The sequence below is a fragment of the Pimephales promelas genome, chromosome 2 (genome assembly GCF_988280905.1).
Source record: "Pimephales promelas chromosome 2, fPimPro1.hap1.1, whole genome shotgun sequence".
NCBI classification, from domain to species: Eukaryota; Metazoa; Chordata; class Actinopteri; order Cypriniformes; family Leuciscidae; genus Pimephales; species Pimephales promelas.
Genome location: NC_142770.1, coordinates 36,963,983 through 37,036,071, shown reverse-complemented (window position 1 = coordinate 37,036,071; position 72,089 = coordinate 36,963,983). Strand labels below are relative to the sequence as shown.

General features: G+C 42.4%; 2 protein-coding genes across 2 annotated transcripts; both read left to right on the top strand.

The window, feature by feature from the left end:
• The first annotated feature begins 27,995 nt into the window (after positions 1 to 27,995).
• On the top strand, positions 27,996 to 33,972 carry LOC120476339 (uncharacterized). The gene is made up of 2 exons (XM_039667333.2): positions 27,996 to 33,869; positions 33,925 to 33,972. The coding sequence occupies exons 1-2, from the start codon at positions 27,996 to 27,998 to the stop codon at positions 33,970 to 33,972; spliced, it is 5,922 nt and encodes a 1,973-aa protein (XP_039523267.2).
• On the top strand, positions 33,954 to 58,185 carry LOC148997305 (uncharacterized). Its single transcript, XM_089118967.1, has 2 exons — positions 33,954 to 35,908; positions 56,368 to 58,185. The coding sequence occupies exon 1, from the start codon at positions 34,038 to 34,040 to the stop codon at positions 35,904 to 35,906; it is 1,869 nt and encodes a 622-aa protein (XP_088975093.1). The 5' UTR covers positions 33,954 to 34,037; the 3' UTR covers positions 35,907 to 35,908; positions 56,368 to 58,185.
• Positions 58,186 to 72,089: the final 13,904 nt, after the last annotated feature.

Sequence of the window (72,089 nt, the reverse complement as noted above, 5' to 3'; positions counted from 1 at the left end):
CACGGTTCTCCCTTTCGGGTTAGCTCTGTCACCTCGCGTCTTCACAAAGATCGCCGAGGCAGCCCTTGTTCCCCTTCGTGAACACGGGGTTTGCATCCTGTACTATCTCGACGATTGGCTGATACTGTCACACTCTCGAGAACAGGTTTGCGAACACAGAGACCTGGTGCTCCGGCACCTAGCCCGTCTGGGCCTTCGGGTCAACCGGGAGAAGAGCAGACTTTGCTTCGTGCAGAGGATCTCTTTTCTCGCCATGGAGATAGACTCGGTCGCCATGTCCGCGCAGCTCACGAACGAGCACGCGCACTCACTGCTGACTTGTCTTCGACAGTTCGAGGGCAAGAGTGCGGTTCCACTGAAACTTACAGAGGCTCTGAAACGCCGCTCGGATTGCTCCATATGAGACCGCTTCAGCTGTGGCTTCGCGATCGAGTCCCGAGGTGGACATGTGAAACTCCAGCGTGCCGCCAAACCTTCTCCGTGGTCGAACCTCAGCTTTTACGGGCCGGTGTCCCTCTCCAGCGAGTGTCCAGGCATCTCGTTGTCTCCATGGATGCATCTACCACGGGTTGGGGTGCCATGTGCATTGGGCATGCAGCCGCGGGTTCCTGGACAGGAACCCAGCGCCTCATGCACATCAATTGCCTCGAACTGCTGGCAGTACGCCTGGCCCTGTACCGCTTTCGAGCACTGCTCAGGGGTCAACACGTACTTGTCCGTTCAGACAATACCGCTGCAGTAGCATACTTCAACCACCAGGGTGGTCTACGCTCACGCCGGTTGTCGCAGCTCGCCCGCCACCTCTTGTTATGGAGTCAGAAGCACCTGAGGTCCCTTCATGCAGTGTACATTCCAGGAGACCGGAACCTGGCAGCCGACGAGCTGTCACGGGTCCGCCCTATCTCCTGTGCATGGCGACTCCATCCCCAGACGGTCCAGCTGATCTGGGACTAGTTCGGGGAGGCACAGATAGACCTGTTCGCCTCCCGGGACTTATCCCACTGCGCCAAGTTTTATTCCCTGTCCGAGGGCACGCTCGGCACAGATGCACTGGCGCACAGCTGGCTGCGGGGCCCACGCAAGTATGTGTTTCCCCAGTGAGCCTTCTTGCACGGGTGTTGTGCAAGTTTAAGGAGGACGAGGAGCAGCTCTTGTTGGTAGCCCCCTATTGGCCCACCAAGACATGGTTCTCCGAACTCATGCTCCTCGCGACAGCACCTCCTTGGCCTATTCCTCTGAGACAAGATCTTCTGACTCAGAGACGGGGCACTCTGTGGCACCCTCGTGCCAATCTCTGGAGACTACACGTGTGGCTCCTGGACGGGACGAGGCAGGTTTGAGTTCGCTGCCACCTGTGGTGGCGGCAACCATCACTTCCGCTAGAGCGTCGTCCACGAGACACCTTTACGCGTTGAAGTGGAACCTCTTCATCAGCTGGTGCTCTTCTCGCGGAGAAGACCCCCGGAGATGTTCAATCGGTGTCGTGCTTTCCTTCCTGCAAGAGGGGTTGGAGCGTAGGCTGTCGCCCTCCACCCTTAAGGTTTACGTCGTGGCCATTGCCGCGTCTCATGAAGCAGTGGAAGGTAAGTCCATCAGGAAGCACGACCTGGTCATCAGGTTCCTGAGGGGAGCGAGGAGGCTACATCCGCCTCGTCCTCCCCTCGTACCCTCTTGGGACCTCTCAGTAGTTCTAAGTGCTCTGCAGAGGCATCCCTTTGAGCCTTTGCAATCAGTAGAGTTAAAGTTTCTGTCCATGAAGACAGCACTCCTGGTTGCATTGGCCTCAATCAAGAAGGTAGGGGACCTGCACGCATTCTCCGTTGACGAAGCGTGCCTGGAGTTCGGGCCGGCTTACTCTCACGTGTTCTTGAGACCCCGGCCTGGATACGTGCCCAAGGTTCCCACCACTCCCTTCCGGGACCAGGTGGTAAACCTGCAAGCGCTGCCCCTGGAGGAGGCAGACCCAGCCTTGGCACTGCTCTGTCCGGTACGTGCTCTCCGCACCTACGTTGACAGAACGCGGTGTTTCAGGACCTCAGACCAGCTCTTTGTCTGTCATGGGGGGAGCCAGAAGGGAAGAGCTCTCTCAAAGCAGCGGCTGTCTCACTGGACAGTGGACACCATTGCTTTGTCTTACCAGCAGCAAGGCCGTTCGTGCCCCCTTGGTGTGACGGCCCATTCCACTCGGTGTGTGGCCTTCTCTTGGGCTCTAGCGCATGGCGCCTCGCTAACAGACATTTGCAGAGCTGCAGGCTGGGCGACACCAAACACCTTCGCGAGATTCTATAATCTGCGAATTGAGCTGGTGTCCTCTCACGTACTCGCTTCCGCCAGTACTGGACCCGCTTAGGTGTCTTCGCTTGCTCTCCATTCCACTCCTCGGACTGGATAAGTGCGATATTCCTCAATGTCTTCCGTTGAAGCCTTGAGTCCTCCAGCACCGACGATGCGGGCACCACTGCTGTTGCTCTGGATGCCGGCTAGGTGCCTCCATGTGCACGGTTCCCGATGGTAACTGTCTCATGTGTATTATCCACTGTAAGCCTCTCTGAGCATGTGTCTTCCCTGGGCAAGCCATCTGCCACCCCTGGAGTCAAATTTTCTTAGCCACCTGCGGTTGGTGCTCCAGTGATCTCCATATGTAGTCCCTAGGCAGCCATATGTGTATTTGTAAGTCCTCCTTCGGTAGGCATCTGGTAGCATGTCCCTCCCGGGATATGTTTCCCAGTGTACCTTGGTATTCCTGTGTTAAAGTAGGATCCCTGGTTATGCTATTCAGTAGGCATGGGCGGTATTCAAATTTTCATACCGTCAAACCTCCTCCCTATTTTACCGCGGTATACGGTATTACCGCGTGACTAATTAAAAATTACGAGATAAGGCTCAGACGGCATCACACATGATGGCACGTTCAACCAGAGAGTGTCGGTTCCAATAATGCATCTAAGCTGTCAATCAACTATTAGAAAACAGGAGATGCACATTGTCTCACACCAGAGAATGTGAGCAGAGTGGTGATATTTCCTCTAGAGAGGGGAGCGCATTTCTGAAGATCACGCGCCACGAGCTCTGTCCACTCAGCGCCGCGAGCCGAGTGGAGCCGAGATAAAATTATTTATTAATAAACTAGTGTTTTCTATGTCAGTTGCTGCAAAGATAAAGATTGCATTGACTATGCAAACTGGCATCTTCACGGTAGTGAACACGAATAAAGAGTAGCCTAATACACACTTCATATGAATAAGCCTATAGCAGAGAGCAGCCCATTTCTTTTAGCTTGTAATTGTTTTGTTTAAAAGTATAGACATTTCAAGCTTACTATATATATACACTTCTCAGATCATTAAGACATGTATCTCATATGCCGAGTTTCAGTCCATGTATGAATCGTGCTCCAGTCACGCGTCGGCGCGTGTCCTGATTACTATCTTTGCTTTTTATTTATTAATCCAGGCAATTCGTTGATGAAAAAATAAATAAATGAAGATGCAATTTATTCAAAACGAAATTCGTTTTAAAGAAAGGCTTTGTACAAAACAAAACGCAATAAGTGGTCATAATCATGTCTGACTGACCCAACGTGTTTTCTATGTCAGTTGCTGCAAAGATAAAGATTGCATTGACGATGCAAACTAGCATCTTCGCGGTAGTAAACGCGAATAAAGAGTAATGCACACTTCATATGAATTAGCCTAAACATAAGCAGAGAGCAGCCAATTTCTTTTAGATTGTTTGTTTTGTTTAAACGTAGACATTTCAAGCTTACTATATATATACACTTCTCAGATCTTGTTTCTTATATGCGAGGTTCAGTTCATGTATGAGTCGCGCTCCAGTCACGCGCCGGCGCGTGTCCTGATCACTATATTTGCTTTTTATTAATTAATCCAGGCAATTCGTTGATGAAAAAAAAAAAAATGAAGATGCAATTTATTCAAAACGAAATTCATTTTAAAGAAAGGATTTCTACAAAACAAAACGTAATAAGTGGTCATAATCATGTCTGACCCATTCCAAATGTTTTCCGATATTGCGCATTTTATGATCTTATCTTATTCATCTCATGAAGTTCCCTTTTCATAAAATCAACATACATAGAAAAACATCATATTATTAAAAAAATATGTTTGTTTTTTTTCAAACCTAGCTTATATTTAAGCGTTACACGGTCCGGCCCGCTGTAGACTACATGCATGTGTGCGTGCATGTGGTGGTGGGGCACAATTTTCAAATAATAATCGAATAATACCAGGCAATCTTTAAATATTATTTTTGCTTGAAATGCCCATCCCTGCCAAACTGCAGAAGTCGTGTTCTTCTTCGAGACCAAGTCACTCGGTGCGCAACTTGCAATCTTTGCCCTCTCTCCCCCACTCTCTCCTCACCACACTGTCACGTCATGAGAACCAGATATAAGCATTTTAGCCCTTAAATAAATTGTATTTAAAACATTGATTGCACTTATATAGGAGACAAGGATTCCTTGTCTACTATTTAAGTGCATTGTTTTTTTTCTGACGTTATGACGATATTGAAACTTATACCGTTGCTATTTTTAGATCCCGCGGTATACGATATTACCGTAATACCCCCCAAGTCTACTATTCAGGGGTCCAGACTTTCGCAGGGCACTGGAAGACAGCTTGAAGTTGGCGTGATGGCACAGACCCCCAATCTCCGTCACTTCTGACGTAACTCGAAGTGACTACGAAAGGGAATGTCTCGGTTATGGATGTAACCCTCGTTCCCTGAGTAGGGAACGGAGACGTTACGTCTTCCTGCCACTTCGGCTGTACCGCTGGGTAGACGCCTGAGTTCAGTCTTGGCTCCTCAGCGAAGACATACTGCGGTTGCGTTCACTTCCTCCTTTTATACCCACGGGGTGGGGCGGAGTGACGCTATGCAAATTCCGCAGCCCCAAGGCATTTTCATGCCATTGGCTCGTTATTAAATACTCGAAGAGGATTGGCTTTCTATGCGAAACCCCCAATCTCCGTCACTTCTGACGTAACGTCTCCGTTCCCTACTCAGGGAACGAGGGTTACATCCGTAACCGAGACGTTTTTAGGAAGTCTGCTTACAGCTCTGGTAATCGAAAGTAAAAAAAACTTTAATATACAATGTAAAATTAACAAAATACAAAAATTATAAAAGGCCTAAAAAAATGAATAAAACAAAAATTATAATCAGTTTTAGTGTACAACTATGCAAATAAGACATAATATCACTACAAGTACTAATGGAGTGGGATGAAGTGTGCAAAGTAATAGTGCTAATGTAGTGTGCAAGATGCATATTGGAATGATAAAGTATATAATGTGTGGGTGAATGGTCAAAGTGTCAAAAAAACAATTGCAAAATTAAAGCTGCAAGCAGCGATGGGCTGGCCCTCACACCTGTAGCGCGTCGGGGTGTGAGGCGGCCGCGTTGCATTTTCTGCAGCTCGGCCAGTGCGGCTGTGCATTTGCTACGGTGCTTCGTTAAAGGTCACTTCCTGTTGCCAGCGGGTGGCGCTATGACTGTGGGTGAATGTAGGCATGTACAGTTGTTCAGGGCTGGACTCTTGTCAAATGTGTAAAATTTCGTGCAGATCTGGGCATTTACAGCCAAGTTACTACAACTTCCTGTTTCATGGCGAATCATCGACGCCACGGACACGCCCATCGACGAAAACGCGCAGATAGCACAACTTTACATCGTCAATGCCTTTAGAAGGCACAGCAGAAATGTGAAGTTGATCCGACTAAATCCCTAGGAGGAGTTCGTTAAAGTACGTAATGAGTAAATCATCCAAAAATGGCGGTAAAATTAGAAATGGCTGACTTCCTGTTAAGGCATCGCTCCAAGAGACTTTTCTGTGTGTCTGGACATGGTAGATGTACCACAGAACATGCCGGTCAAACATGCGGCGGGGGCTGCTTCGTTAAAGGTCACTTCCTGCTGTCACTAGGTGGCGCTATGACTGTGGGTGAATCTCGGCATGTAGATTTGTTCAGGGCGGGACTCTTGTCAAATGTGTAAAATTTGGTGAAGATCTGGGCATTTACAGCCAAGTTACTACAACTTCCTGTTTCAAGTCAAGTCACATTTATTTATATAGCGCTTTTCACAATACAGATTGTATCAAAGCAGCTTCACAGTGGTAACATGAAAGTAGTACAACACAGATCAATACTATTGCTAAACACTAAATAACCCCAACTGAGCAAGCCAAAAGCAAGGTGACAGTGGCAAGGAACCAAAACTCCATCAGATTGGATGGAGAAAAAACCTTGGGAGAACCCAGGCTCAGTCGGGGGCCAGTTCTCCTCTGGCTTACATTTATATTGTTTATATATAAATAATAAATATAAATATTGTTTATGCATAAAACGGCGCCATAACATATCGCAGGCGTTGAGCTGTTTGCTCACAGGCGTTGGTCCTCTCATCGCAGGCGTTGGGGCATCCGAATCCCCGTGAGAGGCTGGAGACAAAACTGGACCTGACGAACGCCATTTTTCTCGGGACAAGCGTCCCGAGATAACAGCAGAAAGGCAGATGGGAAATAATTAGCATAGCTGATGTTCATAATGATTTCCATTATACGTGAGTCGGTGTTAGAAAACCACTATCTCACAAACTCTCCGTAACCTGAACTCTCCGCAACCCAACCATACGCGCCGACCCGTTTGTCTAAGGCTGTCGAGCCCCACTGGTGCGTTAAGCAGTTTCAGTGGCAAACGGTTCCGTATGGTATAACAGAGGACTAAAAAGTAAGCATTATGTGAATGCTTGACTAAAGAGAAGCGTCTTTAATCTAGTTTTAAACTGTGTCAGCGAGTCAGAGCCTCGGACCGTATCGGGAAGGCTATTCCAGAGTTTTGGAGCTAAATGCGAGAACGCCCTCCCTCCTTTACTGGACTTCGATATCCTAGGAATGGCCAGAAGCCTTGAATTTAGTGATCTTAAGGAACGCGGTGGATTGTAGGGCGAAAGAAGGTCCGTTAAGTACATAGGAGCTAAACCATTTAGGGCTTTATAGGTTAGTGGCAGTATTTTGTAATTGATACGGAAATTAATAGGTAACCAGTGTAGAGATTTTAAAATCGGTGTTATATGATCATATTTTCTTGACCTAGTAAGAACTCTAGCAGCTGCATTTTGTACTAACTGTAGCTTGTTTATTGAGGATGCAGGACAACCGGCTAATAAAGCATTACAGTAATCTAGTCTCGAGGTCATGAATGCGTGAACTAATTTTTCAGCATCAGAGATAGATAGCATGTTACGTAGCTTAGCAATGTTTCTGAGGTGGAAAAAGGCTGTTATTGTAACATGAAATATGATTTTCGAAAGACAAGTTGCGGTCTAGTATAACACCCAGGTCTTTTACTGTAGTGGATAAAGTAACAGGACATCCGTCTATATTAAAGTTGTATTGTAAGAGGTTTTGAGAGTAGTTTTTTGGACCAATAAGTAATACCTCCGTTTTATCTGAATTTAATAGCAGGAAATTACGCGTCATCCAGCATTTTATATCTTTGAGACACTCTGTCATTTTAGATGAGTTAGTGTTTTCATCTGGTCGTGATGAAATATATAATTGAGTGTCGTCAGCGTAACAGTGGAAATTAATTCCATGTTTTCTTATAATATTACCAAGTGGCAGCATATATAGTGAGAATAGCAGAGGGCCTAAAACCGATCCTTGCGGTACTCCATAGTCTACTGACGTTATCTTTGATTTTTTCCCATTTAAACAGACAAAATGATAACGGTCCGATAAGTACGATCTAAACCAGCTTAATGCCTGTCCCTGGACACCAGTGTAGTTTATATAACAGTGTAGTAATGTAAAATTATCTAATAGATAGATAACTGTTTAATACACTATGCATCGATATGTATTTCCTTTGTGCTTTGAACTTTTCAATGCGTAACTTAAGTCTAAACAGAGCTGCGTGCTGTGACTCATGTTGCCTCAAGCGCATCATTCAGCGTTCGGGATGCGCATAAGCGCTGTGTGCATATATTTTGTTAATTTTATAGTAGACTATAAAATAATTGATCTTTTTGATTTTTATCTTGTTTTTCATGAATGTATTTTACAACAATACAAAGAGCAATGTGTAACGTTTTACCAGATTTATTGCTACACTTATTGTCTCTTATTTGTTCCCCACTAATTTTTTTCCACTAAATGTTCTGATTTTATAAAATTATGAAATGTAAAATTAGTTACCCACTAATCTAGTTTATAATCTAATTTTTATTATAGGTTATGATCATTTTTTTTCTTTATAAGGAAGTTGTCTGTATTAGTAGATTGTGTTTAACACACAAAAGAGTGATTATCAGTTCAACAAACAGTTATAGAAATTCTACTTGAACTGCGTTGGTAACGGATAGGTATCAGTCTTTTTAATTTTTATTATTCGGCCTATTATTATTAGCTAACGCTACGGAGGCAATAATATTTTTGACTCATGGCTGAAGTTAAAGGGTTAGTTCACCCAAAAATGAAAATTAAGTCATTAATTACTCACCCCCATGCTGTACCAACCCTGTAAGACCTTCGTTCATCTTCGGGACACAAATAAAGATATTTTTGATTGAATCTGAGAGCTGGATCAGTCCTAGATAGGCTGCCTAAGGGACTGGCTCTTGACGACCCATAAAGTCATTAAAAGAAAAGGTTTAAATATTCCATGTGCCTACAGCGGCTCAATTATAAGTTTATCAAGCGATGAGACTACTTTTTGTGCGAAAAAAACATAAATAACGACTTAATTCGACTATTCTATTACTTCCTTATGGGCGCATGCGCGAGAACTGAGATGAGGACGTTTTCCTTCGACTACTTCTTGTTACCGGCTGCTCACCGCTTAGGAGTATTACCGCCCCCTACCGTATAAGATGATGTGCTGATATAGCTGGAAGCGTAAAACTTTCTGTTTACAAGCAGAGGAAGATGCGCGCTGTACATACGCTTTTCAATTACCGTATTTTATGCACTACAAGGTGCACTTAAAAGCCTTTAATCTTCTCAAAAAACGACAGTGTTCCTTATAATCCGGAGCGCCTTATATATGGATCATCATTTTATACGGTAGGTGGCGGTAATACTCCTAAGCGGAGCAGCCGGTAACAAAAAGTAGTCGAAGGAGAAGAACGTCCTCGTCTCAGTTCTCACGCATGCGCCCATAAGGAAGTAATAGAATAGTCGAATTAAGTCGTTATTTATGTTTTTTCGCACAAAAAGTAGTCTCGTCGCTTGATAAACTTATAATTGAGCCGCTGTAGGCACATGGAATATTTAAACCTTTTCTTCAATGACTTTATGGGCCGTCAAGAGCCAGTCCCTTAGGCAGTCTATGTAGGACTGATCCAGCTCTCAGATTCAATCAAAAATATCTTTATTTGTGTTCCGAAGATGAACGAAGGTCTTACGGGGTTGGTACAGCATGGGGGTGAGTAATTAATGACTTAATTTTCATTTTTGGGTGAACTAACCCTTTAAGTTTCTCCAGCTCTCCCCAGGTTGGCAAAAAATGCATCTCAAAATGCATGATTGATGCTTTAAAATATGGAATATTTAAAATTTTCTTACAGGGAGCATGCCCCCGGACCCCACTAGAGGGGTAATATCCTTCTCACCTTTTTCACCCCTGACCGGTTTTCATGCCTGACTTTTATGATTTACAGATGCACTTTTATGATGGACAGATGCACTTTTATGATGGACAGATGCACTTTTATGATGGATAGATGCACTTTTATGATGGACAGATTTATTTTATTTATTTTTATTTCAGGTTTATTTAACAGGGACAATGCACACTAATGATACATGATTAAATGTACAGTGTGCCAGAATTAGCCAGTAGGCTATTTTACATCTGCTGTCCCTGGACAGATCTTGATGTCACACCTAAAAAAAAAAAAAAAACAAAAAAAAACATAAAACAATATATCTAGGACAATAACTAATGTCAAAGGTTTCCCCTATCTAAACACAAGAGAAAACGCAAGAGATGCACATTCATGATGGACAGATGCACTTTTATGATGGATAGATGCATTTTTATGATGGACAGATGCACTTTAATGATGGATAGATAGTTATTTCAGGTGGGGATCATCAACATTTGCTTCTTAGACATAAAGACTGTAAAAGTACAAAAGTTAGAAAACATATATCAATAGGGTCCTAAGGACAGGAGTTCCAGTGATCCAATGTCACAATTTATTTTTACATTTTTTGGTGTTCATTTGAGTGTTTATGCACTATACATCATCTAATCATGACTTGATGATGAATTTAGGGTCTCAGGTATATCTACCATAAGGGAGCGTGTCTTGTTCCACTCGTAGAGTGGGAGCATTCGTGGAATTTCCAGAGAGTTGGGGGCATCAAATCCAGGTTTCACCTCCTGTATCATGATCCCACCGGTCCAGTTCACCACACTTGAGCCATGAATGTTTGTTGTTATTTTGTTCAGATTGTCCCACTCGAGGTGAAACACATTCCCTCACCAGTAGTAATAATAATAATAATAATGAAAGTATAATTAATTAATTATTAAGCATAACATTTTTTTTCAACTTAACAGAAACCTGGAGAGACCAATATCTGCCAGTTAATGTGGGCTTCCATAACGCTAAATGCTCTTCACCAAGAAAGACCTTTCTAATTGTGTGTTGGTGCATGATGTAGGCTATGTATTTGTGTAGTTAGTTTAAAAATGTATGTTAAATAAACCTCACATTACCAGTGAATCCTAATTACATGATGTGATTTTTAATTAATGCATATTTTTGAACACGTTGTATCTTAAAATGTATTATTTAATTAAAATATCTATGTTATATTTTTAATAGGGATGCACCGATCCACATTTTTTCACTTCCGATCCGATCCCGATACCTGACTTTGGATATCGGCCGATACCGATACTTTTCCGATACCAGACCTGTGTTTGCTTTAACATTATTTATCATTGTTGATTTTATATGATGCTGAAATAAACACCTCTCTACAAGCAAGGATGATACGTACGTATGTAGCCTATGTCAATATATATATATATATATATATATAATAGATATATTAAACAATAGATAGACAATTAAACAAAGATATACACAAATTATACAGGCCTACACAGTGCTTTAATTTCAGGAAGGTCTACTAACATTATTCAGGTATATCGTCTAAAAAGAATTATAATAAAGTAATCAAAAGTAAAATAGCACTGCAAAGTTTATCATAGATAGATTTATGCTTATTAAAGCTGAAGTTATTCATTCAAGAGCTGTGAGTGATTTTCTCTTTGCCTTTGGTTGTTTTATTCTCAGTAATGTCGCAATCGTCACATTTATACTGCTGCCCCTTTAAGAACTAGTGCGGATTTCATAGTCTACTGATGCGCCATATTTTCTCCCAACTATTTCCATAAACCGTTTATGTCTAAAATGAACGTAGTTAAGTGATAATCTCCAAGCCGGTCGTTTTGACATTTTTGTGCAGGCTACATTTGATCGTTTAGACGCGCATATGAAGCCCAAAGTATAATTTGCTTGTCTGTTTCGGAGCGCGCGCCGCCCTCTTGCGCAAATTTTGTGCTTTTAATAGCTCTTTTTATTATTAAAAGCGTCCCGCAATTTAGCAACAGCAGAGACGGCATTTTACAACAATTACCGATCGTGCTGATTCTGTCTTAAAGTTTGAGTTTTACGGAGAAATGACAGTGCACCGCCGCGATGGGAAGGAAGTTGGCTACACAGAATGCGGCTATTGTTTAATGTTTTTTTTTTTTTTTTTTTACCTCAATATATTCTTTAATCTTTGGAAATCAGACTAATATCACAGATCTAAAGTGTAACCAGGCTATGTTTCCTCTGTCGTCACTCATTAAGCAGGGCTGTCGTGTTGTGCGTGCTGTGGCACCGCGTGAGAGATCTCTCTCTCTTTCTCTTCTGGACTGCGAATTGCAAACATGCATCACAGACAAATAGTTTAATTTATACGGCTTTGCAAACATTGCATTTTGCTATCTTGCTCTGCTGCGGTGTTTCCAGTGTGAAGTATTTCCACCATAGGATTTCCACACAGCGAACATATTGGTAGCTCAATGCTATCCTGCTAGCTGGCTGCAAACTGCGGAATGGATTTCTTGAGCGGGCGTCTGTGTGTCTCATTGAGCCCTATTTTTTACAGTCTATGATTGAGCTGCACCTCCGTTCAGGATATCCATTCCACAGTTTGCAGCCAGCTAGCAGACTAGCAGCCCCGGGGAATCCCTTTTGGAGTCATTTCAGCAGCCAACGTTAAAGCGCAGACATGGATCATAAATATCGGATTTCTCCGCAGGTTGGATCGGAAAAATCCGATACGTGAATTACGCTGGTATCGGTCCCGATACCGATACTGGATCGGATCGGCCCCATCCCTAATTTTTAATGTGCAACAACTGACGTTGGGAACAAGCTCAACATCTGCTCAACAATAATTTAAATAGCCAGTTATGAAAAATGGAGGAGATCTATCAAATTGAAAACTAAAGGAGAAAAACAGACTGCCTATAAATGTGCTTTTTTGCTTTTTTGGATATCCAGGGTGGCAACCAATATAGCCAGAAAATACAAACATGTGACAATATTTCAGGTGGGGATCATCAACATTTGCTTCTTAGACATCCTAAAGACTGTAAAAATACAAAAGTTAGAAAACATATATCAGAAGGGTCCATAGGGGAGGAGTTCCAGTGATCCAATGTCACAATTTTTTAAAATTTTTTGGTGTTTATTTGAGTTTTTATACACTATACATCATCTAATCAAGACAATCTTTATATCTATCAATTCCTCATGCAAAGACGAAGAGAAAATGGGGTAGATTGTGTCTGTAGGATGTATTGTTCAGATTCTATGTAGATTTAAAGTTTTCATTTTCCGCAGCCAAAAATCAAGCACAGACACAAAAGATGATACAAAAAATCACATATGGGACAAAAATTTGCGCGGGGAATATCAAAATTCCTTTTCTAGACACCTTAAGGATTACAAAAAACTAGGTTAAAAAAAATATATCTTTCTACCCTAATATTGTGCATGGATTATGCGTAAAATTCATCCAGCCAGAGGGTCCAATCATGGCGGTGGTAGGCCTACTACACAACCCATTGTAGGTTCTGGAGAGGGAGTGGGTCACTGGGGCGTACAGGGACAGAAGATCGCGGAGCGGTTGGGCGTGCTTCATACGGTCGGTGATTGTTCCTTTTTGGCGGAGGAAGCCAGACACTCCAGTCTAATTGAGATTAAAATTTAATTAATCACACAGCGCTATGTTGATGCGCTACGCTGTTGTTTATATCATAATTTAGGCTTTATTTGGGCATGGGGAGTGTCAAGTCTGCTCGAGTCAAAAGGCTCAAGTCCAAGTGAAGTCACAAGCCATTGGTGTTAAAGTCAAAGTCGAGTCACAAGTCTTCTTTGATTTTGTCAAGTGGAGTCTAAAGTCATCATTTTTGTGATGTCATGTGACTCGAGTCCACACCTCTGGTTGTTAGTGAGTCGTCTGGACACTTAGCTTTTTGGCTCTGATGTCTCCCATGGTCAGAGCTCTCTTCCGTTGGGAGCTGTGGTGGCTCTCCTTCAAGGTTTCTGGCGTGCTGTGTTATGTCTTCTTCTTGTTTTGATTCCTCTTGTCTCTTGTCCTTGGCAGAGGGAACAGATGAGTGACGCAGAAAATAAAACAGGTTGGAACTGAACAATTTTACTCCTGACTTGTTAAGGCAAAGTCCATCTGCCTTAAAAAGAAGAAGAAGTTAAAGTTTTCAATGAAATGCACAGCACATGCCATTGAGAGCCACATGTTCAATGCCATCAATCTGCTGAATCTCTCAGCTCCTCTTCGGGTTGGTGGTATAGGGCCACTGATAAACACCCTTAGCATTCAAAGAGCTGACTGTGTTCAATAGATTATTAAAGTCCTCTTTTAACACTTCAGACTGTTGCTTCACAACATTGGTCCCTATGTGCAGTATGATGTTTTTCACAGTAGGATGTTCAGCCACGATATGCAGGATTCTTTCTACCAAGTCAGAGACCGTATCCTTCAAAAAGGAGAGTATTTTGGTGTTCTTACTGCACATGCTTCTTACATCGTTTACAGCAAAGTCACCCACAATTAGAGTTTGAGGCCCAGTCGTTAGCTTTCCCTGCAACCTTTTACTCTCAGGTCTTACCCTTCTGTGTGAGGATTATCCTCCTATAAAATCTGTTCTGCTGTCGAACACTCGGTTGAACACTCGGAGGACACTAGAAATGATGACTTCCGGTTGAAGGGCACGCTGGCGCGTTTGGCTGCCGCTCCTCTCTCCCATTTTTATTAGGGCCCGAGCACTAACAGTGCGAGGACCCTATTGAAACTGTTAGGATTATTTTTTTTTTCTTTTTAGGGCCCGAGCACTAACAGTGCGAGGACCCTATTGAAACTGTTAGGGTTATTTTTAGGGCCCGAGCACTAACAGTGCGAGGACCCTATTGAAACTGTTAGGGTTATTTTTTATTAGGGCCCGAGCACTAACAGTGCGAGGACCCTATTGAATCTGTTAGGATTATTTTTAGGGCCCGAGCACTAACAGTGCGAGGACCCTATTGAAACTGTTAGGATTATTTTTAGGGCCCGAGCACTAACAGTGCGAGGACCCTATTAAAACTGTTAGGATTATTTTTAGGGCCCGAGCACTAACAGTGCGAGGACCCTCTTGAAACTGTTAGGGTTATTTTTTTAGGGCCCGAGCACTAACAGTGCGAGGACCCTATTGAAACTGTTAGGATTATTTTTATTTTCTTTTTTCTGCAAAGTAAGCGCCATTTTCGGGGCCGCAACATGCTCAAAAACTCACCAAATTTGGCACGCATGTCAGGACTGGTGAAAAATTTCGTATTTTGTGGGATTCGCGGATGGGCGTGGCAAAATGGCACGCTAGCGCCACCTAGAAAATTGGAAAAAATTAGCCCCTCGTCCACGTTCAACGTACATGCACGAAATTTGGTGGGGACGTGTATCATATCAAGATGCACAAAAAAGCCTCAAGAACCCATACCCTAAACTCGACAGGAAGTCCGCCATTTTGAATTTGGCGGCCATTTTTGGACGATTTACACACTCCGTACTTTAACGAACTCCTCCTAGGGATTTAGTAGGATCAACTTCAAATTTCTGCTGTACCTTCTAAAGGCATTGACGATGTAAAGTTGTGCTATCTGCGTGTTTTTGTCGATGGGCGTGTCCGTGGCGTCGATGATTCGCCATGAAACAGGAAGTTGTAGTAACTTGGCTGTAAATGCCCAGATCTGCACGAAATTTGACACATTTGACAAGAGTCCTGCCCTGAACAAATCTACATGCCGACATTCACCCACAGTCATAGCGCCACCTGCTGGCAACAGGAAGTGACCTTTAACGAAGCAGCCCCCGCCGCTTGTTTGACCGACATGTACGAGATTTCTGTGGTACATCTACCATGACCAGACGTACAAAAAAGCCTCAAGAACCCATACCCTAAACTCGACAGGAAGTCCGCCATTTTGAATTTTGGCGACCGATTAGGGACGAATTATACACTCCGTACTTTAACGAACTCCTCCTAGGGATTTAGTAGGATCAACTTCAAATTTCTGCTGTACCTTCTAAAGGCATTGATGATGTAAAGTTGTGCTATCTGCGTGTTTTTGTCAATGGGCGTGTCCGTGGCGTCGATGATTCGCCATGAAACAGGAAGTTGTAGTAACTTGGCTGTAAATGCCCAGATCTTCACTAAATTTTACACATTTGACAAGAGTCCTGCCCTGAACAAATCTACATGCCGACATTCAACCACAGTCATAGCGCCACCTAGTGGCAACAGGAAGTGACCTTTAACGAAGCAGCGAAAAATTTCAGAGCTGCACCGGCTGAGCCGCAGAATATGCAACGCGGCCGCCTCACACCCCAACGCGCTACAGGTGCGAGGGCCCGCCCATCGCTGCTTGCAGCTTTAATTTTTTCTTTTTTCTTTTTTCTGCAAAGTAAGCGCCATTTTCGGGGCCTCAACATGCTCAAAAACTCACTAAATTTGGCATGCATGTCAGGACTGGTGAAAAATTTTGTATTTTGTGGGTTTCACGGATGGGCGTGGCAAAATGGCTCGCTAGCGCCACCTAGAAAATTGGAAAAAAATAGCCCCTCGTCCACGTTCAACCTACATGCACGAAATTTGGTGGGGACGTGTATCATATCAAGACGCACAAAAAAGCCTGAAGAACCCATACCCTAAACTCGACAGGAAGTCCGCCATTTTGAATTTGGCAGCCATTTTGGGACGATTAACACACTCCGTACTTTAACGAACTCCTCCTAGGGATTTAGTCGGATCGACTTCAAATTTCTGCTGTGCCTTCTACAGGCATTGATTATGTAAAGTTGTGCTATCTGCGCGTTTTCGTCGATGGGCGTGTCCGTGGCGTCGAAGATTCGCCATGAAACAGGAAGTTGTAGTAACTTGGCTGTAAATGTCCAGATCTGCACAAAATTTTACACATTTGACAAGAGTCCCGCCCTGAACAAATCTACATGCCAATATTCACCCACAGTCATAGCGCCACCTGCTGGCAACAGGAAGTGACCTTTAACGAAGCAGCCCCCGCCGCTTGTTTGACCGACATGTACGAAATTTCTGTGGTACATCTACCATGACCAGACGCACAAAAAAGCCTCAAGAACCCATACCCTAAACTCGACAGGAAGTCCGCCATTTTGAATTCGGCGACCGATTTGGGACGATTTACACACTCCGTACTTTAACGAACTCCTCCTAGGGATTTAGTCCGATCAACTTCAAATTTCTGCTGTACCTTCTAAAGGCATTGACGATGTAAAGTTGTGCTATCTGCGCGTTTTCGTCGATGGGCGTGTCCGTGGCGTCGATGATTCGCCATGAAACAGGAAGTTGTAGTAACTTGGCTGTAAATGCCCAGATCTACACGAAATTTTACACATTTGACAAGAGTCCTGCCCTGAACAAATCTACATGCCGACATTCACGCACATTCATAGCGCCACCTAGTGGAAACAGGAAGTGACTTTTAACGAAGCAGCCCCCGTCGCATTTTGACCGACATGTACGAAATTTCTGTGGTACATCTACCATGTCCAGACGCACAGAAAAGTCTCTTGGAGCGATGCCCTAAACTCAACAGGAAGTCGGCCATTTCTAATTTTACCGCCATTTTTGGATGATTTACTCATTACGTACTTTAACGAACTCCTCCTAGGGATTTAGTCAGATCGACTTCAAATTTCTGCTGTGCCTTCTAAAGGCATTGATGATGTAAATTTGTGCTATCTGCGCGTTTTCGTCGATGGGCGTGTCCGTGGCGTCGATGTTTCGCCATGAAACAGGAAGTTGTAGTAACTTGGCTATAAATGCCCAGATCTGCAGGAAATTTTACACATTTGACAAGAGTCCCGCCCTGAACAAATCTAAATGCCGACATTCACCCACAGTCATAGCGCCACCTGCTGGCAACAGGAAGTGACATTTAACAAAGCAGCCCCCGCCGCTTGTTTGACCGACATATACGAAATTTCTGTGGTACATCTACCATGACCAGACGTACAAAAAAGCCTCAAGAACCCATACCCTTAACTCGACAGGAAGTCCGCCATTTTGAATTTGGCGCCCATTTTGGGACGATTTACACACTCCGTACTTTAACGAACTCCTCCTAGGTATTTAGTCGGATCGACTTCAAATTTCTGCTGTGCCTTCTAAAGGCATTGAAGATGTAAAGTTGTGCTCTCTGCACGTTTTCATCGATGGGCATGTCCGTGGCGTCGATGATTCGCCATGAAACAGGAAGTTGTAGTAACTTGGCTGTAAATGCCCAGATCTACACAAAATTTTACACATTTGACAAGAGTCCTGCCCTGAACAAATCTACATGCCGACATTCACCCACAGTCATAGCGCCACCTGCTGGCAACAGGAAGTGACCTTTAACGAAGCAGCGAACCAAATTCACAGCCGCACCGGCTGAGCCGCAGAATATGCAACGCGGCCGCCTCACACCCCGACGCGCTACAGGTGCGAGGGCCCGCCCATCGCTGCTTGCAGCTTTAATTTTTTTTTTCTTTTTTTTTCTGCAAAGTAAGTGCCATTTTCGGGGCCGCAACATGCTCAAAAACTCACCAAATTTGGCACGCATGTCAGGACTGGTGAAAAATTTAGTATTTTGTGGGTTTCGCGGATGGGCGGGGCAAAATGGCTCGCTAGCGCCACCTAGAAAATTGGAAAAAATTAGCCCCTCGTCCACGTTCAACCTACATGCACGAAATGTGGTGGGGACGTGTATCATATCAAGACGCACAAAAAAGCCTCAAGAACCCATACCCTAAACTCGACAGGAGGTCCGCCATTTTGAATTTGGCGGCCATTTTTGGACGATTTACAGACTCCGTACTTTAACTAACTCCTCCTAGGGATTTAGTCGGATCGACTTCAAATTTCTGCTGTGCCTTCTAAAGGCATTGACGATGTAAAGTTGTGCTATCTGCGCGTTTTCGTCGATGGGCGTGTCCGTGGCGTCGAAGATTCGCCATGAAACAGGAAAATGTAGTAACTTGGCTGTAAATGCCCAGATCTGCACGAAATTTTACACATTTGACAAGAGTCCCGCCCTGAACAAATCTACATGCCGACATTCACCCACAGTCATAGCGCCACCTGCTGGTAACAGGAATTGTCCTTTAACGAAGCAGCCCCCGCCGCTTGTTTGACCGACATGTACGAAATTTCTGTGGTACTTCTACCATGACCAGACGCACAAAAAAGCCTCAAGAACCCATACCCTAAACTCGACAGGAAGTCCGCCATTTTGAATTTGGCGACCGATTTGGGACGATTTACACACTCCGTACTTTAACGAACTCCTCCTAGGGATTTAGTGGGATCAACTTCAAATTTCTGCTGTACTTTCTAAAGGCATTGACGATGTAAAGTTGTGCTATCTGCGCGTTTTCGTCGATGGGCGTGTCCGTGGCGTCGATGATTCGCCATGAAACAGGAAGTTGTAGTAACTTGGCTGTAAATGCTCAGATCTGCACGAAATTGTACACGTTTGACAAGAGTCCCGCCCTGAACAAATCTACATGCCGACATTCACCCACAGTCATAGCACCACCTCCTGGCAACAGGAAGTGACCTTTAACGAAGCAGCGTAGCAAATGCACATCCGCACTGGCTGAGCTGCAGAAAATGCAACACGGCCGCCTCAGACCCCGACGTGCTACAGGTGCGAGGGCCCGCCCATCGCTGCTTGCAGCTTTAATTTTTTTATTTTTTTTATTTTTTCTGCAAAGTAAGTGCCATTTTCGGGGCCGCAACATGCTCAAAAACTCACCAAATTTGGCACGCATGTCAGGACTGGTGAAAAATTTCGTATTTTGTGGGTTTCGCGGATGGGCGGGGCAAAATGGCACGCTAGCGCCACCTAGAAAATTGGAAAAAATTAGCCCCTCGTCCACGTTCAACCTACATGCACGAAATTTGGTGGGGACGTGTATCATATCAAGACGCACAAAAAAGCCTCAAGAACCCATACCCTAAACTCGACAGGAGGTCCGCCATTTTGAATTTGGCCGCCATTTTTGGACGATTTACAGACTCCGTACTTTAACGAACTCCTCCTAGGGATTTAGTCGGATCGACTTAAAATTTCTGCTGTACTTTCTAAAGGCATTGACGATGTAAAGTTGTGCTATCTGCGCGTTTTCGTCGATGGGCGTGTCCGTGGCGTCGATGATTCGCCATGAAACAGGAAGTTGTAGTAACTTGGCTGTAAATGCTCAGATCTGCACGAAATTTTACACGTTTGACAAGAGTCCCGCCCTGAACAAATCTACATGCCGACATTCACCCTAAGTCATAGCGCCACCTGCTGGCAACAGGAAGTGACCTTTAACGAAGCAGCGTAGCAAATGCACATCCGCACTGGCTGAGCTGCAGAAAATGCAACACGGCTGCCTCAGACCCCGACGTGCTACAGGTGCGAGGGCCCGCCCATCGCTGCTTGCAGCTTTAATTTTTTTATTTTTTTTATTTTTTCTGCAAAGTAAGTGCCATTTTCGGGGCCGCAACATGCTCAAAAACTCACCAAATTTGGCACGCATGTCAGGACTGGTGAAAAATTTCGTATTTTGTGGGTTTCGCGGATGGGCGGGGCAAAATGGCACGCTAGCGCCACCTAGAAAATTGGAAAAAATTAGCCCCTCGTCCACGTTCAACCTACATGCACGAAATTTGGTGGGGACGTGTATCATATCAAGACGCACAAAAAAGCCTCAAGAACCCATACCCTAAACTCGACAGGAGGTCCGCCATTTTGAATTTGGCCGCCATTTTTGGACGATTTACAGACTCCGTACTTTAACGAACTCCTCCTAGGGATTTAGTCGGATCGACTGAAAATTTCTGCTGTGCCTTCTAAAGGCATTGACGATGTAAAGTTGTGCTATCTGCGCGTTTTCGTCGATGGGCGTGTCCGTGGCGTCGATGATTCGCCATGAAACAGGAAGTTGTAGTAACTTGGCTGTAAATGCCCAGATCTGCACGAAATTTAACACATTTGACAAGAGTCCCGCCCTGAACAAATCTACATGCCGACTTTCACCCACAGTCATAGCGCCACCTGCTGGCAACAGGAAGTGACCTTTAATGAAGCAGCCCCCGCCGCATGTTTGACCGACATGAACAAAATTTCTGTGGTACATCTAACATGTCCAGACGCACAGAAAAGTCTCTTGGAGCGATGCCATAAATTTGACAGGAAGTCAGCCATTTCTAATTTTACCGCCATTTTTGGATGATTTACACACTCTGTACTTTAACGAACTCCTCCTAGGGACTTAGTCAGATCGACTTCAAATTTCTGCTGTGCCTTCTTAAGGCATTGATGATGTAAAGTTGTGCTATCTGCGCATTTTCGTCGATGGGCGTGTCCGTGGCGTCTATGATTCGCCATGAAACAGGAAGTTGTATTAACTTGGCTGTAAATGCCCAGATCTGCAAGAAATTTTACACATGTGACAAGAGTCCCGTCCTAAACAAATCTACATGCCGACATTCACCAACAGTCATAGCGCCACCTGCTGGCAACAGGAAGTGGCCTTTAATGAAGCGTAGTAAATTCACAGCTGCACCGGCTGAGCTCCAGAATATGCAACGCGGCCGCCTCACAACCCGACGCGCTACAGGTGCGAGGGCCCGCCCATCGCTGCTTGCAGCTTTAATTTTTAATTGTTTTTATTTTGGCTATGAGCCAGTGAAGTCTATCTGTGTTTTGTATTTTTTCTCATTTTCTACCGTGATGTGGAATTATGCTTGCACGCTGGACTACTGCTTCTATCTCTGAGTGCTGTTTACTGGAATTTACTCTTCTGTTGCTTGGCCCAGGACGTTCTCTGCTTACACCGCTGTGAGGCTGCTGTTGGTGTGGACCTTCCCCAAATGGCTATCAGGTACACTGCTCGCCAGTTGTTGAACCTGAACAGACGTTTTGATACAGCGAATGATATACGAGCTCTCTGCAGTCATGTTGGAATACTGCGACCTAAGCGTTACATACATCGCTCTTCAAGGCGTAGTTTTTTAAGCTCAACATCTAAATCTGTCGTTTATCCGAGATTTCTGCGTGACTGCCGTTTAGACCTACAGGGGTTAATTTCAATAACTTATCAGCATTCAGGCGTGATGAGGTTGCATCGGATACATCGGCTCCCCCGCGTCTGCTGAAATCAGCACTGTTTAACGCGCGCTCGGTCAACAACAAAGCTGTTCTTTTATCTGACATTATTTTAGAAACTTGGCACAAAGAATCTGACGGTCTTCTTTTTAATGAACTGACTCCTGCTGGCTATGGATTATTTGATCTCCCGTGTTCTTCTGGTAGAGGTGGGGGTATCATCGTGCTGCACAGTCTAAAGTTCAACTTGTGTCCCGTGGCTGCTCCCAAATTTGACTCATTTGAATGTCTTGTTCTGAGTGTCTCTACGCCCCTTCCGACTGCAGTGGCTACAGTCTACAGGCCTCCTAAGACTAATAAAGACTTTCTATCTGAATTATCAGATATGTTGTCTTTTCTCTTCCTCAGATTTGAAAGAATTCTTTTACTGGGGGATTTCAACATTCATATGGATATAAAAGACTCCGCAATAACAAAAGACTTTCTGTCCATATTGGAGTGCTTTGAATTAGACCTACTAGTGGACTGTCCTACGCATGACAAAGGCCACACCTTAGACCTTGTGATTTCCAGTGGTTCATTTGTGACTCAGTTAACTACCACTGATTTAGGTCTGTCTGATCACCGGGCTGTCATTTTTAATTTGGAAATACCTGTCATGTATACAAACACTTCACGCATCATAAATTATAGGAATTGGAGATCTATTGAGCCCTCTGATTTTTCTGATTTTATTGACTCTCTTTTAAACTGTGACTCTCTATCTGATGATCTGGATGACAATGTTTCAATGCTGAATTCTGTATTGTTGTCTGGCCTGGATATGCTGGCTCCCTGGAAATCACGATCTGTTTCTTTTGCACGCTCCGCTCCTTGGTACAATGATGATCTGCGTGCCATGAAGACTTTGTGTCGCAAAATGGAGCGTAGATGGCGCACATCAGGTTTAACTGTTCATCACCAGGCCTGGAAAGACAGCTTACTCAAATATAAGGCTGAAATTGTGTCAGCAAGATCTGTTTATCTTTCTCATATAATTGTCAGCAATCAGAGAAACCCTAAAAAACTGTTTCACTCAATCAACAAGCTGCTTAAAAATCACAGCGTCTAATGTTCCTGCTTCAACTCACCTTTGTAATATGTTTTTGGAGTTTTTTAGCACCAAAATTGACAATATACGAAACCACATTGTTGCCACTCATACCGTTGCTGCCTCCTCTTCAGATACATTTGCATTTTTTGGTGTCTCGCTCTCTAATTTTGCAATTCATGATTCCCAGTCTCTGTGTAATACGGTTTCAAAACTGAAAGCCTCAACTTCTAGAGTTGATCCTATACCATCCTGCCTTTTTAAATCATGTTTTGATTCCCTCTCTCCCTTTGTTTTGAGAATTATCAATAACTCCCTGTGCACTGGTGTTGTGCCAGCTGCACTTAAAACTGCTGCTGTCACCCCTGTACCAAAAACTAACAACATGGACTTTGATAATCTGAATAATTTTCGACCCATCTCTAATCTTCCATTCCTCGCCAAAATTTTAGAACAAACAGTGGCTTCTCAACTATTGTCTCATCTTTCTGCTAATGATCTTTTTGAGCCACTTCAGTCTGGATTTCGGAAACTGCACAGCACTGGTCAAAGTGACTAATGATTTTTTTAATGGCTTCTGATTCTGGCCGTCTATCTATACTGATTCTTCTTGATCTTAGTGCCGCTTTTGACACTATAGATCAATCGATTTTAATCAATCGCTTAGAGACCATCTTTGGAGTTTCTGATTCTGCATTAAATTGGTTTAAGTCCTATCTCTCTGATCGCAAGCAGTTTGTTGTGATGGGTGATTGCAAGTCTGAGGTCGGTGTGGTGCGCTCTGGTGTTCCTCAGGGATCAGTTTTGGGCCCGTTACTTTTTAGTATTTACATTTTTCCATTTGGGCAACTTTTAAGAACACTTGGTCTTAATTTTCACTTTTATGCCGATGACACTCAGATCTATTTACGTTCAAAACCTGATGTCAATATGCCTGTGTCTTATATTTCTCAGTGTTTTACTGAGATTAGGAAATGGATGTCTGAAAACTTTCTCTGTCTGAACAGTGATAAGACTGAACTGATGCTTATTGGTTCACCTCATCAGTTGCGTAAAGCAGAGTCCATAACTTTAAGTGTGGATGGCTCAGCTTTGAAATTGCAAACTAAACTAAAAAATCTGGGGGTGATATTTGACGCCAATTTAACATTTGACCATCATGTTTGTAACACAGTCAAAACATCATTTTTTTCATCTCAGAAACATTGCCAAATTACGTTCTTTGTTGACATTCTCTGTGGCTGAAAAGTTAATCAATACTTTTGTTTTTTCAAGAATTGATTATTGTAACGCTTTGCTGGCTGGGGTTTCTAAAGCTACCCTAAGTAAGTTACAGTTGGTTCAAAATTCGGCTGCTAGAATTCTGACTAGGACCAGTGCAAGGGAACACATTACATCAATCCTGGAAAAATTGCACTGGCTTCCAGTCAGTTTTCGTATTGATTTTAAAATTCTCATGCTCACTTATAAGGCCCTGAAAAACTTGGCCCCTCAATATTTGCGTGAGCTCTTAACCCCCCACACTCCTACACGTGCTTTGCGATCTTCTGAAGCTGGTCTTTTAACCGTCCAAACAACACGGCTAAAAACTATGGGTGATCGGGCTTTTTCTTCTTTAGCTCCAAAATTGTGGAATTCCCTGCCCTCTGAGATTAGGAATGCAGAATCCCTTAGAGTTTTTAAATCCTCCCTTAAAACGTACTTTTTTAGGGTGGCTTTTATGTGATTGTGTGATCACTGTTATTGTTATTATATTTGCCTTTTATTTTATTGCTTGTTTAGTTTTTATTGCCTAGACTGTTGTGTATCTTTCTAATTCCATTATTTTTTATGTAAAGTGCTTTGAGATACTACTTTTAAAGGCACTATATAAAATAAAGTTTATTATTATTATTATTGTTAGGGAGATTTGATGCTAACTCTCCCTTTAGCAGCTGTCCACGGCTACCGCTTTTATATTTATTACCCCGGCTCCTGCTTCTTGGTGGGCTTGTTGGTGCTAATTAGCTGTGTGTTAGCATGCTCTCGTCCACTGTTTTGGGTCCATGGTAAAGTAGTGTCATTCCCACATAGGCCATCCCCCTCCACATTTACTTCTAACCTGTGGATCTTGGTTTCCAGCACTGCAATTTTCTGTAGAAGTTTGTGGAAGTCGTCCATGGAGTAGGGAGGTATCTTGTTGCTAATTAGTGCTACAACTCCAGTCACTGCAGTATAGGCTAGCACTACTGATAGGCCGCACTCGCATAGCACTTAGATCATAAAAGTGTTTAAAGTATGGCAATAGCCTGATATCTGATCTGATGTCCATCAGTGAATAATCAGCATTTTAAAAAATTGCTAAAATTGCAGTGCCTGATAAAGTGGCCCCATGGTTTCTGTCGTGGAAATTGTATATTTCCCAGTGGAAGATTGAACAAATAAATGAATTATAACAAACCGTTGTCTTTTGATTTTAATTAAAGGAGAATAAAAAACAGGAATTACACAAACCAAAATAAGCTGGGTCAGACGTCTAGGTCCACCTAAGGCATTTTCTGGGCCAGAACAAAGGAGTGCATAAACATTTTAAGCAAAGTACAGCAACATTCGTTTTGTCTACAATAAGTACACAAAAGGATATACTATATATATTAGGGATGTCCCGATACCACTTTTTCACTTCCGATACCGATACCGATGCCGCACCTTTGGCTTTTGCCGATACCGATATTAGTCCGATATTTTTTTTTCGTGGTCCGACGTGCCGTATACGGCCCACAGGGTGGTTCATAGGTTTAACTTTGTGAAAGACAAAACAAAACAAACACAAAAGTAAACATAATACATATCTTTGGAAAGCTGAGAAACTCGTGATTCGAACGACGTAAACCATTTTAAGATACAATCAACACAGCGGGCACAATCTGTCTCTTTGTCAGACCACCAACAGCCAAAACAAACCAACACAAACTGGAAGAAACTCACCAATTAGCCATCTGTTAGTCCACATTCCAACAAAAATGGTTTGGTTTCACTGTAAAGCGTCCATACAATCCAATTTGAAGAAGTTTTTAGTCCAAAACAATTGTATGAATAAACATCCATGGAATGTAAATAGTAGCATTTCGCGTTAGCCGACAGCGCTATCACAACTTCGACGCACCAATGCTACGTTCACACCGGACGCGAATAGGGCGTCAGGCGCGAATGATTTCAATGTTAAGTCAATGCAAGAAAAATTCCTGCGGCGCGAATGAGGCGCGGAGCGCGGCGCGGAAGACGCGAATACGCCTCATTCGCGCGTCAAGTTGGCGCGAATGGCGCGAATTGAGCATTGTGCATTCACGCGTTTGACGCGAATTCGCGTCTGCCGCCCGAGTTGAAAAATCTGAACTTTGGCGTGAATTCGCGCCGCGTTAACCAATCAGGAGCCTAGCTGCTTGCTCACGTGGTGAAGTGTCTGGATGCTTCAATAAATTATTTTGTTAATATGACTAAATGCATGGTGGGATTATGCACAACAAAGCAAATGTTTCATCACTTAAAACATTATTTCTATATGGAGACATGTTCATTTTGTATTGAATGTTATTCATTCCATATCTAGAAATAGTATTATGTTGTAAAGACAATCAACATATGTGCATAAATTCGTGTCTGGACGTGAGAGAGAGAAAAAAATCACAGGACAGGTTAATAACTTTTGAAGGCTGGCTCTATTTATTATCAAAACAAAAATAAATGACAGCTAGATTAGATGGATGAGGGGCCGGGCGAGGGTGATCCTCGCTCAGATGCGGGACAACAGGTCATCAAACTGGGCGCGTGACAGGCGAAAGTACCGCTGACAGCGGCCGTCATCCAGCGCAGCTCCTGGAGCGAGCAAATGGTGAAACTCGCCAAACGGTTCGGCTCCGAAGGGTCCGGTGGACACAAATATACGGCGACGATGATCCCCACGCCGCTGTTCTGCTATCCAGAGTAGAGCGGTAACTCTCTTGATGAATGCTCGGTCGACATAAAAACAATGACCGCCAACGGATTTTGATTCTGACGCGCGTAAATTTCGCTTCAAACTTTACGCGCGCCAGTTTCGCTCTTGACACGCGAATTAACACTAGTGGTCAAGCGTCTAGACGCGTCAGGCGCGAATTTGACGCGCGATTCGCGTCCGGTGTGAACGTAGCACAACACTATGATCCGTCTAACTTCAGTTGAAACGTAAACATTGGAGAAAAAAGAATGTCAAAATGGCCGCTGACCCATGAACTATTGATTGACAGGTCATTTTAGCCAATCGGCGAGTGTTAGGGGTGTCTTCTAAACTCCAACAGCCAACGAGCGTGCCTGGTGAAGATCGGTACCTACCTCTCTTTGAGTGACAGTTTATCTATCCAGTTGCAATAGAGAATGAAATGACGCTATTTTCTGATAGCCAATGAATTTCTGAAAAGACTGAAATGCAGCTTTTGTGGGTGGAATCATTACATTAGAATCCGTGCGCAAAGCGAGAGTGCGCGCGTGTGCGTAAACACAACAATCATCACGTGACAGGCTGCGCCGCTAAACTGGATATCGCTCATATTTTTTTCTCCCCTCCGATCTCCGATCTAGCGTTCTGGGCCGGTATCGGCGCGATACCGATGCCGTGGATCGGATCGGGACATCCCTAATATATATATATATATATATATAGTGTGCATATAAATAAAATATTTTTTTTCGAACGACACAGGTTGAAAAGGGCATAAAATATATAAATACTATAAACACATATGCCATCTTTTATTGATTATTGACCCTAACTTTTTTAATTCCTGCCTTATTATGACAGTGACACTTGGAGAGAGACAAGCATCAAAGGGCCAGCAAAGGGCAGCAAAGAGGCAGCAAAGGGCCTCAGGCTGGAATCGAACCCACGCAGCTGCAGTAAGGACTCAGCCTGTATACATGGTATATACACTACCAGGTGAGCTACCTTATTTATTTTAGTAGGCTTCTCTCCGTTTCACCAAGAATCAAAGAAGCAAAAGTTCCAGTTATGAGTTGGGTTTTATCCATAAAGTCATTTAAATAAATGCTGTTTTATGTTTCAGGAAAACAAAGGTTGCACATAAAAATCACCATTTAACTGCTGAATGAATCATTAGAAATGGGGAACGCACCATCGGAAAGTAACATGGGCGACCGCCTGAGATGCTGCATCTGTAATAAAGTCCTGCCTCCGTGCACATCCTTTGATGATTACTACCAAAGTACTATTCATGGACGGCATGTGTATGTCTTCAATGGAGGTCAATACTACAGAGAAGTTGGCGTCGATAATATGTACAAGTGTGAATACTGCTTCAATAACCAAATCAAGGTAGAGAAGGAGAGACAGAGAGAGGAAGAGAGGAGAAGAGAAGAGGAGAGACAGAGGAGGGAAGAAGAGAGGAGAAGAGAAGAGGAGAGACAAAAACTGGATCAAAGACTGCAAGAATCTCAGCAACGAGCCAAAGAGCAGCATGAGAAACAGAGCAGCAACATTTCAGAAGTACATGAGTCCAAGCGAGATGTTCAGATGTGGCATCTGAATGAGTTTAAGGCTAAGTGTGAATCCGGCAGGGATGAGCTTCTAGAAATCCTCTCTAAGAAATGCAGAACCGCAGTTCCAGATCTCAGTTTGACTCAGCTGACAGCAGATCAGCAACAGGAGATCCTGTCAGTTCTGGACAAACTTCTGTTTGATGAATGGATCAGTGCTCCCCCATCCCTCAGCACTCTGGAGCACACTCAGGTGTTCATCACAGAGATATGTGCCCTGTCTCTGGAGATCCCAGAGGGAGTTCCCCTACAAAGCATCTCCAATCAGGTGCAGTCCCTGGTGGACTCCATCAGCCAATCAGCATGTGATGCTTTTGAGAGTCTCCTGCTGACTCAAGCCCTGTACCTGAACCTGGTGCACTTTTTCACTGACTATAGCAGCTCTGATACTGACGCAGTCCTCATTACCAAACAATGGGCTGGAGATAAGCTTTCCACTGAGAACCTCTTTCTTATCGAATTCCTGAGCACCCTCACATCGTCACTGCAGAATGTAGTGGGAAGAGCATCTGTGTTCATTTTAAAGATGGAAATCCAGTGCTTGAAGCTTCTCTTATCCACACTCACACAACTGAACGGTAAAGAAACCCACTCAGAATCCACTGAGATGCTCCTCAGACTTGTGCAAACAAACCAATGGACCCCAGCGGAGGCAGTGACTCTGTTGAAAGCACTGTCACAGAAACATGCAGAGGATGTTTCAATAACTGAAGTCCTTAAATTGCTGCAAGCATATGAGATATCACCAGAGTGGACGGGTGAATCCGGACAATCTCTCGTCCAGGCTCTGGAGTTTGCTGGCCATAAGAGATTCCTTCAGGATTTTCAAAAGACTCTCAGAAGGAAAGATGAGAGCAATCTACCTGCAGCTCTAGCAGAAGTAAAAATGTTATGGAATTTGGATGATTCTGTGATTGATATGATAAAAAACATTACCACTGCCGTCTTGCAGTACGCAGAAAATGCACCAAAAGATGCACCATATGTTAAAGATTCCTTTACACGTGATCCCTTGAATGCAGACGACCTACAGAAGTCTCTGTCCCAGCTCTGCAAAGCAGTCTTTGACACCAAAGGCTGGTGGCCCACAGTGAGGCAGATGCTGCGGTGGTGTGCGTTGGTGCTGACTGAGAAGAGTGGAGAGCTACAACTGGTTGGTGTGGAAGAAGACCCATGTGTCACAGCCATGTTTGCAGCCACACAAGTCTGCATGGGAAACAAACTGGACATTGTGCTGAGCGCTGATGTTCAGTCAGAGGAGCGAACTATGGAGTGGTCTGACTTCTACAAGCATCTTGGAATCTCTCTCAACACAAACATGAAGAAAACAAATGCATCATACAGGAAGGTCTATGAAGCAGACATTGTGTACGGTACCATCAGTCACTATGTCTCTGATTACTTTCAGTACGGCATTGAGGGGATGGGAACAGGGAACCCACTGCTTAGTCGTGGATTTATCATTGAACAACAAAGACTCAGTTCTTCCCATAATCTTGAACTTTCCAGGCTCAAGGACAATGATTCCCTGATGTTCGCTACAGAGCTCCTGCAAAGCCTTATGGGTAAATTTAAGAGTAAGGATATGGAACTGATACATGTGTTTACTAAGGCTCTTTTTCAGGTGCTCCACACCAACCTAAACAATGACACAAACACTGGCAATAAAATCATCACCATCTCACAGAAAGTTACTGGAAAGGAACTTCTTTCTAATGAGGTTTTTGTTCTGACCTTTCTTGAGAATCTCCTGAGAGTGGTTACTAGAGAAACAGAAGCTAAGAAAAACAGGACATCTCCTGCAGCCAAATGGTGTTTGGAGATTTTATTTGACTGTTCCAAGTTCAAAGAATCAAAAGCACAAACCAACGAACTCTTCCAGATGGTTTCAAACCTTAGATTTTGGTCCCCTGTAGAGGCCTTAAACCTCCTTGGAGCATTAACTGACCACCATCATGATGAAGACTGCGTTTCCATGATGAAGATCTTGCACTTGATGGCAACATATCAGGTGTCTTCCACATGGACAGATGAGAACCACCAATCTCTCCTTAAACTCTTAGAGTCAAAAAGAACTGAGAATCTGATCCAACATTTAGAAAAGAGTCTGAGAGATGAGAAAACAAAAACTCTTGACACTCTGTTTGATGAAATACGGCAGATGAAAGAGATCGATGAACAAACACTGAGTAAATCATACAGTGTAGTAACTCATGTAACAAACCTGATCAAAACCGGTATAATTAAAAACCACACAGATGTACAGCGAGCTAGGAATCTGAGTCACAGCACCGACACAGAAGACCTTCAGGAGTTCCTGGCAGTCTTATGCAATGCTGTAAACCTGTGCCAGGCTGGAAGGAAGTGGTGGCCCAGAGCCACCCAAATGATCAGCTGGTGCCTCTTGGCCTTGTCTGACACTGGGATTCTCCTAGAGATGGGCACTGGAGAAGGGAAGTCTTGTGTCATAGCAATGTTCGCAGTACTGCGTGCTCTTAGGGGTGAAAAAGTAGATGTGGTGTCCAGCTCTTCAGTGTTATGTCAAAGAGATGCAGAAGAATGGACCAACTTCTACAAGTTCTTTGGCCTGACAGCTGACACAAACACAAATAAAACCCAAGATAAAGATAGAAAAGAATGCTACCAGAAGGATGTGGTCTATGGCACTATCGAAGCCTTCGCTGCAGATCACCTTCGCCAGATATTTGAGATGAAGAATGTGAGGCCTGATCGCAGCTATCAGTGCATCATCATCGATGAAGTGGACTCCCTGCTGCTGGATCAGGGGGTGCAGCTGACCTACCTGTCCAGCCCCATGGTCTGCATGCAGCACCTGAATATCATCCTGGCCATGATCTGGGGCCACGTCAGCCAGTATGGCTTTCTGTCTGCAGGAGACCAGACATTTGTACGGGGTCCTCCTGCTTCATTCTACAGGGCCATCTTTGACTCAATGGAGACAGAAGAAACTGAAATTAATGATCCAATGGACATTTTACGTATCGCGGAAGAAACCAACACTGTGCCAAGTGGATTTACAGAGGATATCTACAAAAGTGAAGAGGATAAACAAACAATAAATAAACTTCTGAGGAAACTGAAAACTGTGAGTCAGGATGCTGTGGTAGATTTTTTCCAAGAAATTGAAGACTATGTCCCTTATGGTTTCACTGTTTACACTTTAGACGACAAGGGATTGCTCAGTCTTAGAAAGCACAGCCCGTACAACAACCAGGACATTCCTGAGCTTAAATTTCTTGTCTTGGAGGAAGGCTTGTGTTGTGCTCTCTATGATTCAGAAGATATTCTCATCAAGCCCATTGCAGAATTAATCTTAGAGAAGATTCAGTACACCCCATGTACAAACAATGAAGGCAAAATCAGCATTCCTGGATTCTTGAAGAATCTGGTGGAGAAGAAAGTGTCAGTGTGGGTTCAGAATGCCTTTCTGGCAATGCTACTGAAGGAAGGACAGGAATATGTTGTAGAAACTGACAACATCTGTCCAGTGGATTTCAGGTCAACTGGTATAACAGAACTGAATAAGAAATGGGGGGATGGTCTGCAGCAGTTTGTTGAGATTAAACACCAAATCAAACTGAGCACAATTTCAACAGTGACAAACTACGTGTCTAACATCTCCTTTTTTGAAAAATACCATGGGAAAATATTTGGAACAACAGGGACACTTGGGAGCAAAGCAGACATTCTGTTTTTACGGGAACTATATCCAAATCTCTCTGCCTGCAAAATACCTACATTCAACAGGAAGAAGTTATTTGAGGTCAGTGGTACTCTGAAGACCTCAGCTGAAGAGTGGAAATCTGAAATAAAACACGTGGTTATGGCTCAGATTTCCCCAAAATCATACAGAGATGGAAGAGCAGCCCTGGTGATCTGTGAAACTATCAACAACGCCAAAGAGATCTACGAAGATCTGAAAAGCAGCATCCCGGGTGAGATCATTCTCTATTGCCGCAGCGACAAAGACAGTTTGAGGAAAATTGAAAAGGAACTGCGACCTGGTGATGTCATTGTTGCCACAAACCTTGCCGGACGTGGCACAGACATAAAAGTATCCAAACGGGTGAACAACAATGGAGGATTATTTGTGATCCTCTCCTTCCTCTCTGAGAACACAAGAGTGGAACTCCAGGCTTTTGGTCGAACTGCTCGCAAAGGTGATCCTGGATCTGCTCAAATAATTGCGTCCACTGAACACCAGTCTTTCAAGACAGTGTCTTCTCTGGAGGAAGCTAAGAGCACAAGGGATAGACTTGCAGCAGAAAATATAAATCACATGATGAACGAGGTCAGTGAGTTGAAACTGCGAGAGGACCTGTTTTCAGAGTACTGCAAAACTCTTGAAGATGTTTATAATAAGACAGATGGAGATGAAAAAAGAGCTGTTGTTGCCATCATGAATGAGTTCTGGGGGATATGGTTACAAACTAAATCTGAAGAAATTGACCAGTTGAAGAGAAATGAATTGCAAACTAGCTTGAAAGCTGATTTGTCAATGGCACAAAGTCAGTCTCAAAGTCAGACTTCACCGTGTTCCAGCATTTATCACTACATCACATTTGGAAATGTCGCGCTGAGTCAAAAACAATGGGACGTCAGCGCCAGGCTATTTGAGAAAGCCATGTATCAAGATGAAAGCTGGGCATCCATAGCTTTTTACAGTCATGCGTACTGCACTATAAAGCAGCAGAAAGCAGATTACCTGACTAAGGCCAGAGATGACCTAAAGAAGGCACAGGAGTTTCTGAAGTATCTCAGTGAACAATCCATGGTCTGTCTGCAGTTTGTAAAAATGTCCTCTGCACACTTAACCAACAGTAACCCAACCAGCCTCGAGAAACAGTTAACAACCAAGTGCAGCATGTTGAGATACTTCGACAAAAACATCAGTGAGGCCATCAAGAAGCTGGATGAGATCAAAGAAAGAGGGAGGGATGCAATTGTCAAAAAATTGCCAATGTTCTCCCTGGTGTCGAGTGCCGATGAAGACCTCCAAGTGGAAGCCGACAACCTCTACAATCAAGGTCTGAAATATGTATTTTCTGTGGAAGAGAAGCCTCGTTTCTCATGGGAAGGTCTGCTGGTGTTCTGTCTTGGAATTGTACAGATTATTGGAGGAGCATTGCTCACTGCATTTACATTTGGGACATTAGCTCAAGTTGGCATGGGACTCATCACTGAAGGAATATCAGACTGCATCTCTGGCATTGAGGCCATGGTGACTGGAGAATTCAGCTGGCAATCATGGGCTATAGAAAAAGCCATTTCTATAGGTGTGTCTCTCATTGGATTTGGAGTTGGAAAGCTTATTGCAAAGGGCTTCAAAGCTTCTAAAATATCGATTAAGGTATTCTGCAAAGAGCTGAAGGCGATGCCAAAGATTATCACCAGAGAGGCTAAAGATGGTTTAAGTGTTGTCACAAAGACAAATATGAAGAATGCAGGAACACTTGTTGTTAAAAATATGGTAGAGGAAGCCATTATCTATGGATTTGGGAAGGTGGAAGAGAAAATACTGAAAGAAATACTGAACAGCATAAAAGATACGGTGGAAAAGGGAGTTGTAAACAACGTGAAATCCAACATGGAAAAAGATCCCTTGGCTTCATTAGTAGACTCCATCGTCCTCTCACACCTTGAGGATAAAAAGCAGCTTCATGATCTCCTGCAGGATGAGAACAAGAAGAGTTGTCTTCTGGCCATTTTCAAAGAGTTAAGTAACACTGCTTTACAGCCGTTCTATGCAGACCTCAGCTGGCAGAACAAGCTCAACTCATCCTTCTCCACAGTGATTAACAAAGCTAAAGCAGAGGCCAAAGGAACAGCACGTGGAATTCTGAACGTGATCCAAGCTGTCCACATGGGAGTACTGGCAGAAGACGCTATTAGTACAGTGAAAAGCCTCTCCAGCGAGTTCTTCTCAAACCTTCATGAACAGCTGAATAAATTTAAAAAAGAAAAAGCTTTGTCAGAGAAAGTGAAGGTCAATGATCTGTCTGCTTCAGATGCTAAGATGCTGAAAGAATTCAAGCAGGACTTAGCTGACACTATCAGTGTTTTATTGGCTGATGCTTTGGTAGAAGTGTTCCACCAGAAGTTCTCCAGTCACATTGTTTCTCATGCTCAAGGCCAAGTAAATGCTGTTATTGGCCATTATATAAGAACTGGCCTAAAGAGTGAACGAACAGAAGAAAAACTCAAAGCTGGACAGAACAACAGATATATCTCATACATGCCTGCAGACCAGAATGCTAAACATAAACTTGCAGGAGAGGCAGGTAAACGCTCAGAGTCACATGCTGAAAAGATCAGGAACCCTTCGACTGCAGGCACCATTCTCGATATCAGAGTCCTGTCAGAAGCCACTGGGACTAAGGTTGTTATCCTAACAGAGGACAGCCATGGCAGACTTACCAAAATGCAGGAGCTGAGCCCAGGAGATAAAGCCACCAGTCAAACTGTGACCTTGATCTACAGACCAAAGAGTGCCAAACACCCAGATGGCCATTATGATGTGCAAATCAACAACCAGACAGTAAACATACAAAGCGAGGGCAAGAACTGTCTGTTTCATGCTTTGGCACGAGGCATGAAACCAAAGGCCAGTGAAGAAGAGATCACTTTAGAAGCAGACCGCCTCCGATCTGTGGAGGCCGACACTCTCCTCAGATATCCAGGCCAATGGGAGCCTTTCATCAAGCGCAAAGAGTGGACTGAAGCAATCAGAAGAGGGGACTGGTACATGGCAGAGGGAGCTGGATCAAAAAAGAGAAAAATCGAACCCGAGGAAGAAACTAAGGAAGCTCTTGAGGAAGAAACTGGGAAAGTGAAACTGTATAAAGAGTGGCTGCAGGATTCAAGGAACAGAAGAGGAATTGGACAGTTCATCAATGGAGATCACCAACCACCCTTAAATAGTATACTGAAAGCTAATAAATTGAACCAGAATAGTAAATTAGCTACAGCTATGCTTAAGGTGGCAACAGCCTCCTCCTCAGAGGATCCTCCGAATAATAAGGAGATAGACCGCGTATACAAAACTCATGGGCTTGAGCTTCCAGTTGTTTATGTGCCAACAGAGGTGCATCGTGAGTTCCCCAGTACAAAATCTCAAGGATTCAGGGACTTACTGTCTAAAACCATAAGCAAGGATGATGTTGCAGGCACCTTCAAACTGACCATCCTTGGTGCTATGCCCAGGTGTATGCTAGACAGCTCCAAGGATTACAAAAAATTTGACCAAACATTACTGAGTCGCACCAGGCTGAAGGTTTTCCAGGACAGTTATCAAGAACACTCTAAAGCATTAGTGGATAAATGGTCCAACCTCCTGGGACACAAACACGATCTCATGACACCAGAGGTTAAAGAAGAAATAGTGAACTGGATCAATGATAAAAAATATGAAGATCAAAATGATCCCTACAGGAACCAAGTCATAGGAACCCTTTAAAGGTAAGATAATTTCTAAAATATCAGATATCCCAAGCACAAAAGCTACTAAGCTGTGTGTATTTTGTGTATTGGAAGCGAATAATTTGAATCAGCGTAATTGCTGTCTGGTATTGGAATAGAAAATTCCTGTTGATTTATAAGATAACAAGGGGGCGTGGTTAAACTGAAACACTTGGGAAGACTAATCAACATAACGGGGAACAGCTGAACATGGGACAAGACACATGGCAGGATCACATGACAAACAGGGAATCACATGACAGACAAGAACAAGACAAAACCCACACCGTGACACATACAATGCACAGTAGGTAGACAACCAGAATGTGTTTTTTACCGCCGCAGTTTTGCCGCGGCGGTAAAAGTTGAGGTGTATTTGCTGCCTTTGGCCGCTAAGAGGCGCTACAATCACAGACTTTGAAAAGTGTCCGTTTTTTGTGTAATCTTCAACTGCGCCGCGGCTCTTTCAGAGCCATTGAAAGATGGTAGCAGATTAATTCAAGTGAAACGTTGTTAAATTAATTAATTAATCACAATACTGAAATTAAATTGAAAAAATAATGAAACCTTAAAACATTGCAGTCGAAACATATTAGGCTACATCAATGAGGCTTTACAATCATATAAGACAACAATGCATTAGCAGTCAAGCGATAGCTGTGTGGTTAACGCATCATCCTCAACCTCATCTACCTCCAAATGACGCAAGATCGAACCTCGTTACATGCTGTTGGCCGACAGCTTTTATGTTTTAGCCTACCGTTCTTGAAGCTTAAATAGATAGCTGTTTATTAGCGAGTTTATTAACTGTTTATTTACTTAAAAGTGTCCGACATAATTTGCCACTTCTCATTGAGAGCTGAGGTCGCAGATAAATTCAAGGTTAACACTCTAGCCTGGGGACGGGTGGGACATGTCCCCACCACTTTTTGCCAGGGTCGATATTGTCCCCACCACTTTTGAAATCTTAACTAACAGCATTCGTTTCATTCATCTAGCGCTGAATGTGTTGTCTTCTATTGGACGCATGCTGCAATCCGTTGTGGAGGTTTCATTCGTTCCGGTGAAATCACAAATCAATCCGAGGCGACGGTTTTGCAATCCGTCCCCTCAGTTTATAAACTGTAGGCTACTCACGGATTCTTAAACTGTTCCCTCGGTTTAACAATTCGTGCCAACGGATTAATAAACCGTACCTCTCAGATTTGTAAACCGTGCCCTCAGTTTTTGAAATCTGTACCCACAAATTCATAAACCGTGCCCACGCTTTCGCAATCCGTAGGCTACTCACGGGTTTGTAATCCGGACTCGCGGATTTGTGGCTCGTCTCCGAGAATGTGCCGCATGATTCAACCAGGCCTCCTGTTTAGATGCGGGATGCATTGTTTTTAAAAGGACTTCACTTACAAAAAAATAAATAAATAAATATAGCCTAACACAAAAACAAAGTTATAGGCCTATAAAAATAAAACATTTATAAATAGTTTTATGATTAACATATTCCTGTCTTAAGTGAACTCATTTAAAGTTATAAATGCAAATAATAGTCCTAATAATAAAATGCTATTATTATTACATTTAGGCTACATATTTAGATATAAGACGCTTTTATAAAAAAAAAAGAAACAAAGCAATTCGTCAAATGTCAGTCATAATACAGGTTAGACAATAATAAAACAGGGCTGAGATTATCACAAATAGGCCTAAACACAAGATTTTGACGCATAGGCTATCCAAGTGTTTGTGCACAAAAAATAAATAACTTTGACTTTTTGCCTTTATTAAACATTTAAAATATTCGCAAATTAATATGAAAAATAAATAGATTTTACTTTCTAAAAACTATATTTTGACCGCAGTGCTAAATGAGAAGAGCATGTCTACACAAATAAAAGTAGTTGCAAATAATGTATTATGTATTTTTTTCCGTATGACCAGAAATGCTAGATTATTTTAAATTGTTCCACTGTTGATAGGAACATGCAAGTGTTTGCGGCCGCGGCAGTGACATGCAGTGCACGCTTTACACAAACAGTTGGATATGCGTTAAAAACCTGTTTGTTTGTTAGAATCTTAGCCCATTATTGACTGACATTTGACAAATTGCTTTGTTCTTTTTTGTGTGGATAAAAGCGTCTTCTAAATAGGCCTATGTAGCCTAAATGCATTTTGATTTGTTAGCTAATTATTATTTGCGTTTATTACTATGAATGTGTGACGATCACCAGTTGGAGTGCCCCAGAGAATCACCAGAGGGCACTCCACATCAGAACTGATCACTCCCACCAGAACTCCGTTTCCCATAATGCCTCATCCCTGTGACTGATTACACACACACCTGCACCTCATCAGACTCTCCATATAAGCCACACTCTTACATGAACTCAGGGCGAAGTATTGCATTGCCACGGCTTGTAATTTCTGAGCGTATATCCTGTTTCTGGTTTCTCTGGTTTTGATCCTGGTTGTTTCCTGACTTCTGCCTGTTTGCTGCCTGCCCTGATCTTCTGCCTGTTACCTGACGACTCTCTGCGCTCATTCTCTGATATCCCTGTTTTGCTGTTTCCTGACCCCTGCCTGTTTGATGATTCTAAATAAAGCTGCACATGGATCTCATCTCGTCTCCAGCTTCGTAACAGAATGAGTTCACCGAAGACAGTAATATATTTAAAATAAAATAATTTATAACTTATAACCAAACCTTTTACAGTTTTTGAACTGTGTGTTATTATTATTTTTTCGCTTGTTATAGTACTGAGCTTTTTCCTCTAAAAATTTACTTTAAAGATAAAAGTATCCTAAATGTATTTATTTTTTTAAATGCAAGAAATTATCCATTTTAAAAAAGGACTTTAAAAACAATGCAATGCATCCCGCATCTAAACAGGAGGCCTGGTTGAATCATGCGGCACACTCTGGGGGACGAGCCACAAATCCACGAGTCCGGATTACACACCCGTGAGTCCGGATTGCGAAAGCGTGGGCACGGTTTATGAATTTGTGGGTACAGATTGCAAAAACTGAGGGCACGGTTTACAAATCTGAGAGCACGGATTAGGAACTCGTGGTATAGGCCTACGGTTTATTAATCCGTTGTGATAAAGTGCAGTTATGTTTCTAACGTTAGTGTTTTTGGAGCAACTGAATGCCTTCAAACAAAAGCTGCCGAGGAATCGTCAAGAAAAGTAAAGGCCAGTTTTAAATTTTTACAAAAAATAAAGCATTTTCTATAGCCTATATTGTTCTTGAATTGTTCGAAGAAAAAAAGGACATACTAAAAACGCTAGTCTAATCTCAGGAGCTGCTTTGATTACGCTCATGGCGTTTAAAAAAACGCGGCGCTCACATTGAAAACAATTGAGAACACGCCAGGCGTGTGGAAAAACGCTTTGGTGGACACACGGCCTTTCAAGTGGGGGAGGGCGCATATTTGCATTTGAATGTTGTGTTACATTCTAAAACATTTAACGTGTGACGCACACACACAACTACACACACACACACACACACACACACACACACACACACACACACACACACACACACACACACACACACACAGGGCTTACATTCTGTTTGACTGTGTTATTGTTGCAAACTTGTTGCTCTAAACTCTAGTAAACTAGTGTTTTCTGTCTGTGTCAGCAGCAAAGATAAAGTTGATGATGCTGACTCGAATTCGCAGTGAACGCGCATAGGCTACTTCGAATTAGCCTACTTACGCAGAGAGTTGCCAATTTATTTTCGTTTTTAAATGTTTTGTTTTAAAGTAGACATTTAAAGCTTTCTAGTTCTCAGGTCTGTGAGGCAAGCATCGCGGTGTTTCGGTTATGAGACGCTCCAGTTCACCTGCGCCTCTGTGTCCTGATTATATTGTCTGATATTTACTTCTAATGTATTAATCCAGTCAATTTGTTTATGAAACATTTATTAAAATGAAGATACAATTTATCCGAAACGAAATTTACAAGCTTTCTACAAAACAAAACTTAATTGGTGGTCAAAATAATGTCTGACCCACTCCAAATATTTTTGGAGTAGCTTTTCACTTTTCACATAGCCTACTCAACATAGACGAAATACGTGATAAAAATAAGTAACACAATATTATTAAACATAAATTAAACGTTGCCTGTGTTTATTTTATTTTATTTTGTACTTATATTTAAGCGTCACGCCGCTCCGCTTTGCTCACATTCTATGTAGCCTATACATGCATATGTGTGTGTGCATGTGCTGGAGGGGGGCCCATCCCTACTTTTGAATATATTCGTTATCATTATTGATCATTTGTATTAATTAGTTTTTTTCATGCATATGTAGAAATTAGTACTATTTGTTACAGGTTTGACACTTTACTAAAAATGACTCTGAATGTTGGCTATTACTAAATAACTTTACATAACATTACTATCATTACTTTTTTTCAGGTTGTGTTACTAAATTTAATTTATATTAATTTATAGCATGAGCCCCTGATTATGTTGCATGTTCTCTTGTTCTTTTTTTCTTTTCTTTTAAAGACAAACCATATTTTTACAAAAAAAAAATGGATGGATTTATATTGCGTTTTGATAAAAATAAAATAAAATTAACTTTTAATTTATCATTAACAATATTGTTGTTTGATTTAATAATCATTGTTCAACATGTTCAGACTGAACCAATAAAACATTTCAACAGGATAATTTGAATATTCACAAAATGTGTGGGTCTATGTAAAAAAATTTAGTTTTCCTGAAAACTATTGAAATGGATTTATAGCGTTTTGGAAAAGAACTCCTCATATATAAATATATATATATATATTTTTTTTTTTTAACGGAACTGCTTTTGAAATTACGATTGGTATTATTATAGATGTAAAGAAGTCATTCTGTTGGATACTATTTTGTTCCTTCCTTAGTGTAAAATGGAAATATATATATATATTTTTATAAATACAAGCAAAAAAAAAAAAACTAAATGGTGTAACAGTTTTAGAACTAGACAAATCTTTCTGCATAAATACTTAAATATTAAATTTAACTACAGTTATCCATGTTGAATCGGGCTTCGAACCCATGTCATTATCATGTTCAAACCGTAGTTCTACCACTCAGCTGTGTGTTCACTTATGGGAAAATGCCCAAACATATGTTTCTCCAGTGAGTATTCGCTCAAATGAGCAGGAAAACGTTTTGTCGTTAACCTATTGTGAGTGTAAGCCTACTTTACACGAAAACGTACAGCTTTTACAGTTTAAAAGATGATTTTATTTTAGCTGTTATGAGAAAAATAAATTCAAGTGAACACTGCCGCGTTTGTCGAACACTATAATTAATGCCACAATAAAACCTGATTTTAGAATAGGCCTACACTGGGCGTGGTGTGTCAAAAAATACTCAATTATAAACTTCAATATTTCAATATTTTGTTCAAAACCACCTCAAAACAATTCGTGACATTTTAAAAAGCCGTGAATCAATGTATTAAGGCCACTGAAACTGAAACTGACATCTCTCAAATACAGGAGCAGAAGCGCTGGTTCAGATTTTATTATTTGTTTCAACATGCGTGTTGCATATTTAAAAATAAATAAATAAATATATGCTATATATATTTGATATGGTCTAGGCTAATTATAGCATTGATTACTGTGGAGGGGGATGTTTTTTTTAATTCTACATGGAACCCCATTAAGTTTTATTTTCTATATTTTTTGCATAACTGCTTTTGAAGATGTAAATTCAGTCAATCTGTTGGAAGAGATTTGTTCCTTTGTGTAAAATAGAAATACATGATAATTTTATTTTATATATATAAGCAAAAAAACTAAATGGAGTTTTAGAACAAATCTTTCTGCATTAATAGCCTAAATATAAAACACAACTACAGTAATCAATGTTTGACCAAGCTTCGAACCCATGTCTTTATAACCGTAGGCCTATGCTCTACCACTCAGCCATGTGTTCCCTCTAATGAGCAAGAAAAAGGTTTGTTGTTATTCCTATTGTGAATGTAGGTCTGGGATACTTTAGGCTACATGAAAAAGGAGACTCTTACAGTTTTAAAATATGATTTTATTATAGCTGTGATGAGAAAAATAAATTCAAGTGAGCACCGCCGCGTTTGTCGAACAATATTAAGGCCACTGAAACTGAAACGCGCGCTGCATGTTATGTCTCAATTAGACGTGTGCCGGTATTCGGTAATGCGATAAATCGTGGTAATGAATATGCACGATATTGTTATCGCGGGCTCTTCAAAATACCGTGAAAAATAATAGATTCGTATTTAGACTTTTAGAGCGCGCATTAGCTGCTTACTTTCCTTCAACCGCTCAAACACTGCGTGCTGCGCAAAACACGCGCGCACTCTGATGTAAACAATCCCCACATGTATAAGCACTGTGTGCATCCGGCAGTGCGCACTAGTCCAATGTAAACAATCCTCACATGGAGTAGAAGCATGGCGGAACGCTCCCGACGATTTATCCCCGCAGGGCTGCCGACTCTCACACATTCAGCTTGAGACTTTCAGAGAGGACGCGGAATACACACGCGACGCACAGGGATGTTTTGCTTCTGCGTCAACCTGCATCGACCACGCCGGGGTTAAAGTTCAAAATAGTTAAACTTTTTATTTGTAAAATGGCAAATCGCGTTGTCTCTGAAGGGCAACGTTGAACCAAGCGGCCATTCCGCGTCCTGTCTGAAAGGCGATTAACGCATTTGACACTTTTCACACGCTCTCCCATAGAGCAAAGAGGACACTGACACCGACAGACTAGACAGAGCAGGTTACTTTTGATATTAAAGTTGTTATTGATAAATCAGCTCTTAGGTTCTGATCACAGATCGTTGCTCCTCAAGTAAACCGATCATCATGTTACTTTCGTTTTTATTTAAAGATACAGTACAACTTACCGAAAGGTATATTTACTTATACATAATAATGATCAATCAGTGTTTTCAAACACGGAAAGAGGTCAGTAACACTGCTGGAGAACAGTTGTGTCACAAAACGTTACATTTACCTCAGGAAAGCCATTTAATGACCAGCACATTAGTTGACTAGAAATTTTTTTTGCTAAATATTAATTTCTCTATTATATAATTTTTCTATTAAATATTTAATTTCTCTCTGTATGTTTACAGCATTATGTTAGGTTTTTTTTTTTTTTCTTGAGAAACATTAACAGACTGGGGCCTACCTAATATTTATCCAAATGAGTCAATATTGAATTAAGACTGAAATCAAATCCAAGAATTTAATTGAATAATACAAACAGTGACTTACAGTCATTGTACCATGTAAACATTGTAACATGTTGTCACTAAACTTTAAACAATTTGGTTTAGTTACCATATGTTTTGAAAATCACAATTACACATTGTGATGCAAGTTGAGTTTTTTTTATAGAGACCCACAATGCATCTGTTTTTCTTGAGCATTAATATATAATTTTATTAAAATATCGTGATAATACCGTATACCGTGAGAAAAGCTCAATCAATTATCCGCAGCATGAAAATTTGATACCGGCACATGCCTAGTCTCAATACAGGCGCAGAAGCGCTGGTTCAGATTTTATTAGGCTATTTGTTGTTTAAACGTGCATATTTAAAATATATATATATATACATATACACATATTTGATATTGTCTATTTAGGCGAATTATAGCATTGATTACTGTGGAGGGGGAAATACCCCACCGGCAAATCGCAACTTGCTTAGCTTAGTTATGTTTTTTTTTTTTTTTTTTGACGGTCTCAACATGGAAATCTATATGGATTTTTTTAAACATAACTGCTTTTGAAGATGTAAATTCAGTCAATCTGTTGGAAGAGATTTGTTCCTTAATGTAAAATAGAAATGCAAGGTAATTTTAATACATGTTTATGCGGGATTTGAAACAGTGTCATCAAAATAATTGTACCAATGTTCTACCACTCGACCACGACTTTTCTCACGGACAAAAGCCCAGAAGTTCGGTTGTTCAGCAGTCAGTGTGCGCACGCGAGAGAAGCGCTCTTCACACTGCAAAAACTGAAAATCTTGCCAAGTATATTTTTCTAATTTCTAGTCAAAATATCTCAGCTCACTTAATATAAGACAAAATTACCTAAAGACCAAGATTTAAGTAAGATACAGGAGCTTGTTTTTAGACAGTGCATCTTGAATATCTTGTTAAGTGAAACTGTCTTAAAAATATCTTGTTTTGAGTCATATCTCAGATGAAACAAGCTTTTTTGACATTTTGACAGTTTTTTAAGCTGCTGTGTTATTTGTAAAAGATGAATCGTCTTGTTTCAAGAAACAGACTTAACTTGAATTGAGACAAATCTGCTTCATTGAAAACTGCAGGCCAACATGCCCAACTCACAACAACTCACAATGACATGACAGCAAAAAAAACAAACAAACAAACAAAAAACGTAATTTATTTACGTATAAACAACTTTACCAACATACAAATTTGTATGTATTCCTATTTAACTTATGCATATTAAAATCGTGGTTTTGACTCTATTGCATTCAATTGTCTTATCAATTAAATTTTCAGTCTCATTTATTAATAGTTTAACGTTACTCATAAATAATAACATTTCGTTCTGTTCGTGCCTTTTGCTGCAAACTCGCTTTGAAGCATTAGCCTACATGGTGTTTAACAATAATATACTTTAAAACCTTCCCATATGGAAAAGGTTTGCTAAAAACTCCTGTGATTTGTATATTCAGAATATTGTAAGGGACATATGCAAAAACCACATATATAAATTGCATAATATTAATGTATTTTTAATCATATTATGTAATGTGTCCTACAAACAACTAAAGCAATATATATTTTCATGAAGTAAAAACAAAAAAATGCAAATTTAATATGAATTTCCAGCATGTATGTGTATAAACAGAGGACAAGATAAGAACCAGCATGAGGGAAGTACAGCCTACTGATTGATTTATTTACTGCACTGAGTCGAGGGGCCTATGCCTGTATCAATCATGGTTACATACTGTATAATCTGTCTTAGATTAAAAACACAACATTTAAACTACACACACGCAAGCGCACATTTTAATTACAAAATTATTTTTATTAGAATGTGTTCTACAAGATGCAGTTCCATATTTCACATATCAATAGTTTTCATTTTATATCCTGCATCGATTTCATTTTCATTTGTGACAATTTCTCTAAACTTTATCACAGTACTACTATGGTACAACCTACAAACAAAAAACTTTCCTAAATGTTGAAGTGTTGAAGTCTTTATTAACTAAAATCTCTGAATATAATTTACTCAATAGTTTGAGTTGAACATACCGAAATAAATGACTAAAACTCCAACAATTAATTTTGTCTGAAATTTACAGTCATATTTAAGTTTTTCACTAAAATAGGCTAATTTAGTTTTTGACTAACCAATTATTAATTTAAAATACACTTAGCTAATATTTGTGAAATTTCCATCACAATATTTGAGACTGGATAATTAAACTGATCTGTCTCAAGAACCACAAATATTTCTAAAATAAAATCAATATTATTATTTAACACGCATAAGAAATTAATTAAGTTTACTCAATTAAAATGTATTTTACTGTCTATGATTACAACAACGCACCCCTCCCCACCCTCTGACGTGACGACAACTCAACGGTTGAACTTGAGTGAGCGCAATTTGAACTCTCCCAGTCCAGAAAAGAACAGATCTCTTCTCCTCTTCTCTTCTCATCGGCGCAGAATTGGAGCATTTCCACCTTAAATTAAGGTTTGTTTGTTTTATTTTATCTGTATAATCATTAATATGCTTTAAATAATTTTATTTAATGAAAAAAGAACATACAGAGACGCAATGTTACTCACCTTAAACGAGTGTCGACTTGCGCCTGCCTTTTCGCGTGATTGTAAGGCCTTGCATAAAAAAACACACGACTATATTCTTAAAGATAATGGATATAACTAATTCGGATGATAAAATGTCCTCAGAACTGTGCACTGGTTGTTTATTGGCAGGTTATGGAGTCAGTCGCGTCGCAGCATTTTTCGGCTGTGAGTGACGCAGGACGGCGGTCTAAATTTAGAAGTTTCCCCGCAGAGGCGAGTCCATCTCCGGCATGGGAACCAGCGCTGACCCGGTGAATACTGGATAACAGACCGGTTATTACACTTGAATTACTTTGTTTAGGCCTAAATGTTTAATTTTTACATCGAAAATGTTTCTTACATGAGTTTAGATGTAGTCATCAATATTGTATAACTTATGTGTTAAAAATAGAATAAAATCCCAGACAGCAAACTGACATTGAATCAATGTGGAAACGACGTCTCTCATGACATTGAAACAACGTTGATTTGCTCATCGAATTAACGTTGAACCAACGTCAGACGCGGCATTCTTCAAAGCTAACGTTAAATGAAATCGAAAATTAGTTTGCTTTCATTACGTTGAAACAACGCGTTGATTTCAAGTTGATTTTCCGTTAGTTTTGAAAGAATGACGCGTCTGACGTTGGTTCAACGTTAATTCGATGAGCAAAACAATGTCAGATCAACGTTGTTTCGATGTCATATTTCCACGTTGATTCAATGTCAGTTTGCTATCTGGGATATGTTTGCTGTAATGTTAGGATATTAATTGACAATAAAGGCCGTGTCATGTAGTTATGCTGGTGGTTGTATGGAATATTTTACAAAGGTTTAGAGGAAATAAAAAAAGTTAATATTACTGCCATATAAACACAGTTTATATTACTCATAATTATTTGTTTTTAAATGTTTCCCCCCAATTATTTCTACTCAAGTTTATTTGTTAATGTACCAAATGCAGTTACTCAGATCTATTTAATTTGTTTTACTAACATTTACTCAGTTAATATAGTGTAAGTAATTGCTTTCACTGTGTTGATTTTGCCATCATAACATAAAGGGTAGAAAACCGGCTAAACACATGACGGATGAATAAACTCACGTAGCCATCAGATTTCGTTTGACTGTCGTGCACACTCACACACGAGCATGCAGTCATTTATTAAATTGCAACACCTGAAGAACATAATTAACAAACCACACCCCTTAGACTCACACTCCCTTAGTCAATATACATAATAAGAGCACATTCAAGGTCACCAATATTCAACACCCCCACTTGCTCTTAGGCTGAATACCATACAGTTATCATGCACATTTACATCACACCAAAAATAAAACACACAAATCTATCAAGCATGGCTTATGGTTACAGGTTTGGTCAGAATATCTGCAACCATGGCTGCTGTGGGACAATATTCAATAGTTATCTTTCCATCTTCAAGTGCAGATCGAACAAAATGATGCTTAATGTCAACATGCTTACACCTTTGACGGCATATAGGGTTCTTTGACAAAGCAATTGCCCCTTGATTGTCCTCATAAATTGTCACTGGTGTGTAAATACATTCATTGTCCATTTTGTTTAATAACTGGACAAGATACAGACTTTCCTGTGCAGTAGCTGCCAAAGCCATATATTCTGCCTCACATGTAGAAAGAGCAACTGTGGATTGTTTCTTAGATCTCCAAGAAATAACAGGACCAGTGGCAGACAAACTGAAACAGTAACCAGTTGTGCTTCTTCTATCATTCTGGTCTGCTGCCCAATCAGCATCACTAAATGCAAAGAGATTAAGATTTACATCATTTCTCCTATAACACAATTCCTTGTTCACAGTTCCCTTTAAATATCGCAATACATGCTTAGCAGCTACCCAGTGTTGGTTCTTTGGTTCAGAAAAGTGTTGTGACAGCTTACTGACAATGAAGCCTAGATCTGGTCTAGTACAAGTCATTAGATAGATCAAGCTACCAACCACTTCTCGATACCGTTTTGGATCAACACGTTCACCTTCATTATCAAATTGCATTCTGTTTTCGCATGGAGTTGACCTTGGTTTACAATTAATCATATCAAACCTCTCCAAAATCTTAATAATGAACCTTTTCTGGGTCATTTTTATCTCACCATCTCCTTGTGCAAAATCAATACCCAGAAAATGTGTAAGTTTACCAAGATCTTTCATTTTAAATCTTTCCTCCAACATTCTTTTCACATTTCTGAGTATCTGACTATCACTTGCTGCAATAAGGAGATCATCAACCCAGACTATCAGTATGATTCTCTCACCTCCAATTTGTTTATTGTAGACACAATGATCAGCAGGATTTTGAATAAAATCATTTTGAATCAAAAAATCATCTAGCATTTTATTCCAATTCCGCCCTGACTGTTTCAAACCATAGAGTGATTTGTTAAGTCTACAGACAAGCTTCTCACTTGTTTCTGACATGACCTCAAATCCTTCTGGCTGTTCCATATATAATTCAGTATCAATGGGGGCGTGCAAATATGCAGTCTTTACATCCATTTGATGCAGTTCTAAACCGTATTGAGCTGCAATTTGCATTAAACTACGTATTGATGTCATGTCAGCAGTTGGAGAGAAAGTTTCATTGTAATCAATACCTGCAATTTGACTATACCCCTTCGCTACATACCGAGCTTTGTATGTTGTCCCAACTGGGTTTTCCTTCAATGTGTAGACCCATCTACCCCCCACTACATTTTTACCTTCAGGTAGTGTTGTAAGTGTAAACGTATCATTCTCCTTAAGAGAGTTCATCTCCTCCTGCATGGCCTTACTCCACAATTCTGACTCTGGTGAACTTATAGCCTCTCTTAGAGTGTGGGGTACATCACATGCTACTCTATAACAATAATCAATACTGGCTAGTGCATGATCATCATCACTGTTTATTCCACACTCATAATCTCTCAAATACTGTGGAGGCCTCTTCTCCCTCTGTGGATAACGCCTGCTCTCAACACTTTCCTTTTCACCTGTGTTGGGGCTTGGGTCACACGTTTCAGTTCTTATGTCCTGGGGTTCTATTTCTCGGGTTTTGGTAGGTGAGTTTTGGCGCTCTCCCTACGCACATCATCTTCACACGTTAACTGATCTGTCTGAGTGTGGCATTCTGTCCCACTCTTTGTGATAAACTCCACCAACCTACTTTTGTTCACTTTCCCTGAATCTGGATAGAAAACTAGATATGCAGGGCTATTCTTGTCATAACCAATGAAAATCCCTTTTTCACATCGAGAGTCTAACTTTTTCTTGTTCTGTTTGTATGCATAACACTCTGACCCAAATATTCTCATTCTTGAAAGATCAGGCTTCTTTCCAGTCAGCATATAGTATGGGGTCTGTTCTACACGTCTGTTATAACATCTGTTGCGAATAACAGCTGCAGTCTGGATTGCATACGTCCATAACATTTTTGGCAAGCTACTCTGGATTAACATACACCTCGCCATGTCAAGTAAAGTTCTCCAGCTCCTCTCAGCGGTTCCATTCTGATGGGGTGAATAGGGAGCTGAAGTCTCGTGTCTAATTGCATTTTTACTGAGCAGGGTCTGAAATTCCCTGGATGTAAATTCGGTGCCATTATCAGATCTCATACATTTAATTTTACCATAAGGTGAAACATCAGCAATGAACTTCTCTGTTCCTTTGACTGCATCACTCTTTGCTCTCAAAAAATATGTAAAGATTGCACCTGAATAGTCATCAGTAAATGCCAAGATATATCTGAACCCATCTTTTGCTACCGGTTCCATAGGTCCAGCTAAATCTGTGTGGACAAGTCCAAGGGGAACTTTTGCTTTTTCATCTGCCTCCCTGTTCCTGCTCTGAACAAATTTCCCTTGTATGCACACTTCACATTTTAAATTAGACATTTCCGTTTTACCTTTAATTTTCATCCCCTTTGTAACATTTTCCAGCTTCAACACATCCTCATAATTACAGTGACCAAGAATTTCATGCCATGTGTGAATATCGTAACATACATGACATTGATCAACATCATCTGCGACCGTGCTTAAATAGAACAGTCTATCATACACCTGAATGTCAAATGTCACACCGTTCTTATGAACAAGTCTGTTCTGACCTTCTTTAAAAATGACCGTCGCTCCCTGGGACGTCGCTGCCTTGACTGAAAAGATGTCCTGTGGAAAAGATGGGACGTACAGCGCCCCCATCAGCATCGTGTCCACCACTTGACCATTGTTGTCTCTCAGGCGAACTTGGGCCGTACCTTTCCTCAGGGCGATACCGCTGGTCCTCTCTCCATCAGCCAGCTCTAAAATGTGCTTATGTGGCTCAAAACTTTTATCAAAGTCCTTGAACTGTGTAATGTCCCGGATGATATGCGACGTTGCTCCTGTATCAACCATGAGACCTTTTTCCTTCACCCCGTTGGCCATGACGGCATCCACTTGGCCCACCTTAAAAGCAAAAGTGTGGTCCTCCTCATCCATCACCTGTTTCACGTTGTCCCGCTTTCTCCACTTGCAATTCACATTCCTGTGCGTGAAACTTTTACAAAAATTACACCACTGTCGCTGTTCTCGATTCTCACTCGTAGTAGAAATGCACTCCACAGCCTTATGTCCCTTCTGTCCGCAGTTAAAACAGGTCAATTTCGTATTCCACCCGTCTCTTGCTTTCACCTTCATCACACTGTCATCCTCTGAGCAAGCAGCACTAAACTTTTCTGTGCTCTCATAACTCCTCAGCTTTGTTTTGAACTCTGTAAAAGTTATCGTTTCATCACTTTGGGTTATGTAAATGGAAAAGGGCTTAAAAGAGTCCGGTAAGCCCTTCAGAACCATTGCAATCAACAAGCCATCACTTAAAGTCTCTTCCGCATTTCTCAAAGCGGTAATAGCGGTCTCTGCGCGAATGACATAATCTGTGACGCTCTCATTGACAGCTTTCTGAAGAGATGTAAGCTCTGTGTATAAGCTGATCACTCGTGGTTTCCCTGTACCAGCATGTGTGTTCTCTCAGAATCTTTAACGCCTTTCTTCCATCATCCGCTGCATCTCTCATCACAAGGGAAAGACTTTTATCATCCAACAGCTGAATCAGTTCTGCATACGCGTCCTCATTTTTCTCCGCGTCTTCTTCTTCCTCGTCATCATCAGGTTCACTCAGTATGGTGCTCTTTAAACCGAGCTGACGCAGGTGCGCCAGAAACTTAGTTTCCCACAGTTCATAATTTTTCTCATCCCCGTCAAAACATAAACGGTTCCACCGGCTTCCAAACTCCTTCCTGGGCCCATAACCTGTTGATTTTGCCATCATAACATAAAGGGTAGAAAACCGGCTAAACACATGACGGATAAATAAACTCACGTAGCCATCAGATTTCGTTTGACTGTCGTGCACACTCACACACGAGCATGCAGTCATTTATTAAATTGCAACACCTGAAGAACATAATTAACAAACCACACCCCTTAGACTCACACTCCCTTAGTCAATATACATAATAAGAGCACATTCAAGGTCACCAATATTCAACACACTGCTTAAAAATTTAATCAATATTCTAAGTTTAAAAAGGTTAGTAAATCATATTAAATGTTTTTAGAGTGCATCAACACCAGAGTTCATGTCACATACTAAAACATATTCGAGCCAATTTTAATCACTGTTCTAGAAACATATTTGATTCAACTTTGTTCATTTGCAATAATATGTTGTTGTTTTTTTATGAATTTTTTTCTTCTGCTGAACAAGAAGAAAGATATTTATTTGGTACCGGTTTTGACATTTTCTCACTAAATAAATTATTGCGATTTAAACATGTAACGTTATGTTTGTTGTTTTTATTTATAATTGTAACGTTAGTTACATAGTTTTAAGAAATGGGTTAGGGTAGGATTAGTGGCTCAAACTATATTTTAATGCTTTATTGTTAATAAAACTGCCATTGCCCTACACATTATGTTCATTACGTTTTATCCTTTTAAAGGGATTGTTCACTTTGAAATTAATTTTTGATATGTTTTCGCTTACCTCAAGGGCATCCAAGATGTAGGTGTCTTTGTTTCCACAGTTTTTTCAACTTTGACATTTTTTGGTCGAACCTGTGTTGTCTGTCAGTCATATAATGCAGGTTTAGGGGGTCCACCTCAAAGAGCATGCACAGAGAAGTCAAAATTAAACATGATTTAATGACTCTTGAATGTAAGTACACACTGATGGCCAAAGACACGAAATGAGCGGAGGGGGTGGGAAAACGAACAGTATTTATATAGTTTTTACCTCTTGTAAACAGCCATGTCGAACTAATCTGAATCAGATGTTGCTGACGCGCGAGAGATCACTTCTGGCGTAATGTTGGACACGGTTCGGTTCAGTTTGACATCTGATTCAGATCAGTTTGACATGGCTGTGAACAAGAGGTAAAAACTATATAAATACTGTTTGTTTTCTCACACAAAACGCTCGTTTCGTGTCTTAGGCCATCAAATTTACGAGTCATTAAATCATGTTTAATTTGGACTTCTCTGTGCATGCTCTTTGACGTGGACCCCCATACCTGCATTATATGACTGACAGACAACAACGGTTTGACCGAAAAATGTCAAAATTGAAAATACTGTGGAAAAGAAGACACCTACATCTTGGATGCCCTTGAGGTAAGCTAAAACATCAAAAATTAATTTCAAAGTGAACTATCCCTTTAATATTGTCTATAAAATCGGTATGTTTAGGTGTGGGAGTAGGGTAAAGAGATCTTTCATTTATAATCTATAAAATATTCTACAATGTTTTTATATTGCAGCTCCATAAATACTTTTACCGTTTTGTGCAGTCCTCTGGGAATTTTTGCGGTTTAAAAAATTAAATAAAAAAGGTTAAATGTAAGTCTATTTTTCACTTTTTCTGTCTAGTAAACAGTAGTTAATGTCTTGAATCTAGTAGGTAAAATGTCTTGAATCTAGAACCATGTCACTTTTGTTGAGCTTACAAGAAGGTATACACTTGAGATGATTACAGTATGGTAAATTATGGCTCATTATGGCAAAAGAGGACTGCCTAATATGAGTCAGGAATGCTAACTTCAAGGCATTTTGTCTCAAAATGCCAGTTTCCAATCTTATTTCAAGTTGGTGGTGACTTATATCTAGAAGAGTGTAACAATTATAGAACTAAAAATTAGTTAAATACACTTGAAACAAAGAGGATGACAAAAGAAAATGCTACTTTTGAGGGGAAAATGCTATTTTTGAGCATGACAAGCTTATTATGAGACACAAAACATCACAATACTAGTATAATATAGCTAAAAATGAGTTTTCCCTGCTAATTTCAAGATCACTCATATCTTTTAAGGCTTAAATATAATGTCTTATTTCAAGAAATCTTACCAAGAGAATTTTCACTTGTTCCATTGGCAGATTTTTTTGCTTATTACAAGCAAAAATATCTTGTATTAATTTTTTTTTGCTTATTTTTGGAGGGGCATTTTTCAGTCTTCGCATTCCTCAATAGCGTCATTGGGCAGCACTTTATTTTCGCTGACTGCGAGATAGGCCTATTTTAACTTTTGATTAATAAAATGTTCTCCTATAGCCTAAAAGTTTATATTCTAGTTAAAGCTATATTCTATTTAATATGTAGGCTACTTTTACATAATTACGTTTTGCTTTCGCTAAATGTCCCTTTGCGCCACCTGGTGGTTATTTCGCCACCGACTTTGAACTACGGCTGGTTTATTTTTGCCGCGGAGGTAAACGACATTCTGGTTGTCCACCTACTGTATACAGTGATATAGTATCCAGTATAAGTACATTTAACATCTAAAATATATGAATACTTAATAAATATTCAACCTGCAATATGTGTGCAAACCTGTATACCACATATTAACACAGACTAATGGGTAATCTATCAAAAGCCACCTTTGTTTTTTTTTAAATCAGGCACAGATACTAAACCCAATTTGAGGTTGAGCTAAACCCACAAAACGCCTTGCATATGGTCAGACAAAGGAAATGTGATCGACTACATTTATTAACAGTGCAACATTTTAAACAGTAACATTGAACAGAAAATATACAAATTATACAATATAAATTAAAGGAATTTCAATGACCAATGTCTATTTCAATCTTTCAGCAGTGCTGTTATGAAATATAAGGCCATGTCCACACGGACACGGGTATTTTTATAACCGTGACTTTTTTTACGCGGTTCGGCCGTTCGTCCACACGGAAACGCAGTATACATGAGATTGTCTGCAATATATTGTCTGCTATATTTTATTTATATATTTCCATATAATTTCATTTATATATATATATATTGCAATGTATATGCACACATTCATATATAGCCTATATAGGCTATGTACAGTATGTATGTACTTGTGTGTGTGTGTGTATATGTATATATATATAGCACATACTATATTGCAGTCTATTAAATGTAAAGACTCTGTTTGGGTCTGATCGAGGGGGAATTTGCATATCATAATTAATAATTGATAATTTATAATTATTCATACAGATTTGGATCAGACCAGTCTTAGGCTACGTTCACACTGCAGGCTGAAACGACCTAATTCCGATTTTTTTGCCCCTATGCGATCTGTATCTGATTTTTTCATGACAGTCTGAACGACACAGATCTGATCTTTTCAAATGCGACCCAGGCCACTTGGTTATGTGGTCCAAATCCAATATGTATCCAATCTTTTGAAATGCGACTTCAATCTGAACGGCCAGGTCACATATATATCCGACCCGCACGTCATTGCAAGCACCTGTAGCTAGCCAATACACGCTAACTCCAACGCGTTTCTGCACTGTTATGGGCCGCTGCAGACGTGTCTCTTCCTCAGTGTTGTGCCTGAACGCGTTCAATGAACGATAGTGCATGAACGCGTTCATATACTGTATTACTGCCTGATGAACATTACTGTGAACACGTTCATTCTGGTGTCTGTGAACGTGCGGTCTCTGTCAGTTTAACTTTGTACAGTAGGGTGCCAGATTGATTTCTATAGAGCCTTCCGGGCGAAAACCTGGCTAAAACACATGTAAACATGCCTTAAAATGTAGCGAAAAAACACCCAATCTGGCAACACCAGCCACCAGTGTCGCACTGCGGCCGCCGGTGACAAAGCAAGGAGCGCCGAGGACACGTACTACTATCAATTAAACGGATTTTATGACGAGGTCGGTGAGGATCGGAAAAATCTTACATTTATGTGCAAACTTTGCCCGTCGATAAAATAATTGTTGTCTGTGTTTGTATATGGGCTGTGGCAATAATAATAATAAAACAAAAGCTCGCAACATATGGAAAAAAAGAACTATTCCGCAAACAACAAGTGACGTCGTTGACCGTTGATTACTCTTCTGCGCATGCGGGTCACTTCTGGGTCATTTCACGTTCACACAGGAGATCACAAAAGGTCGCATTTAATTGGAAATGTGAACGGCCTTGCAAAAAAATCACATTTTTTCAAAAAATCGGAATTGAGCATTAAGCCCTGCAGTGTGAACGGAGCCTTACATGTTAATAAATCCCTCGATGAGGGGAGGCTTATTAATTTTACCCATATGCATACATGTGCATCCCTGCAATTAACCACAAATTAATTGCTATTAATTGCAGGGACCACGTTTTACAAGACAGGCAAAATCAATTAGCTCTTCTGTGGCCACAAGAATTAGTTTCCTGCTCTATAAACAAATACCCTTTTAGGTATTTTTAGTTACAGCTAGTAGCGTTTTGATCGACATTTCATTGACTGGTATTATGAGCAAGGCAGTGATTCAGTCAGAATGAGCATAATTGTATTTAATAAAGCAACTACTTAAGCATTTACTACGTTACAATGATACATGCATTTACAAACATTAAAACTAAGATGACGCGGGGCGTTTAGACAATGGGTACCGTATAAATGAGTTGGAGAGAGAGAGGGTGTGAGAGGGAGAGAGAGAGAGTACGTAGAGGGAGACATGGAGAGACATTCACCATTCTGAAACACCAAGGAATCCTCATCTTAATGCTTCTTAGAAGCGCTAAAAGAGAATATATTTGCAAAGCATATTTGGTCTGTGTGTGTCCCGAACTCCTTGCTCGGCCCGTCCGGAGCATGGGCGCAGCGTTCTTGCATGGCCCGTCCCGGCGCGTGCATGGCTGGTTGCTTGCGCGTGGCTCCTTTGTCTCGTGGGCGCGGGGCGTCACGTGGCATTCGGAGGGGCAGCTGTCAAAATCCTTACATAAAGCATATAAAGACTAATAAAAAAAAAAATAGTGACTATTTTGGTCTTGATTGCAATATATGTATAAATATATATAAATATATGGACTATGCATAAATTGCAATATATTGGACAATACAAGTATTAAATCCTATATATGGGATAAATGGGATTTAAACCCCCAACATTGCCACAGAGGAGCTGTGTGCAGTCACTTCCTCCTGAATCTGTGGGAGAATAAACAATACGAATATAATTACATTTACTGAAAACATTAAGAGAACACTCTTACACTGTATACTCTACATTATGGTGAGCAGTTGATCAAAGTGAATTTGTGTTTTCTCTACAGAGAGACCTGACAATGTGACTGATTGAACTGAACGAGTAGAATGAAAACTACGGAGATCTTCCACTTCCAGGTTCATCATCAAGAGACCTCTCTGGATATGGATCCAGATGAACACTTTTCCTTTTGGTTTAATTCAAAATAACTTAATTTTACTATCCAGGCGGCTCATTACAGAAACAATCCTCACTGCTTGTCCTGACCCATCTTAAAAGTGAAAGAAAGGAAAAATAAAGATTATTCTACTTTCCACACCTTTGAATTCCATAATGGAAATAAAACATTGACTGTTCACAAACATTAACTATTCACAAACGACATAACCATTAACGTGCCTATTTTACACCCTAACAGTTCTGCCCTTGGCCATATGATTCTGTGGTAGTGAGTTGTAAACATCCAAATTTTCTGTCCATTTGTCCTGTTGTACCTTGAAATCTAGGAGCAATGGTACGTGGTTAGGATAGAAACATACTTTTAAATGGAAATCAGACATAGTTCATGTCTAAACGATCTATTGCTATAACTAATGATTTGTCTCTAGAACGTTGTCAGTGGAGAGCATCATCTGTACTAATTACTGTAAAAAGTCATAATAATCTTCCCACCATATATTCAGGGTTCCCCCTTTTTCCAAAGATGCCAACTAGATACAGTTGAGCAGCCACAGCAGACTAATGTCAAGGTCTGTGCTGTTTTAAAGTGAGGACTCGCATTGTTTAGCTTCTTGGGTGCTTCAGTTAAGTCTGAATCCTGACTACAGGTAAAACATTGAAAGTTAGAAAGCCTTGGTCTGTAATGGGAAAAGATTTAGGATGTGTCTTTAATGAGGACCGTTGTTTTGTTTTTTTACAGTAGAAATCTTTTTTTAAGATCACATAAATCAGATTGCCGATCAGGTTAAATCAGAACAGTGAAGAAGAGACTCTTGAGCAGTTTTGATGAATCTTTTTATTTTCCTCTTTGTGTGCTCGCCATTCCTTCCTCGGAATATTTTGTCTTGTCATTATCTTCTCATAGTGTGCCGATTGTGGTAGCCTCAACAACCAGAAAAATAAAATCAACCATATGTACCAATTAATGGAGCAAAGTAGCAACTATATCTATATTTTATCTATCTATATCTATCTATATTTTGTTAACTTTACATTTTTATTGTACAAGCAAACACCTTTTCTATTAGTGTGAGCACCTGCAGGGAGCTGCAGAGAAACAGAAAGTGCTTGAGATCACAGAAGGTGCAGAGAAAAAGTGAGAAACTATGTAACTGAGAATAATGCTGAGAAATGATTGTGGGAAATATTACAGGATAAAGCTTGAGATGTGCTGTAGACATGGATGATTAGTTGCTGAGCTGCTGATTGGATGATGAGAATAGAGGTGGGACTCAGAGAGGGTGAAGCAGACCTGATAAAATCTCAGACACAGTTTGGATGGCAGGAATGATCTTAACAAAGATCTGTTCACTAGGGGAATTCTTCCACCATAAAGAGATCTTGCTACCTTCAGATCCACCAGGTTGCATCCAGGTCACATTTTCCAAAATCGTGTTTGTCTCTGAGCCCCTGTTCTGTGTCTACAGCAGCTCAGGCTTTATCCTACAGGTGCTGTCAAATCTATTTGTTTCAGGGATTCAATGTAACTACAAGTGTTACAGCTATTTTAAATGCTACTTATAATCATATAATCATCTAATCTGTGTGCTGCTTTGCATAGTGATCTTTAATCATGGGCTAAAGAACATGTTGCTCACATGTTGTTAAATAACATGTAACCTCATGTCTGAAGTATTTCTGTCTTAATAAAGTGAGCTGAAAGCTACAGTGTCTTCCTCAGTTGTATTCTCCGGCTAAACAGGAACTGTATTCACTGCAGTAATATCCAGAATACTCCAGTTCAGCTGCATCATTTAGGGTTAAGACTTTGGGACATGTGTTTTTTTTACACAGCAATAGTGAAATGTAAAAAAGTTAAATAGCAGAGAGCTTGACCTGAAATATGTTGTAACCCAGAGTCATACGTTTGTATGTGTGTTTCCTCTCTCTACAACTAGATGTGTGCTATGTTTAGCCATGCTGAGCTGTGTTATTTTCAGGACCTGTTTGTAATTTAGACAAATTTGGTACAGAATCCAGTTTTACATGTGATAAGACAAACTAAGAAAATTTCTGTACTGGAAACCTGAAGGGGGAGCAGCTGGTTTTGTTTAATCCTGTTTCTCTTGTATTCTTTGTAAGGACAGTTAGGCATCGGGGAAAGCAAGGCCAAAATAACAAAAGCAACTCATACCTATCACTACTATTTCCTGTGTCAGTGTTAAAAGAATTAAACATTTATTTGGACTGCATAACTGGTGGCATTGATCACACCTTGGAGTGGGAAAAGGAGGGATACACTTGTGTTCTGCACTCCAGTTTCCCCAAGGCCGGGCATAACAATATATTTTAAGAGTTTATGATATATAGATTAATAATAAAGTAAATAATCAATTGTTCAATTTCGTGAGTATCATTCAGTGTGGGGGGTCACTTCTTCTAAATGTGTTGTGGACACTAAGATCACTGCATCACTGCTTCAGTTCTTCCAAAAACAGATGAGACCATTAGTGATGGCCAGTTCGTGAATGAATCGTTCTTTTGAACCGGTTCTTTTTAGTGAACCGGTCGAACCAGTATGCTAAATCGGACTGAATCGTTCGAAACAGTTCACGTCTTGCGTCAGCGCTAAACAACAACTTACTCACTTTCAGACATGCCTGACAGTTTATTTTATTTTTTTTATTTATCCTTTATTTAACCAGGTAAAACCCATTGAGATTAAAAATCTCTTTTGCAAGGGAGACCTGGCCAAGATAGGCAGCAAAATTACATCACATCATTACATACGTACAAAGACACACATATAAAAGCCGATTATGCACTTACAAATGAAATCTCAACGAAAACATTGACATGTGAGGGAGTCCAACTCAAAACTTCTCATTCTCAACTTAAAAACACTTAAAGGAATCAATTTACTAAGTTTTTAGTTGTTCTGCAGTAAATTCCATGTAGAGGGAGCAGAATAAACAAATGCCTTTTTACCCAACACAGTTCTGACATGTGGGACAGAAAACGTCTCGGGTTATGACTATAACCCTTGTTCCCTGAGAAGGGAACGAGACACTGCGTCGATAAAATCGACTCTTTGGGGGACGCTCCCTAAGCGTGCGCCTCTGAAGTATGAATGAAACTAATCCAATCCTGATTGGTGTTGCGTCGTGACGTAACATGTGACGGCATACCCGGAAGTATAAAAGTGACGCTGTCACAACACACACTAGCCTCGCGATGAAGCAAGACGCTCAAGGGTCTGAAAAGGGGGCGTGGCAACACGACGCAGTGTCTCGTTCCCTTCTCAGGGAACAAGGGTTATAGTCATAACCCGAGACGTTCCCTATCGAGGGAACTCAACACTGCGTCGATAAAATCGACTCTTTGGGGAACGAGTACCCACTAGGCCACGCACCGAACAGACCCGCCCCAGAGTGAAACTGATTAGGCACTCAGCAAGGGCCGAGTACGTGTGCACCGGGCGTACTGGGAAGGCTGAGACTGTAAAACCTGATGAAAGTATGCGGGGTAGCCCAGCCGGCTGCCTCACAAATCTCCTGCAGAGGTACTCCCGACAGAAGGGCCCTAGAGGAAGCCATGCCTCTAGTCGAGTGAGCCCTTAAGGCCAAAGGTGAAGGAACCCCACGCACCTTGTAAGCCTCAGTAATAGCCTGGACAATCCAGTTACTTATAGTTTGTTTGGTCGCCGGGAGCCCCCTCTTAGGTGACCCAAAGCATACTAACAACTGGTCAGATCTTCTCCAAGAAGCAGACTTTTCCAAGTATACACTCAAAGCTCTGACGGGGCAGAGCAAGTGAAGCCTCTCTTCTCCCGCCGACACATGAGGTGGAGGATGGAATGCCTGAAGGACTACAGAGCGAGCCGTACTCGAAGGAACTTTAGGCACGTAGCCCGGACTCGGGTGCAAAAAGGCCTTTACTTTGCCAGGGGCAAACTCCAAGCAAGCTGGCGTTACCGCCAGGGCCTGGAGATCTCCCACCCTCTTAAGAGAGGTAATCGCTAAGAGAAAGACCATTTTCAACGTTAAGTCCTTAGGCGAAGCCGACTCTAAAGGTTCGAAGGGAGCGAGGGACAACCCTTCCAGAACTATTGCCAGATCCCAGGCAGGCACCCTGGACCTGATCGCCGGCCTCATCCTCCAAGCACCACGGAGAAACCTAATGACCAACTGGTGCCTCCCCAGAGGTCCACCATCTACTGGCGCGTGGAAAGCCGAAACGGCAGCCACGTACACCTTAAGAGTGGACGGGGAGAGACCCGCAGAGAAACGATCCTGAAGGAATTCCAGAACTGAAGCCACTGGGCAGTTTACTGGATCCAACCTTCGTTCTCCACACCAAGTGTGAAACACCTTCCACTTGAGGCCATATAATCTCCTGGTAGATGGGGCCCTAGAGCTAAGTATGGTTTCAACCACCTCAGCTGATAAGCCAGCATTTAGGTACTGAACCCCCTCAGAGGCCAGACCCACAGCTTCCACAACTCTGGGCGAGGGTGGAAGATTGTGCCCTCCGCCTGAGACAATAGATCCCTCCTCAGAGGAATCGGCCATGGCGGAGCTATGAGGAGTGATATTATATCCGAGAACCATACTCGTGTCGGCCATCTCGGGGCAACCAGAAGTAGACTGATGCCCTCTTGACGGACCCTCTCCAGGACCCCTGGGAGCAGAGCGATCGGGGGGAAAGCATACAGGCGAAGCCTCGGCCAAGCCTGTACCATGGCATCCAACCCCAGTGGGGCTGGATGTGAGAGGGAGAACCAAAGTGGACAGTGGGACGTCTCTCGAGACGCAAACAGATCCACTTCCATCGGTCCGAACCTCTCCCATATCGACTTCACCACATCCGGATGAAGTCTCCATTCCCCGGGCCTCAGCCCCTGCCTCGACAGGATGTCTGCTCCCCGATTCTGAACCCCTGGGATATACATTGCCCTTATTGACAATATCTTTCCCTGGGACCAAAGGATAATCTGATGCGCCAGTTTGCACAGAGGGCGCGATCTGAGTCCCCCCTGTCGGTTCAGATAGGCCACCACTGACGTATTGTCTGTCCGTATAAGGACGTGGCGACCCTCGATGTCTGGGAGGAAGCTCCTCAAAGCCTTGAATACCGCCATCATCTCCAGGCAATTTATATGCCAAGTGCGATGATGGTCCTGCCACAGACCCCTGGTAAAGCGGCCGTCCATGACCGCGCCCCAGCCCGTAAGGGAGGCGTCTGTCGAAACGGTTTCCCGGCGACATGACACCCCCAACACTGGCCCTTGGGATAGGAACCAAGGCTTCTTCCATATTTGCAGAGACTGAAGGCACTTGCGCGTTACTCTGATCATACGGAACGGATTTCCTTTGGGTGAGAACCCCTTGGTCTTCAACCACCACTGGAGGGGCCTCATGTGAAGGAGGCCCAGAGGAATAATGTTGGATGCCGCTGCCATGAGGCCCAGCATCCTTTGAAAGTGTTTCACAGTGACGGCCTGACCTAGCCTCACCCTGGACACCATCGCCAGAATTGACTCGATACGTGCGGGAGACATACGTGCCTGCATTGTAATCGAGTTCCACACGACTCCCAAAAAGGTCGTGCCCTGGGACGGTTCTAGCACACTCTTCTTCAAATTGAGTCTTAACCCCAATTTTTGAATATGGCCAAGAACGACATCTCGATGCCGAACTGCCATCTCCCGAGACTGGGCCAAAATAAGCCAGTCGTCGAGATAATTCAATACGCGAATCCCCTGAAGTCTCAGTGGAGCAAGGGCCACGTCCATACACTTGGTAAATGTGCGGGGAGAGAGTGCTAGGCCGAACGGAAGAACCCGATATTGGTATGCTTCGCCCCCGAAAGCGAACCTCAGGTACCTCCTGTGACAAGGAAGGATGGAGATGTGAAAATAGGCGTCTTTCAGATCTATCGTGACAAACCAGTCCTCGGATCTGATTTGACTCACGATTGTTGGAATGGTCAACATTCTGAATTTGAACCTTCTCAGAGACCGGTTCAACACCCTGAGATCCAAAATTGGTCTTAACCCCCCATCCTTCTTTGGAACTATAAAGTACCGGCTGTAAAACCCGGACTCCCTGTCTACCGGAAGAACACGTTCTATGGCTCCTTTCGACAGCAGAGTCTGTACTCCTTGTTCCAACACCTGAGCCTGCTCTGGGACCACCGCAGTGAGCACCACCCCAGAGAACTTGGGGGGGCGGTGCGCGAACTGCAGTCTGTACCCAACTCGTATTATCTGCAGGACCCATGGAGATATGTTGGGAAGATGATACCATCCCTCTACAAAATCTGCTAAGGGTACCAGCCTCTCGAGGCTGGCCTCTGGTGTCTTTTCGCTGGAAATTGATGCGGCCCGAAGCGCTGTTAACGGCGGACCTGCATCTTTTCCTAGAGGGCCCCGTTGTGAGAACAACCTCGGTTGTCTCACTGCGGAGGGGGCAGCCCTCTGAAGTCCTGCCTTGGCTAGGACCTCTTTTCCGAAGTCCTCTTAGCCTGAATGACGTCCCTCAGGTCGCCCCTCTGGCTGGAGGACTTCGGTTTTTGGGAGCGTTTCCTCTGTTGCCAAGACCCCGGAGGGGGGGCTCTAGAGGAAACGCTCTCCTTCTGCTCTGCCCTGTGGGAGGAGCTGGCTGATGGCTGGGGCTGATTGCTTTGCCCCCCCCTACTAGATTTGGCCTTCGCTTTCCGGGGGAGGTACTGCTGGAACGCCGCAGATTGTTTTCTCGACTCCTGAAACCTGTCGACAACCGAATTAACGGCGTCGCCGAACAGGCCAGAAGCCGAAAGCGGCGCATCCAGCAGGAAGGACCTATCCTTTTCTTTAATACCGGATAAGTTCAGCCACAGATGCCTCTCCGTGGCCACCATGGCCGCCATAGAGCGGCCAATAGCGCTGGCCGCTTCCCTAGTGGCCCGGAGAGACAAATCTGCGGCCTTCCTCAACTCCGCGACATCTTCAGGAGTAGGCCCCTCCCCCTCATCCAAATCTTTCAGGAGGTCGGCCTGGTATGCCTGCAAAATCGCCATTGAGTGCAGACACGAACCAGCCCGACCCGCCGCCATGTAAGCCCTGCCCACCAATGCAGATGTCTCTCTGCAGGGCTTACTAGGCAACGCCGGGGTCTTTAGGGAAGACGCCGATTCGGGAGAGAGATAGCTCGCTAAAGCCTCCTCCACCTTCGGCATCTTCCCATATCCCATATCTCGAGCCCCCATAACATTGCTGTAATCTATTACATTGGGACTCGAAATACGGGACGAATGCGGTCTTTCCCACGTTCTCGAGATCTCTTTATGGAGATCAGGGAAAAACGGCAGACCCCGGCGGTGAGGCTGTGACCTGCGCTGCAGGTAACGCTCGTCCATTTTACTGGTGACTTGCGTTTCCTGCTCATGTTGTGGCCAGCTGATGTTTAGTCTGGCCACAGCGCGTGTCACAACCTCCACCAGCTCCTCATAACCCAGGCCGCGTGATGGCGTGCTGAGATCACGGTCGTCCGCATCGATGCTGAGCACGTCCCCTTCCTCAGAAGTAGACAGCTCAAGCACCGGGACCTGATCGCGGGTAGGAGAAACCGCAGCGCGGGCTCCCACACCACTCTCAGAGGCTGCGGGACCAGCCGATGGCGAGCGAGAAAATGCCTCAGCATTCTCACTCTCCTCCGCCAGATCCCGCTGCGAACCCCAGGATCTCAGTCGCCGCATCGCCTCGACATATGCGGGACCAGAACCCTGGGGAACGCGAGCCTGACCGTGCTCGTCAAAGCACGCCAGCCGGGAGCGCAGCACTCTAATAGGCAAAGCCTCACACATTTCACAAGCAGCCCCCTCGAGAGCTGCCCGTGCGTGCTGCACTCCCAAACAATACACACATAGAGAGTGTGCGTCCCCACCCGTGATGAAACGAGGGCAGGGATGCACACACCTCTTGAATTGTTCACTGGCCATACTTTCTTTCAATAATAAGACAAACAACACCAAATAAGACAGACAGTTTCAACATAAAGCGCTTGCTGAAGAGCGAAAGCTAGTGTGTGTTGTGACAGCGTCACTTTTATACTTCCGGGTATGCCGTCACATGTTACGTCACGACGCAACACCAATCAGGATTGGATTAGTTTCATTCATACTTCAGAGGCGCACGCTTAGGGAGCGTCCCCCAAAGAGTCGATTTTATCGACGCAGTGTTGAGTTCCCTCGATAGGGAACAAAACAACATCTTGAGTAATTACCAACACTTTTTTTCATAAGAAGTGAACATAAATAAGATGGTAGCACACCAAGAATAGCCTTATATATAAATGTATACCAATGACTATAAGTCTATAGACTATAATGACCATCAAGAGTAATCACTGAGGGAATATTCAGTGATCTATTCCGATGACCTGTGAAAAGCATACATTTGGTTTTGTCTGCGTTGAGCACAAGTTTCAACTGTAGCAAGGTGTGTTGGACCATATTGAAGGCATTCTGTAAATGTGCAATAGCTTGTGTAAGAGAGGGTGCACAGCAGTAAATAACTGTGTCATCTGCATAAAAATGAAAGTTTGCATCAGGCAAATTCCTGTCACTAAGATAGTTTGAGAACCAAGAGACAGTTTTCTTTGAAAACCCCGAATTAAGAAGCCGAATCTTTAAAACATCATGATCAACCGTGTCAAAAGCTTTTGACAAATCAATAAAAAGTGATGCACAGTGCTGCTTCTTGTCACGAGCAACAGAGATGTCATTTATCACCTTCATTGCAGCTGTGATGGTATGGTGTTTTTTTCTAAAACCTGACTGAACTGGGGATAAAATGTCCTGTGCATGCAAGAAGTCTTTCATCTGATCACTTTTTTGAGGTGACTGTTCACGTCTTGGCCAAAACAGACAAATTAGAAATTGGCCTGTAATTATTTAAATTTGACGGATCACCCCCTTTCAATAATGGACAAACAAATGCAGATTTCCATATTTTGGGAATAGTGTTGCTCTCCAAAGTAAGGTTAAAAAGATACGTTAAAGGCTGTGCTACACAGTCAGCAGCTATTTTTAGGAAATAAGGCTCTATAAGATCAGGACCTGGGGGTTTTTCAGGAGCCAGTCCTTTTTGGGCTTTTTGAACGTCGGCCACTAAAAATGGAGTGAGATTGAAGACACTTGTAGAGACTGGTACATCTCTACAAGGTGTCTCAGTATATGGACAAGCAGTGTCAAACAAAGAACCAGACTGAATAAAATGCTCATTAAAATGGTTCAATATCTCCAGCTTATCATAAACTACTACAGAGTCTTTCATAATTGAAGAAGAAACATTAATACTATCTTTGTTTGGAGAAAGTAATTTAATAGCCTTCCAGAATTTGTGTTAGTAGTGGCTGACAGATAAAAATCAGATTTTGCTTTCTTAATAAGAGAAGAACATTTACTTCTTAACTGTCTAAAAACAAGCCAATCAGACGAAGAGCCCGTTTTTCTTGCTTTGGCCCATGCTAAATTGCGGTCATGAAGAATATCTCCAAGCTCAGAGGAAAACCAGGGATTATCCCGCCCCTTAACTCTGAATCTCTTTAGTGGGGCGTGTCTATTTACAATTTGCAAAAAACTATCCCGGAAAAAGATCCAGGCTGACTCCACATCGGGAATCAGCTCTATTCTACTCCAATCACTATTAAACAAATCATGGCAAAAGCCCTGTTCATTACATTTTTTGAGATTCCTCTTACATACTACACAAGGTTTACATTTAGGCATCTTAGTATTCCTTACAGCAGCAACAACGCAGTGGTCACTTAGGTCATTGCAAAAAACACCAACAGCAGAAAATTTGTGTGGAACATTTGTCAAAATTAAATCAATTAAGGTGGAATTCTCATGGCACTTACGATTTAAACGAGTGGGAGAATTGATTAACTGTGTAAAATTGACAGAATCACAAAATGACTAATCCCGCCCCTTAACTCTGAATCTCTTTAGTGGGGCGTGTCTATTTACAATTTGCAAAAAACTATCCCGGAAAAAGATCCAGGCTGACTCCACATCGGGAATCAGCTCTATTCTACTCCAATCACTATTAAACAAATCATGGCAAAAGCCCTGTTCATTACATTTTTTGAGATTCCTCTTACATACTACACAAGGTTTACATTTAGGCATCTTAGTATTCCTTACAGCAGCAACAACGCAGTGGTCACTTAGGTCATTGCAAAAAACACCAACAGCAGAAAATTTGTGTGGAACATTTGTCAAAATTAAATCAATTAAGGTGGAATTCTCATGGCACTTACGATTTAAACGAGTGGGAGAATTGATTAACTGTGTAAAATTGACAGAATCACAAAATGACTTAAATTCATCTGAACAAGGTTTCAGCCAGTCCCAGTTTAGGTCACCTGCTAAAATAATTTCAGAATAGTCCAATCTGGATAAGAGTTGAATAAGAGTCTGCAATGCAGTACTCAAGGCAGAAGGAGGCCTGTAACACCCAACAACAGTAACATAAAGGCCCTTGGCCAACTCCACCTTCACTGCCAACAATTCCAGCTGCTTACTGATTGATTCTGTATAGACTAGCTTCACATTAAATTTAGATTTGACATAAATAGCAACCCCCCCACCCTTCCTTAATCTGTCAGCACGAAACACGTTATAATCACCCATTCCAATGTCCATATCAGTGATTGATTTTGTCAGCCAGGTTTCAGATAGCACAACAATATCAGCATCTGTTAAATTCACCTAAATTCTAAGCAGATCTAATTTAGGTAACAAACTGCGAACATTAAAGGATTAGTTCACTTTTGAAAAAACTTTTGCTGATAATTTACTCACCCCCATGTCATCCAAGATGTCCATGTCTTTCTTTCCTCAGTCGAAAAGAAATTTAGGTTTTTGATGAAAACTGTTACAGTGGAGGCTCCCGCTCCGCCTCCTCTCCGCCACCAGAGGGAGCCTTCACCGGAGTATTGATCATTGGACATAAACTCAAATTCCCATCATACCTCTTACCTGGGACTGATTGCGTCACACACCTGCACCGCATTAGCACACACATAAAAGCCACCTTCACACACACACCATTGCGAAGTCTTGATTTGCCCCGGTGATCATTTCTGAGCGGTATTCCCTGTTTCTGGTTCGTTATTCCCTGTTTCGCCCGTGAGTCATTACAGAAGACTTCGCCACCAACTAATCCAGCAGCCGTCATGCAACTGACCGCCGAACTCACATCCCAAACTTCACGCTTAGATCTACACCATCAACAGCTCAGCCACCTGACTACCATCACTGAGCAGCTCGTACAGACATTTCAGGAGCTTCGCACCGCTGCTGGTAGCATACCTAGCACGCCTGCTACACCACCTCCACCGAGTGTACCTCCTGATACTGTGAGTACTGCAGTCAATCCCCGACTCGCTTTTCCTGATAAATTTGACGGTACTCCAACCAAATGCAAGGGGTTCCTGTTACAATGTACACTCTTCGTGGAGCAACAACCAGCACTATACGCCAGTCATGGGAGTCGCATTACTTTCGTTTGTTCACTCCTCACCGGCAGAGCATTAGAATGGGCTACGGCTGTCTGGAGACCAGAGGGTAATACTTTTGCTAGATTTCAAGAGTTTATTCAACAGTTTCGTCAAGTATTTGAACATACGACGGAGAAAGATGATGCTGCCGACCAACTCTTAAACCTCACTCAGGGAAAAGAAACTGCTGCTGATTATGCCCTCACATTTCGCACGCTGGCTGCACAAACAAACTGGGTGGAGGATACTTTGAAAACCCTTTTCAGGAGAGGACTTACCAATGAGCTGCAATCCGAATTAGCCTGTCGAGATGAGGGAAAAACTCTGAATGAATATATCACTCTGGCTATTCAAGTCGACAATCTGATGCGATCCAGACGTAAACCTCGGGTACCAGTTCAGTCCTCACTCGTAGCCACTAACCATCCCGAACCCATGCAACTGGGACTCACTCATATCTCGCCAGAGGAACGTGAACGTAGATTTCAACATCGGTTATGTATGTACTGTGGTCAATCTGGACACATGAAGCTCTCCTGCCCTGTTCGACCCTCCAACCGTAACCAGTCAGTGAGTACCCGAGAGAAATCCCATAATCCTGCTTCCAGTTTCAAACTTCCAGTCCGCCTAACCATTCATAACCAATCCATTGACACTTCTGCTTTTATCGACTCTGGAGCTGCAGGAAATTTCATGTCCTAAACATTTGCTGAACAACACAACATCCAACTTAATCCGTGTCCTTCTTCCTTGACAGTGGAAGCGCTAGATGGGCATCCCATCGGAGAAGGAAAGATCCAGCGCGTCACGGAGAGGATCCAATTGCACATTGGATCTCTGCACTCCGAAAACATTCAGTTCTATGTTATTCACGCTCCACATCACTCCATCATTCTGGGACATCCCTGGCTTCAAACTCACAATCCTCACATCTCTTGGAAGGAGGGTCAAATTATTCGCTGGGGTGAAGCATGTAATCACCACTGTCTGTCCAAGGTCACCCGAGTTTGCAATCCTGAACCTGAGTCTGATACTACGTCGTCCGAGCCAGAGAATCTACCTTCTGTTTATGCGGATCTGAGTGAGGCTTTCAGCAAGGCAAAAGCTGCACAACTCCCCGAGCACAGATCGACTGACTGTGCCATCGATTTAATTCCCGGCGCCACTCCTCCCAGAGGTAGAATTTTCCCATTGTCAAAACCAGAATCTGATGCTATGAAAAAATATATAGAAGAAGAACTCGCTAAAGGTTTCATTCGACCCTCCACTTCACCAGCAGCCGCCGGGTTCTTCTTCGTAAAGAAGGACGGGGGACTCAGACCCTGCATCGATTACCGAGGCTTGAACGAGATTACTGTCAAATATCGCTATCCCCTTCCTCTGGTTCCTGCCGCCTTAGAACAACTCCGTCAAGCCAAATATTACACCAAACTCGATCTACGCAATGCCTACAATCTGATTCGCATACGAGAGGGCGATGAGTGGAAAACTGCCTTTTCCACCACTAGTGGGCACTATGAATATCTCGTCATGCCTTTCGGATTGTCCAACAGTCCTTCTGTCTTCCAAGCCTTCATGAATGATGTGTTCCGTGATATGCTGGACAAGTGGGTGATCGTATACATTGACGACATTCTGATCTACTCCACTTCATTAGAAAGAGCATATTCAACATGTCCGGTCTGTACTTCAACGCCTGATTCAGTTTCATCTCTATGCCAAAAACGAAAAATGTGAATTCCACCAAACCAGCATTTCGTTCCTCGGATACATCATCAGTCAAGAAGGGGTCGCCATGGATGAAAAGAAGGTAAAGGGGGTAGTAGACTGGCCATTACCACAAACCATCAAAGAACTACAAAGATTCCTGGGATTTGCAAACTTCTACCGGAGATTCATCAGGAATTTCAGCCTCATAGCCGCTCCTCTAACAGCCTTAACCAAACGTCACAGCCATCGCATATCCTGGAACCCCGAAGCACAACAAGCTTTTCACGACCTGAAGACACGTTTCACTACTGCACCCATTCTGCATCATCCGGATCCTGAACGACAATTCATTGTTGAAGTCGATGCTTCAAATACAGGGGTGGGGGCCATACTATCACAACGCCAGGGAGACCCCGCCAAGATGTACCCATGTGCGTTCTTCTCTCGCAAACTCTCTCCAGCTGAACGTAACTACGATGTGGGAAATCGTGAACTATTAGCCATGAAGTTGGCCTTGGAAGAATGGCGTCATTGGTTGGAGGGAGCGGCAGAACCGTTTATCATTCTCACAGACCACAAAAACCTGGAATACCTCAGATCGGCTAAGCGTCTCAACCCACGTCAGGCCAGATGGGCATTGTTCTTCACCCGATTCAATTTTACTGTTACCTACCGCCCAGGAACCAAAAACACCAAAGCTGATGCCCTCTCTCGACAAACTGAAGAAACTGCCCAGAATCACAATCCAGAAAACATACTTGGAGAGAAATTGTTAGTTGCTCCTGTCCAATGGGATATTATGACCGAGATCCAGCAGACCAATCGTCAAACTCCCATTCCTGCAGAATGTCCAGCCAACCTCCTTTATGTACCAGAAACTTTACGAGCCCGTCTCCTAGATCAAGTTCATTCCAGTCCCAGCTCGGGTCATCCAGGTATCACTGCCACTGTCCAACTTCTACAGAATCGTTTCTGGTGGCCCACACTTACTCCAGATACCATCAACCACATTCACAACTGTTCTCATTGCCAGACCTCGAAATCACCACGAACACTACCTGCCGGTCTACTCTGTCCTCTTCCTACCCCACAACGACCATGGTCTCACATCGCCGTAGATTTCATCACCGATCTCCCCAACTCGCAAGGTTACACCACCATTCTCACCATAGTGGATCGATTCTCAAAAGCCTGTCGATTGGTTCCTCTCACTAAGCTTCCCACAGCCTTCGAAACTGCCGAACTCCTATGCAACCAAGTATTCAGATTTTATGGATTACCTGAAGACATCGTGTCTGATAGGGGACCACAGTTCACGTCTCGAGTTTGGACCTCCTTCTTCAAAAATCTCAATGTTAACATCAGCCTCACCTCCGGGTATCATCCACAGTCCAACGGACAAACCGAACGTTTAAACCAAGATGTCATCCGCTTTCTACGAACCTACTGTCAACAGCATCAACAAGATTGGAGCAGATACCTGTTCTGGGCTGAATATGCTCAAAATTCCCTGGTTAAACCCGCTACTGGCATCACACCCTTTAAATGCATTCTTGGTTTCCAACCTCCTCTCTTTCCCTGGTCCGGCGAACCCACGGAACTACCATCTGTCACCGAATGGCTACACAAGAGCGAAGAGGTCTGGGATCAGGCACATACTCACCTAAGGCACGCCGTCAGACGTCAAGAACATCAGGCCAATCGTCACCGTCGCCCAGCTCCAGTATACCAGATCGGCCAATGGGTTTGGCTGTCCACCAGAGACCTAAGACTCAGACTTCCATGTCGCAAACTCAGTCCCAGGTATGTTGGTCCCTTCCAAATTATTAGACAGATTTCACCAGTTTCATTCCGATTAGACCTGCCCGCTAACTACCGTATTTCTCCCACTTTTCATGTTTCTCTGCTGAAACCCGCTGGTGGTCCGAGGGGAGAAGCGGAGGGAGGGACCACTTCTCAGAACCCTCCACCCATTCTGGTCGATGGCGAGGAGGCGTACCGGGTACATAAGTTACTGGACTCCAGGCGTCGGGGTAACAATCTCCAGTATCTGGTCGACTGGGAGGGGTACGGTCCGGAGGAGCAGTCCTGGGTCAGTTCAAGAGATATCCTGGACCCCACTCTCACGGAAGAGTTCCATAGGACATACCCGGAGAAACCGGCCCCTCGACCCCGTGGTAGACCCCGACGACAATTGCCTCCTCGTGTCAGGAGCCGCTCGCAGGGGGGGGGGCTCTGTTACAGTGGAGGCTCCCGCTCCGCCTCCTCTCCGCCACCAGAGGGAGCCTTCACCGGAGTATTGATCATTGGACATAAACTCAAATTCCCATCATACCTCTTACCTGGGACTGATTGCGTCACACACCTGCACCGC

Bases quoted from the DNA above. Each gene is read 5' to 3' on its own strand.
- LOC120476339 (XM_039667333.2), top strand. From the start codon at position 27,996: ATGGGGAACGCACCATCGGAAAGTAACATGGGCGACCGCCTGAGATGC. The intron at 33,870-33,924 runs GTCACAAAGACA...AAAATATGGTAG, and splicing joins CTAAAGATGGTTTAAGTGTT to AGGAAGCCATTATCTATGGA.
- LOC148997305 (XM_089118967.1), top strand. From the start codon at position 34,038: ATGGAAAAAGATCCCTTGGCTTCATTAGTAGACTCCATCGTCCTCTCA.